This window comes from Anser brachyrhynchus (genome assembly GCF_964034855.1).
Source record: "Anser brachyrhynchus genome assembly, chromosome: 1".
Classification (NCBI taxonomy): Eukaryota; Metazoa; Chordata; class Aves; order Anseriformes; family Anatidae; genus Anser; species Anser brachyrhynchus.
Window position 1 is genome coordinate 105,551,671 of NC_137694.1, and position 70,419 is coordinate 105,622,089.

The following is a 70,419-nucleotide window of genomic DNA, read 5'->3' on the forward strand; positions in this document are numbered from 1 at the left end:
TGGAGGATCTGAACAGGCTAAGATGATGAGGAACCTCTTAGGTAGTACTTGGACATGTAGGGAATGATCCAGGCTCCTAGGCATAGGTGTCTAGTGCAATCTGAGATGACCTGCATTGTCCTCTTTCACATTCAAGTAGTGCTTCATAAAGACACAGGTTCTGGGTCTTGTCTATCAGCCATATGTGAAAACTTGAAATTTTAAGCTATCTCAAATGGTGTTAAAGGCCTATGTTTAGGCACCAGAATCTGCCCTCTAGGCTGGGATTCATCTCACCTAACATCAGGCATCTATATTGTAAGTGGTCTGCAACTTCAAAGCTACTTTCTTAGGCTCCATTGCAGACAGTGGGAGATCTACAATACAGTCACTATTTTGTACCACTCCCACTGCATGAGATGGGTCATATCTCAAGCTCCACTGGCTCTGTTGGCCATATCTTTGCAGACCTTAACTGGGGCCTTGACAGTGTTCCCATGTCTATATCCAAACTGTAGATACATAAAGGCAGTGTAGATACCTAAATGCAGGCGAGACAAAACATTTTTTTTCTTCATAAAAACAGTTCTTTTGCAGATCCGGGGTACATTTGTCTTGACACAGTTCAATAACTGATATTTGAATGATTCTATAATCAGAGCAGTCAGCACTGTTTCATGGAAAACAAGCATAGAAACAGTTACCTATTGAGTAAGAGTTGTCTCCTTTGGCTGCAGAACCTTCTCAGCTGGAAGATATACATCTTGGGTATTATTTTTGAAATATTATTGTGATGATCTTCCCATTGCTACAGGTCTCTCTGCCACAGGATTCACAGTTTTATTGGGTTGGATTATCATACATCTCTGAAAGGAATGGCTGGTACTGGGAAGATGGAACAGCTCTTTCAAGAGAAGCCAAAACTTGGTAAGCCTTCGTAACTTAAGACCAGCGTGGTTCTCTCCTCTGGGCTCCAGTAAACTCCATGACATTTATGATTCCTTTTTCCCATGTTTGCCACATGTGCAGTGATGAAGGAACATGGATATCATTTAATCTGCTATAGGACTACAAATTCCTGTCCTGTGTAAGGAAAAATGGGTAACAAACTATAGCTCAGTCACACGCCCTGGACCCCAAAAGGCAACATAGTAGAAATAAAATATCTCCAAAGGAGAAATAACTCTACATTCCAGTGGCAAATCATTATGACTACAAATCCAAATATAGAGATATACAGTACATGATGTCAGTAGGACATTATTAATCCATATCTTTTAATTTTCTAGGACAGTGTTATATGAACACATCTTCTGCGCTTCCTTATATGGACGGATTATTTATGCCAGTAACTCCTGTTTGACAAAGCAATTCTGGATCTGTGAGAAAGGTGCTATTCATTTTGCCTGAAGAAGCACTGCAAGTAGGGATGCAGGTTCTGTCACTGTTATATATCATTTCTAGGAACCAGATGTTTTAAATGTATTTTTATTTTAGTTTGTTTATCATACAGCTTTCTCAGAATGGTGATTCAAATAGATAGATTGGTAGAGACAAAACTTTCTCTTTGCCTGCATTTTATCTCCTAGGCTTTTGAATGAGAGAAAAAATCTACAAGCTAAAAGCTAAAAACATAGGAGTTACTTTTAGAGAGTTAGCTACAGTCAAGAAATGATACTTGCATGACTGTCTAGAAGGTCAACCACACATTCTCTTAGATCTTTATATTTCTTAAGCCTCACTCAGAATTTCTTCTTTCCTCAGCATTTTACACCTGCTAGTCATAAACCACTCCAACTACATTCTTGATGATTTTACCCACTGAATTACTGTACATACTAACTAGTACACCCATAAACCTTTTTTTTACCATTTTGCCTAGTCAAGCCCTCATTCCTAAATCTGTTCTTCCAGCTCTTCCCCTTTTTGAGATATAGGAATAGAGAAAGAACACAAGTGTCTATTTACCCATAAAATTCTCTTTGCATGTGTACTGATATTTATAGAAACAAAAGGACATTTGTTAGTAGAGTACAGGGAATCCCTGGAAGCAATCTCTTTGAAAAGTAGAGCCAAATGTCATAGTGAGAATAAAATATTACCCAAATATAATTTCAGTGCTATCGTAAATATAATTGCTATACAAAAATTGCTATACAAAAAAAAAATTGTTATACAAAAAACAGCAAGGATAGCAATGACATGCTCCATTCAGAGCTACATTCAATGAGAGCTCAAGCTAATGTGCAATCTATCGCCACAAATTTTACTTATGTTCTTCTGTTGTATCTACATTGTTTGGGATCTCTGGAGCCCAAGGAACATACTACATGACATGTATTATCAAAGTACTTGTCATACTTCCTAGAATAAAATGAAATCTCCAGATTTCTCAGTGGAGTTTTGTTGCATGACTTCTTTGAAGTTCTGTTTATGGAAATAGACATCTGTTTAGTATCACATATGCAAACTTTCCTTGTATATATATGTATATACACCTTGTATGTATGTTTGTTTGTTTGTATATGCCTTAGTACTTGGAAACTTTCCCTAAAATAAATGAAAAAAAAAATGCTATGTCATTAATGTTTATTATTTAATTTGAAAATGATCTCAAAGACTGAAGTAGTTCCTTAGTTAAAAAATAAAAAACCCTCTACCTAATGTGCTGAAAGATGTTTGTAAACTAAATAAATTCACAATATTCAGTAGAGCCAAGTCCTAATTTATGGGTACTAGAGGTTTTCAAGATGGTTCTGTTCTGTGATTCTGTTTTATGAGCTACCAAGCTACCAGCCGAACTAACTAGAATTCCTTACTATTGCAATAGGAAGTGCATGCCTGAAAGTGAGGTACAATGTTTCATCTGGTAGATAGGGAGCCAGTAGGTGGGGACAAGGAGTGGAACGAAGCCCTCATATTCCACGAGGAAATGGTTAGCAAACTGCTACTCCACTTAGATGTACGCAAGTCTATGAGGACAGACTGGATCCACCCGAGGGTACTGAGGGAGCTGGTGGAAGTGCTTGCCAAGTTGACTTCCACTATTTATCAGCAGACCTGGCTATCAGGGGAGATCCCAGTTAACTGGTGGCTAGCAAATGTGACACCTATCTACAAGAAGGGCCAGAAGGAGGATCTGGAAAGCTACAGGACTGTCAGTCTGACCTTGGTACTGGGAAATCTCATGGGGCAGATGATCTTGAGTGCCATCACACAGCAGTTATAGGACAACCAGGTGATCAGGCCCAGTCAGCATGGGTTTATAAAAGTCAGGTCCTGAGCAATGAACCTGGTCTACTTCTACAACAAAGTGATGCGCTCAGTGGATGACAGATAGGCTGTGGATGTGGTACCTAGATTTCAGTAAGGCTTTTGAAACCATTTCCAATGGCAGTCTCCTGAAAAAGCTGGCTGCTCAAGTCTTGGACGGGTGTACGCTTTGTTGGGTTAATAACTGGCTGGGTGACCTGACCTGAAGAGTCACGGTGAATAGAGCTAAATCCAGATGGAGACCAGTCACTAGTGGTGTCCCCCAGGGCTCAGTATTGGGGCCAGTTCTCTTCAATATCTTTGTCAGTGATCTGAACGAGGGGATCAAGTGCACTGTCAGTAATTTTGCAGATGACACCACGTTAGGTGTAAGCGTTGATCTGCTCCAGGGTAGGAAGGCTCTGCACAGGGATCTGGATAGGCTGGAGTGATGGGCCAAGGCCAACTGTATGAAGTTCAACAAGGCCAAGTGCTGAGTCCCGCACTTGGGGCACAACAATCCCAAGCAGCGTTACAGGCTGGGAGATGAGTGGCTGGAAAGCTGCCTGGCAGAAAAGGACCCAGTGTATTGGTCAATAGTTAGTTGAATGTGAGCCAGCAGTGTGCTCAGGTGACAAAGAAAGCCAACAGCACCTCTGTCTTGTCCCCCCAGATTCATACTTACTTTCTGCCAGTGCTGGTTAGAGCACTGGAGGCAACTAACAGAAACTGTAATAAGGGAAATCCTAATAAGACATAAGGAGAAAATTCTTCACAGTGTATGTGGCCAAACAGGAATGGGTATCCAGAAAGTCTTGGAGATCTCCATTCTTGAAGACTCTGTGAATTTGACTGGACAAATCCTTAGAATCATAGAAACACAAGGTGGGAAAGTACCTACAAGATCATCTAGTCCAGCTGTCCTCCTATCACTAATACTATCCACTAAGCTATTAAATCACATCTCGTAGCACCTCGTCCAGACGCTTGAACACCACGAGGGACGGTGACTCCACCACCTCCCTGGGCAGGCCGTTCCAGTTCCTGAACACTCTTTGAGAGAAAATGTTTTTCCTGCTATCTAATCTAAATCTCCCCAGGCACAACTTGTGGCCATTTCCTCAAGTCCTATCATTAGTTACCTTGGAGAAGAGGCCAACCCCCCCCTCATCACAACCTCCCTTCAGGAAGTTGTAGAGTGCAATGAGGTCTCCCCTGAGCCTCTTCCAGACTAAACAATCCCAGCTCCCTCAGCCACCCCTCATAAGACTTGTTCTCCTGACCCCTCACCAGCTTTGTTGCCCTTCTCTGGACACATTTCAGGTCCTTGATGTCTTTCTTGTAGTGAGGGGCCCAAAACTGAACACAGTACTCGAGGTGCGGCCTCACCAGAGCCGAGTACAGGGGGACAATCACTTCCCTAGACCTGCTGGCCACACTGTTTCTGATACAAGCCAGGATGCTGTTGGTCTTCTTGGCCACCTGAGCACACTGCTGGCTCATATTCAGCTGACTATCAACCAATACTCCCAGGTCCTTCTCTGCCAGGCAGCTTTCCAACCACTCATCTCCCAGCCTGTAGCACTGCTTGAGGTTGTTGTGCCCCAGGTGCAGAACCTGGCACTTGGCCTTGTTGAACCTCATCCCATTCGCCTGAGCCCAGCAGTCCAGCCTATCCAAATCCCTGTGAAGGGGCACCCTACCCTCAGACAGATTGACACTACCTCCCAACTTGGTGTCATCTGCAAACTTACTGAGGGTACACTCAATCCCCTCATCTAGGTCATCAATAAAGATATTAAACAAGATAAGCCCTACTACCGACCCCTGGGGGACACCACTTGTAACGGGACGCCAACTGGACTTAACTCCATTAATCACTACCCGCTGGGCATGGCCTTCCAGCCAGTTCTTTACCCAGAGAAGAGTATACCTGTTCAGGCCACGGGCAGCCAGTTTCCCCAGGAGAATACTGTGGGAGATGGTGTCAAAGGCTTTGCTGAAGTCCAGGTAGACTGCATCAACAGCCTTTCCCTCATCTACCAGTCTGGTCACACGGTCATAGAAGGAGATGAGGTTGGACAAGCATGACTTGCCTTTCATGAACCCATGCTGGCTGAGCCTGATTCCCTGGATGCCATGCACGTGCCATGTGATCTCACCAAAGATGATTTGCTACGTAACTTTCCCTAGAACTGAGGTCAGGCTGACAGCCCTGTAGTTCCCTGGATCCTCCTTATGGCCCTTCTTGTAGATAGAGTCACATCGGCAAGGCTCCAGTCCTCTGGGACCTCTCCAGATAACCAGGAACGCTGATAGATGGTGGAAATCGACTTGGCAATCACCTCCACCAGCTCCCTCAGCACCCTAGGGTGGAGCACATCTGGTCCCATGTTCTGCTCCCATGGACTTGTGACATTCCAGATGGAGGAGCAGGTCTCTAACTGTCTCTTCCTGAATCACAGGGGGCGATTCTCTACCTGAATCTAAAGGGACTTCCAGGTCAAGACGTAAAGTACCCTGGGGATAACTGATCCGACTATTAAAGACAGATGTCAAGAAGGCATTGAGAACCTCAGCCTTTTCCTTATCCTTAGTGATCACATTCCCTGCTGCACCAAGGAAAGTATGGAAATTCCCCTTGGTTCTTCTCTTACTTTTAATATATTTGTTAAAGGATTTCTTGTTCTCTTTTAGTGCAGTGGCCACTCTGAGTTCAAGCTGGGCTTTTGCCTTTCTAACTTCCTCCCTGCATATCTTAGCAACTTCTTTGTAGTGTCCTCTAGTAGCCTGTCCCTTCTTCCAGAGGATGTAGATTCTCTTTTTCTCCCAGAGTCTCAACAAAAGTTCCTGGTTCATCCATGTCAGTCTTCTTCCCCTCTGGCTTACTGGACTCAGGAACAGCCTGCTCCTGGGCCTTTAAGATTTCTGTCTTGAGGAGCATCCAGGCTTCCTGGACTCCTTTGTCCTTAAGGAGTGAATCCCAAGGTACCCCTGCAACAACTGTCCGGAACAGGTCAAAGTCCACCCTCCGAAAGTTCAAGATAGCAGTTTTGCTAGTCACCCTTCTGACATCACCAGGAATAGAAAACTCTACAATTTCATGGTTGCTCTGACGAAGACAGTCCCCAACCTTCACATCTCCCACCAGTCCTTCTCTGCTAGTGAAGAGCAGGTCTTGTGGGGCAACTTCCATGGTAGGCTCTTGTGCCAGCTCTGTCAGGAAGCTATCTTCCACACACTCTAGAAACCTCCTGGACTGCTTCCTCTGTGCAGTATTATACTTCCAGCATATGTCAGAGAAGTTGAAGTCTCCCATGAGAATGAGTGCTGGTGATCATGCAACTTCTGTGAGCTGCTCGTAGAATGAGCAATCCATCTCTTCATCCTGATTAGGCGGTCTATAACAGACCCCCACCAAGATGTCACCCCTACAGGCCTTCCACCAATCCTTATCCATAGACACTCAACTTTATCACTCCCAACCCCAAGCTCTTCAACATCAAAACACTCTTTAATATAAAGAGCCACACCACCACCCTTCCTTCCTTTTCTATCCCTTCTGAAGAGCTTGTAGCTGTCCATCACAGTACTCCAATCGTGGGAGTCATGCCACCATGTTTCAGTTATAGCAACTAGGATAGTTAGTCTTCCACACAATCGCTTCCAGCTCCTCCTGTTTGTTGCCCATGCTGCGTGCATTGGTGTAGATGCACTTCAGATGAGACATCTGCCTCACCCCCAGCTTCAGTATTGTTCCCCTAGGCTCTTCTCTGGTGAGCCCTGTTTTATCCCTTTCCCCCCATCATAGATAACTTAAAGCTCTCTCGACATGTCCTGCTAGCTTCTGTGCTAGGATTCATTTCCCGCTTTGAGACAGGTGAGTTCCATCCATCTACAACAGGCCAGGGGTTGAGTAAACTGCCCCATGGTCAAAGAACCCAAAGTTCCTGTCCTGACACCAGCCTCTCAGCCAATTACTCATTACCTGTGTTTTCCTAGTCTGCCCCATGTCCTTTCTTGAGCAACTTTACCATTGCTTGATGCTGGCAAAGCTTTGAATAAGAAGCTGAACCAGTTGACTTCCAGAGGCTCCTCCCAAAGGTACTTAAGACAAAAGTCTTAAGACTTAAGACGCCAGAGTTTTGCCATGCATCTTTTATTGGGGGGTACCCAGACTCCTTGACACAGATTTCAGTCCTGGTTCATGCATCTGTAGTGACAGGTTTAAAATTACAACATCTCACTGTCACCCTACAGATTCCTGTCACTTGAACTGGTCTTTCCCACAGTATCTTCTTTCCTTAAAAGTCCTTCACTCTGTTCCTGCCTTCACTCGGTCAGGATTTGCAATTGCTTTGTGTTAAATTAAATAAACATGCACTCATTTGAGATACCTGAGGCAGCAGGTAAGGTGCAATTTCACCAACCGTTCAGAACTTTCTTACTTGGCTTTCATGGCCTTAATACATCCTATGTTCTCCTGGCAGGGGAACTTCCAGAGAATAAAGGAGGGAGTGCGCAGCACTGTGCAGTACGCCAGCAAACAGTAAGCTACAGCTTTGCAAAAAGAAGAATGGGCTCCTACTGTAGTTGGATGATGTAGAGAAGTTGAAATATAAAGTAGTATCCAGACTGTTTTGTTTCTCACTTGCTAAATTTTTCTAATTTATAAGAAAGAGGGGCAGATGATGCTATTTCAAGTGATCTACTGTTGTTTCCTTGGTCATTATACCTTAAAAATTGTAGTGAGTCTTCCCTTCATACTTATAGATCACGGAGTCATGGAAAGATTTAGCTTGGAAGGGAGTTCTGAAGTGAATCTGTTCTAAACTCTTGCTCAGCAGAGCTAATTTCAAAACTAGATCGGATTGCTCCAGCCTCTGTCCAATCAAGCTCAGAAAATCTCCAAGGACAAAGCTGCCACACCCTTTCCAAGCACCAGTTCCAATATTTGACCACCTCAATGTGATTTTTTTTTCCCCATGTCAGATCAGAATTCCCCTTCATATAATATACTCCCATTGCTTCTTGTCTTCCATTGTATATTTCTGAGTCTGGCTTCATCTCCTTTATACCCCACTTTATGCAGTGACTCCAATTAGTTTGTCAGTAGCTTTCTTCTTTCCAGGCTGAACAAATCCCTGTAAATCGTGTGCTGCAATTCCTAATTATCTTTGTGGCTACCCCCTTGACCAGTTTTAGTATTTCTGAGGTTTAGAGGGGTTTTTTTGTTTGTTTGTTTGTTTTTGTAATTTTTTCTTCCTGGGGTGCCTGAAGCTGGACATAGTACTCCAGCTGTATAGGCACAACTGTTGAAGAGAAGAGAATCATCACCTCCTTTGCTCTGCTAGCTATGCTCTTGCTAATTTTGTCTGATCTGTGGTTAGCCTTTGCCACAAAGGCTTATTTGTTAAGTGCTCTCTGTGTCTTCTTTTTCCACATTGTGATTTCCCAATTCTCCCTCTGAGAAGATGACATTAGATTCTGGACAGTGTTTCCTGTATGATTACACAGTTTCAGCTACTATTTACAGCGGTGAATTTTGGTCTGAATTGAATACAAACACCTGGATTTGTAGCCCTTAGCAATGAATAATGAAAAAGGCACAGAACTGAAATCAGCCTGTTGATTGTTCTGTTTCAAAATGTGAAAAGTTCAAAGGAGATGAAGGCTCACTGGAAAAGCGTGATACTATGAAGCCATAAAATGACTGGGATCATGTCATTTCTATGTGTCTCTAGACCTGCGGAGGCAGAATCTAGCTGAGATGTGTTGAGCAGAAAGAGAGGATTCCTTCCCCTGAGGGAGGAAAAGGAGGAGTCACACATAGTACTTGAATATGAATAACTTGACTCAGGAAACTTGAAGTGTGACTCATTCTCCTCTCTCTTCCTTCTTTCTGCTTTTCTCTTTGCTTCTCCTTCACAAAACATTTGGTCTGTCTTTTAAGAGGATCATTATTGAACCACGAATGAGTTCTCAGATACTGAACATGAACACAGAAGAGGACGGATACTCGCATTTAAATCACCTGCCACAGCATCCATCCAGACACTATATGTCTGTGAACATCAACCAAGGTATGACTGACACCTGTTCTTGAACTTTCTGTGCTATAGTAGACAACAGGAATGATCTCTCTTGTCCAGATAAGTAAATGAGAAAAATATGTATTTATAGGCTTAATGTTTATTTCTGTGCACTATTTATATGGTTTTGTCCAATAAAAATAAGCGTGCATGGATGTGAAAATACATAGAATGAAACTACTGCTGTTACTTGCCCTAAATTTCTGTAGAAAAAGACAGATGGCTTTGGGTTCAAACTCTGGAATATAGGAATCAGTGCTAATGTGATTAGTTTTATTTATTGTTTTATATTATTTCAGGAAATTGCTACAGAGATAAGATAATCTGACTAAAAAAAAAAAAAGAACAAAACAAAAAACGCTTCCATGTTTTGTCATCTGAACCTTAAATTTTTAGGAAGCTTTTATGATTAATAGCTTTTGAGGCCAGAAGGGGTAAGGTAACAATGGGCCTGAATGCACGTCATATTATTTCTCTTCTTCAATTCCCATATCTCCATATGGGCTAAACTAGGTATTTCAGTCCTGAGTTAAATATTTCATGTGCTGAAAGGTCTGTCATATTGCATTCCCATGTCCATTTGTTGATGGAAACATTCAGGAACTTTTGCATACAGCATAACTTCAGTAGATGTTTTCAACTCCAGGATTTTCTTTAACCAGACTTCAACCCAGAGCTAGCATACAGTCTGAGAGCTGTGTACACTGAGAGTAGAAAGGATTTGTGCAAAGTGAAAGATGATATGGATATACTTCCTTACTCTATTCTGGCACAGAAGAATAATAAATTATTGCCAGGGAGAGCGGGAACATCACCTAATTCTAAGCCATAGGATCACTACAAGTTTTCATAGTCTCATCATTTTCTAAAGGCAAGGAATCCCCTACCTGTTCTGTTTAAACTATATACTTCCAGTGACTCATTTCAAACAGAACGCTTTAACAGATGCACTGCAGAGAGCTTCATGTTCTTCACAACTTTTATTTGATCTGATCCTTAAAATATAATATATCCAAGAAGGGTCAATACTTTGAAAGCCAACAAATGGCTTTTCCTGGAAATGGGGAGGGTTGTGAGGGTTACTGAACAGAGTGCCTGCTATCACGTAAATTTTTGGTTTCTCCCAGGGCGATCTCTTCCCTTTGCTGTATGGTTGCCAGCTATCTTCACTTTGTTTGTACTGTGCCTGGCCCTCATCACAGGAATGATAGTCCTAGGTAAGTGCTGAAACCTACTGTATTCCTTTATTCATATTAACACCTTAGGAATAACTGCACTGAAGAAAAGTGGCAGACAGACTGCAACAAAGACAGTCATAATTCAACCTCCTCACATACACTGTTCTTCCCCATCATCCTATTTGCCTGCAATAAACACTGCAGCTTGGTGCATAGGTCTTTGAGGAAGTATTTTTAAAGGCAGTTCTGGACCTGTGCCCAGAGCAAGGATATAGAAATCAAGGTTGTGTATTTTTGAAAGAGTGGGAGAAATGGATTCTACCCTCATCCATCTATCACTCTTTTATTTACTAATTAGAATTCAATTATGAAATTCTAATGTTGACTTTTATAAATCAGTTTGATGTTTCTCTTTTCCTCTTCTCTTGTTGTTCAAGCCACTTTACTGGAACAGCAGTTCTTTTCTCCTTACTTGGAGATCTTTTGTGTTGGAAGACTACTATCTTAAATTAGTTCACATAAGTATGTTAAAAAAGGGACATATTTCTAGCACTCAGATTCATGAGGAAATCTCACTGTCTGTCTGTTTCACTCTGTCATTCCAGCTTACCTGAGATGTGCAAAAGAATTGAAGACCTTCATATTTTATATTAGCTTTTATCATGTGACATGACTGTACGTAACTTCTTATTGCAGAACCTGGACATTGTCATTCTGACCCTTTACTGCCAAAAGCTAATATCTAAGTACTCCTGATATACATATATATATATATATATATATAAAGCTCCTGCCTTCCTCAGAAAAGTTTAACCAAGAGTTAAAGGTTTTTTCAACATGAATTATATTTAGAACTTTAGGAGTTTTAGGGTGTTTTTTTAAAGTATCAAAAGTCTTCCTTTAAGAACAACATGATTAGTTCAAGATGCTCCTTGCTAAGCATATTCTTTTGCATTGTTATAGTTTTTTATTAGGTTGTCAAGTGACCTGTAATGGAACTGTGATTAAAATACATTTAAAACTTGGGAATCTTTTTATCCATTGTTTTCACATCTGTGAGTTTCCTCACCATATGTGACACTGTAGCATCAGATTTGTATGTAAACACATAGCTGCAAAAAGTAAATTTGCAAAATATGATGATGCATATATCATGCAGCATCATCACAACTTTTTTTTGTCTGACTGGAGAATATCTTTATAAACTTCAGGTCTCAGAGGTTCTCAGGCACCTGTGGAACATAATGAAAACTTGCGAGGACTAAAAGAGAGATTATGCTCGGTGGGTGACACGAACATTAAGAACAACGGTAAGTAGAACTATCGTTCACACAGCCTAAAGTGCATGTTAAGTCTTATATAGTTAAATAAGGGTGTTATATATTATATGAAATTAAATAATGAACTAAAAAAAAAAAATTAAAAAATAAAAAATAAATAAAAAAATAAAAAAATGAGTGTAGATATGACCCATAAAGTGCCATATACATTTCAGCTCTACGTATCTTTGACTTTCCAGGCCTATGAGTGTACATTTCTCTACTCTTCCTTTGGTTATTTATAAGGGACTGATGGTTTCTTACTATTCTAGGACCAGCATGTTCACTGTGCCCTGTAAACTGGAAATGGATTGGAGGTGACACCTGTTTCTACATTTCAGAAAAGAAGGCAACATGGCAAGAAAGTAAAGACTTTTGCTTTTCTCAGAATTCCACCCTTCTTACACTGAAAAGGAAAAGCAAGTTGGTACGGTTCCTATCATACAGTTATTTCTTTGCAATGGTATCAACTATTCAAAACTCTTCACCAGTCAGCAAATACCTCTTTAAGATATACATTAATAGACATACTGTCCCCAGGGTCTGAGGCAATGTGGACTGAAGAGCATTTAATCGTAAAAGTATAATGATGAGGAAGCTAATAACATGGGATGTTATTCAGACAGTCATTGGATGTGAGCGTCTTGAATCCTGAGAAAGTTAGAAGTGATGATTTTCAATTCAGAAAATCTCTTTGAATACTCTAAGTAATAGAGTTCTAGAGAGAATTGTTGCCCTGGTCTTATATTTTGTACAGATGCCAGACACAAAATATTCCTGTTTGCACGTCAAATAAAGACGCTGTCTCCTGAAAAGTATCTGACGAAGTTCAGAATGTTCAGATGACGAGTTCAGAATATCATTGTCAAATTACCTACCTCTTTTGGTTCTTTCTTTGATTACCTCTTCTCAGGAGAAGCTATTTAGATTTAAGCAAAACCACACCTACAAACTCCTTGGTGCTAAAGGTTTTGCATTTTTCATAGATCAGAATGTCTCATATATTACAAAAACAATCGTATTGGATTGGATTATCCTATGGAGTTGATGGCTGGTCTTGGATGGATGATACAAAACTTTCTACACAGAGGATGGACTGGTAGGTTTTCTGAACTTATATGGTTGGTAGTTTTTAATCTCTTCTTGCACAATATCATCCCTGTGCATTTAGGGAGGAGGGAAAAATAAATAAATCCTATTAATGGCAAAGTTTTAATGCAGAATACAGCCACAGACACTTTCAGAATTAAAATACTATTATAGATTCGGAATCCCTGAAAAAGATAGAGTTTTAGAAAACTAGAAGTGAAAGCAAGAGAAAGAAAAAACGAACCAGTGCAGTCAGTGACTGCTCTCACTGTTTAAACCCATTCTCTTTATGAAACATCCCATGAGCTCTAAAGCAAGTAACCCACACTTCTTTCAAGACAGACTGCCTCATGCACAACCTTCCTGCACATGCCTTTTCTACTCAGCCACAGTTATCCCAAATTCACTTATCTCTTTCATCAACTTTTCAAACCCTTATTACATAACAATAGTCAATGTGAAAAGAACCCATTTACTTTTTCTGTAAATTATCATCAGCTTATTCAACCTTTTTCTCCTTTATTTAAACTGTGGGGAAAAATGGATTCCTATTCTGTTCTACATGAAGTGACCACTGTATGCAGTAATATGAGAGTCCTCATCAAACTGGAGAGCTGTCACAGGCAGGATCAACATTTTCTGACTGAAAATTCTACAGTGCCTCCTGAGGAGTATATGCTCATTTTGTCTTGCAAACTCTTGCAATTCCTGTGGCTAGTAGATATCAGGCTGAATGATCTGGCTTCTGTTTGGGCAGACCACTGTCATTCAGTTTTCAGACTCAAATTACCACTCTATAAATCAACTGTTGGAGGGTCAATAATGACTGGTGAGGAACTAGTGCTATTTTCTGTTTTGAGTATGCTCTTTTTTTTTTCTTTTTTTTTTTTTTTTTACATCTTTGCACTGAAGGAAGGTGGGAGACTGCCTTGACTTGAGTTTTATGTCATGTTCTTCAACATTTTGTACAAGAACTTGCATGACTGTGCAAATTTTGCAATAATGTATGATCATCCAAAAGGGCTTTATGCTTTGTACAAAACACGTATGTGTGAGTTTTTAACAATATGGTGTTTTTTTTCCTTTTCCTAGGATTGATTTGTCCTCTAAGAAAAACTGTGCCTACCTATACTATCGTAAGTTAAAAGTTTACAGTGAGGATTGTTATGAGAAATATCCTTGGATCTGTGAAAAGGCAGCAGTCAAGTTGATCTAAAAATATTCTTCTGATCAGCAGAAGGAGAACTGGAAGCATATGAAGAAGATTGTCATTTTCAGATTTTTAAAAAAGATGATGTAAAATAACGTTTAATAGAAATTCAAAGCAGAGTCTATCCTTCACATACACTAAAATATAACAGAGAAAGGAAGCCTTTCCAGATAAATAGAATCAGCAATAACAAATATTTATAAATCAGAGACAAGATATTAGCCTCATCTGTCTAGCTCAGAAACCTGAACTTTAGCAAAGCTGTTAATCTCAAGCATGTCAACATAGCCAAATAACTCAGAAGCATAAAGGCTTGTGGGGCTACTTCTTGTCACTGGTTAGAATTTCTTATATATCCATTTCTACCAGGGCTCTCCTTTTAGCCCATTTGACTTTACTCAGATGATGTCTTCTCTCACTTCTATTTACAAAGATACATTCACCTCCAAAAACTCTTAACTATTTACAGTTTTCTCTTCAATGCACCAACTTTCAGTTATTCTAAATTACTCTAAAACTCCAAAGCAAACACTCCGCTCCTTTACTACTCAAATATGTGTGGCTTCTTTGTTTGCTGCTTAGCAGCAAAACATCAGTTAGCACCCTCATCCTCCTCTTGGCTGGGGAATATGAATTTTAAGTATGTTCAAATTTTAGATCCAGGTAATGACACTTTTCCTCTACATGCAATAACGTGATCTTCCAAGAAGGCCCAGAAGTCATTGTTAAATAAGTGTTAATAAACAGTATGCTGTTACCATAATTGCCATAGCCATTATGCAGGGAGAATGGAAATACTGACTGGATATTTCCAAGATTGCCATTCTAAGATCATTGGTCTTCAACTAAGAGGGAATATCTCCATCTCTTTACCTAACACACAGGGCCCTAGAGGGAAGAGGGATCCAAAATACCTAGTTGATATTCAGCTGTCACCTCCTCCAAACTCAAGAGAGGTCTGTCCCAATGAGCAGAAATTCAGGCAAAAATGCCAGGAGGCATTTGATGAACTACAGGTTCCTGGCCAAATTCAAACACAAAAAGAAAGCATAGAGAGGACAGATACATGGATGTGTAACCTGGGAGTAATACAGAAACAGGGATGAGGTTAGGAAATCCAGAGCCCATTTGGAACTCACTCTGGCCAGAGATGTCAAAGACAACAGGAAGGGCTTCTGGGTGACAAAATGTAGATGGAAAAATATGGACCCACTGCTGAAGGAGACGGTGGACTCGATTATATAAGAGGTGGAAACAGCTGAGGTACTGGATGCCTTCTTTGCTTCAGTCTTTACAAGCAAGATTGGCCTTGATGCATACCAGGCCCCAGAATGTAGAGGGAAAGTCTGGAGCAAGGAAGAAGTTCTGGTCTGGGAACACAAGCACACTGTACATACGTAAATCCATTGGCTCTGATGGGATGCACCCATGAGTGCTGTGGGAGCTGGAAGATGTCACTGTTGCAAGATCACCTTCAAAAACTCTTTAATGATCATGGTTACTGAGAGAGTGCCTGAGGACTGGAGGAAAGCAAATATCACTCCTATCTTCAAGAAAGTCAGGAAGGAAGACGCAGGGCCAGTCGGACTCACCTCAGTCCCTGGGAAAGTGATGGAGCACATAATCCTGGAAACAATTTCCAAGCACATGAAGGGCAAGAATGTGATCAGGAATACTCAGCATGCATTCACCAAGGGGAAGTCATGCTTGAACAACCTCATAAGCTTCTACAATGGAATCACTGGCTGGTAGATGAGGAGAGAACAGAGGACATTGTCTACCTGGACTTCGGTAAGGCTTTCAACACTGTCTCCCACAAGATCCTCATAAAGAAGCTATGTATGGGCTGGATGAGCAGACAGGGGGGTGGATTTAAAACTGGCTAAACAGCCAGCCCAAGAAGAAAGTGATCAGTGTTGTAAAGTCTAGTCAGAGACCACTAACTAGCAGTGTATGTCAGTGGTAAATATTGAATCCAGTCCTGTTTAACCTCTTTATTAATGATCTGGATGATGGAGCAGAGAGTACCCTCTGCGTATCTGAAGATAATACAAAACTGGAAGGAGAGGTGATCATATGGTTGTGCTGACAGTCAGAGGGACCTCAATAAGCTGGAGAGAGGGGCTGACCTCATGAAGCTCAAAAGAGAGATGCAAAGTCCTGCACCTGGGGAGAAACAACCAACCCCATGCACCAATATATGCTGGGGGCAAAACAGCTGGAAAGAAGCTGGGCAGAAAACGTCCTGGGGTCCTGATGGACACCAAGTTGAACATGAGCTGGAAATGTGCCCCTGCCACAGAGAAGGCTGTTAGTATCATGGGCTACATTAGACAAAGTATTGTCAGCAATTTGAGGAAGGTATTCCTTCCCCTCTCCTCAGCATTGATGAGGCCACACCTGGAGTACTGTACGCATTTCTGGGCTCCTCAGTACAAGAGACACATGGACATATTGGAGAGGGCCGCAGAGATAATGAAGGGACTGGAGCAACTCTCCTATGAGGAAAGGCTGAGAGAGCTGCGACTCTTCAGCCTGGAGAATATAAGGCCTATGAGAATCTTATCAATGTATATAAATACCTGGAAAGATACTGAAAAGAAGACATAGCTACACTCTCTTCAGTTGTACCTAGTGCCAGGACAAGAGGCAACAGGCACAAACTGAAACACAGGATGTTCCTTCTCAACATCAGGAAGCCCTTCTTTACTATGCAGGTGACTAAGCACTGGTGCTGTTTGCACATAGAGGTTGCAGAGTCTGGCCCTTTGAAGATACTCAAAAGCCATCTGGACATGATCCTGGGCAATTGTCTCTAGGTATCTCAGCTTGAGCAGATGGGATGGACCAGATGGCTTCCAGAGGTTCCTTCCAACATAAACCATCCATTGATTCTGTAGCTCTATGGTTGATTCAAGAGCTTAAATTTTATATACATTAGTCTCAGAAAACCTCAGTATGATACTCATGTGGCTGTGTTCAAAAGAGGTTGATCAGTTTAATAGAGCTTGCTACTTTTGAGTAGGAACGTTGATTAGGGAACTTCCTTTGGTTTTGTTCTAAGTTTGAAAGTGACTGAGGTTTTTTCTTCATGCTGGAAAACAGATTTGAGCAGACAAAATTGAAAATATATTTTGATGTATTTCTATGACACTTACAGTCTACTAGAAATTTGATTTGTCTCCAGTGTGCATAGGGATGCAGCTTGAACCACCACATTCAGCAATGACACTTCTTGGTCTACGAATGTGTGATGACGTTGGTGGTAGGGGAGATGGTTGGACCAGATGATCTTGGAGGTCTTTTCCAACCTTAATGATTCTATGATTCTATGATACTCATGACACAATCATACAGCAGAAGAAACTGCTCTCTTTCCTTGGGTTGCAACATTGTACTTCAAAATACAGATTTTTGAAATGCATAAGATTTTTGCCTTCATAGCATAGGCAAGTTGATGTTAATTATCTATTTACTTTCTGCTACGAAATACTGGTTTTCATGTATACTGTTCCCATTAAATATTTGCACCATAATTTGTGCTGTGTCCAGAATTCAACTTTATTTGACATTACAAACAGCAGTAAATATGATTGCAGCATGGTCATTTCAGCATCCATCTCCAAGAAAGGTCCTACCCACAAAGGTCACCTATGCACCTTGCGCATTTCAATGTGGTCTAATTGTGTGTTCCAATTCCACATTTCGGTTGAGTCTGTTTGTTTGGTGTTTATGCAGGAAAAAGTTCAATAAATCTAGAAAATGAGAGAAATAAAACACAGGAAATACTGAATAGGGAGGAAATATTGACTCTTTTGTTGATAGCTTAATCAGACTCAGGAGGTCTTTCTCTGTGAAAGAATATTTTGCAACTCTTTGTTTGAAATCAGAACAAAAGGGTGGCCTTTCTACAGATAGAGTAAACATTTCTTTCTTCTCAATTTTCTGATGGGTTTTCAGAGTGGTGAGGAGTAGAGTGGGTACGTAAGTTTTCAGGATAGCAGGCAGATGTGTGATTGCAATCCAGTGACTCCACATTTCCCCCAAAGAAATATGCATCTGTATTTACTCATTCTTCTCTTGTTCTTCTGCAATTCAGCAGTTCATGAAAGGAAGTTACCTAGGAGGAATCAGTACAAGTGAGAACAATACAAAGATCAAATATTAGGGATTTTGTATTCTCTTCTTGTGGCCAGATAAAACTCTTATATTGACTTTTTATCATTGTAAGCCAGTGACTTAAACAGTGACATCTGGTTTATGCTGAGTGACGGCAAATCAAAACCACATTTACTAAGATATGGTTGAAAAGTGTTAGGCTAGAACTGTTGCTTCTTTGACTGCAAGAAAGGTTGAGTGAATCACAGCAGCCAACTTTTAGCACAACACAACTGAGTGTACTGCTTCTCTTGTAGCACTATTTCTGCAGCTTAAAATTAAATCCCAGTTTCACCCAATCCTATCAAAAGAAGTTTGTGCAGTTAAGCTGATTTGCGCTCACTGACTAATGGACAATGAACTGCGGAACAGGATATGACCGTCTATGTTAGTTTGCACAACAGCTTATGACCAACAGTCAGTGTAGTCAAAGATGCTGATCACGTTTGTCCTTCTACTCAATAAAATGCTTGTTAAATGTGAATATTTTAAAAGACATCTGTTTTGTTTATTTGTTTGTTTGTTTTGTTACTTGATGAACCACTGAAGCCAAAAGTCTCTATCACATTCTCTTCTGTCTAGACACTAATTCTGAACTGGCTATAGTACTCATTTCAGTGATTTCAAGGATAATCTGTTCTTTATCTGGTGATTAATACTAACAGTGGTAGACTCTTTCTGCTTCTTAAAGAAGACTGCAAACAAGTATGGTGAAGATATGTTATTCTTTCAAATCCATGACAAAGCTTTGCTCACCACTGCACAGTCAGGGGCTGGTTACAGAGCATATTAGCTGTAATATGCCACATTACCCATCTACTTTTTGAAAAAATTGCTTAGTGATGGCTAACTTTGTGCGGACTGGGAAGCAGAAAATAATTAATTTTGCTCTTGCATTTTTTAGTGTTAAAAAGGTAAATTAAACAAATGAAATACAAAGACCTCTATATATTTCTCAGAAATACTTTTTGGGATGCATTAATAACCTCTATAAAAATCTCTGCTTTGACACAAGACTTTGTTAACCTTTATAGATAAAGCAAGTGGGTAATTTGTGGGTTAACCTTATATTTACAAATCGTTATATATTTAGTGGTTTGGCTATGACTGCAGAGAATTTGGATTGTCTTTGTGTTTACTTCACAATGACTAGACACAAACCCAATTCTTTTGCCATGTAAATGAAAATGCCAATATCTGTAGGGTAATTGGTTGAATAATTATATTGAGTATGGAGTGACTAACAATTAATTGGAGATGTTCAGATACAGTTCTGCAAGAAATTAACTATATAACAAAAAATAAATTATCATCAGAAAAAAAAATATATATATATATATTACTCAGGAAATTCCAGAGAATTATAAGTTCTGAGGTTGCAATTGCAAGATGCTTAAGATAATTTTCCTCTGAATAAAAATTTATTTGCAGCAGCAAATTCAGAACATTTATGGGAATCATGATGTCTAAAAATTAGCACACTTGTAAAGCTACTTTAAAAACCCAAATTTTATAAGCATGCAATACTTGCAAGTTCCCTATAATGAATATGTAGGGGAAATAAGGTGTGATATATTCAGTAATTCGTTTTTAACAAACTAATCGCAGCATGGAAAATAGATCTAAAATACTCGTCCTCAAAGTCATGAAAAGCAGTTCTGTTTCTCAGTAAGACATGAAAAAAACAGGTCAGTTACAAGTTTGTGGGTTTCAGGCCTGGATAGATGATTAAGTCAGCACTTAATTGTGTACTTCTACCCTTGTTTCCTTGTTCTTGCAGCAGTCCTTAGAAGAGTTGACTGAGAATCATTTTCCATGTACCATGTGGCTGTGCAACTTGAAAAATGGCAGTGTATTTTGCAAGTCCTGATGTCTGAAGGCAACAGCTTCTGTTTATAAACATGAATTCAGAGACATATTATCTCTGATAATGTGAGAACTGGAACCTTGCTGCAAGAATATATTTCCCCACTTGGATTTCTTTATGTTTTTATGATCCAAATGGCTTACTGTTTGTCTGTCAGCAAGGGTAAAGAGGAGGACAACGGAGAGAAGAAAATTCATTAATAAGTAAAACTGTGGCACCTTATTCTAGGTTGCATCTCTGAGGTTTGCCAAGAAATAAGACACTTGTGCAGCTACATGTCAATACAATGCAACCAAAATAAAAATAAGAAAACAAAGTCAGCAGAATAATTTGTCTTTAAAACAAATAAGCACTATGAAGAAAAACACCTATGAGCAACTGAAAGCAATATGACACCAAGCTATGTGGTGCGGTTGACATGCTGGAGGGAAGGGATGCCATCCAGAGGGACCTTGACAGGCTTGAGATGTGGGCCTGTATGAACATTATGAGGTTTGGCAAGTGCAAAGTCCTGCATCCTGGGGCAATCCCAAGCACAAATGCAGGCTGGGCAGAGAATGGATCAAGAGCAGCTCTGAGGAGGACTTATGTGCTGGTTGATGAGAAGCTCAATCTGAGCCAGCAATTTGTGCTTGCAATCTAGAAAGCCAAACATATCCTGGGATGCATCAAAAGAAGCATGGCCAGAAGGTCGAGGGAGGTGATTGTCAGACCCCTCTACTCTGCTCTTATGAGACCTCACCTAGAGAACTGCGTTCAGCTCTGGGGCCATGAGGAGGGACACGAAGATGATCAGAGGGCTGGAGCACTGCTCCTATGAAGACAGGATGAGGAAGTTGGGGTTGTCCAGCCCGGAGAAGAGAAGGCTCCAAGGGAGACCTTATAGCAGCCTAATACCTAAAGTGGGCTACAGGAAAGCTGGGTAGGGACTCTTTGTCAGGGAGTGTAGTAATACGACAGGGAGTAATGGCTTTAAACCATAAGACGGTAGATATAGACCAGATATAAGGAAGAAATTCATTGCTATGATGGTGGTGAGGCACTAGAACAGGTTGCCCAGAGAACTTGTGAATGCCCCATCCCTGGAAGTGTTCAAGGCCACGTTGGATGGGATTTTGAGCAACTTGGTCTAGTGGGTGGCATCCTTGTCCATGTCAGGAGCGTTGGAACTAGATGACCTTTAAGATCCGTTCCAACCCAAACTGTTCTATGATTCTATTATCATAAGAAAACAAAGTGAGAAGAAAAATTTGTCTTTAAAACACATAAGTACTATGAAGTTGATTAATTTGGTAGCTCTACTGAGATGAGTATTCAGGCTGGGTACAGTAAGGAAATAATTTACCAAGAAGCAGTGAGCGTGGCTTATGAGCTGAAGGTATACTTTGTGACAAGGTGGCATGCATACAGTGTTTATAGTCCTATTTTAATGGACATCATATCAAGCTGAAAAGGCTAGTCATAGACTCAAGATTTTGTTTATCAAAAATTAACATCGAGGATACAAAAAATTTAAAGGCTCTAGCTGTGCTAATACCATATGGCTACAACAAACAGCAATTACTATTCTAGTGGTGGCTATAAAAAATCTTTCTCCTTCTGTCTTTTTCAGTGTGTAAAAAAAAAATTTGTCTAAGAGCATTGTATTACACTTGAAATGACTCAGTCCACTTGAAGATATGATTGGATTCTGCCTTCTGATCTTTGCCAGTTTTAAATGCTTTCTGCACTCACGTGACTCCATCTTACATATAAGAGCATTTTTTTTCTCTCCTGGATTAAGCCAAAATTCAAGAACTTGTTTATACTACATATAAAGGAAATTCAAGGTTAAGTGTTACTCAAACATAGTAAGAAGTTGTACACTACACACCTTAGGGCAGACAGCATTGTGTTATCGGATGCCACAAGCTCTTCTATTCTGTGTAGCTTGACTCATCATGTAGCTGTTATCCTCAAATGGACCTGGGAGGTCTTCATGTATGGCAGAAAACCTGGAGGCAGACCTCTGCACAAGGACAGAAATCTGCTACTTGGAAGTCTGGGAACAGCGTTTATGTCCTGTACAGGGAAACCCAAAGGACATCTCCTCCTGAGCACTGTACAGAACAACAACTTTTCTTTGAGCATCACCCTTTATTTCCTTTAGAATTTAACTGCCAGCAGTAGCCCATAGTACCAGTGCTTTTCACTTCTCCCTCAGCCAGAGCCCAACAATCAACCACTACTCTGACAGGAAGTCTTTGCATGAGTTCCCCTCCCTGGTTTTTGACCCTATGTCCAGACAAGCTGCCCTTCCTGGCCTGATGATGAATTCCTGCTGGTCCTCTCCCCAGTGCTCTCGCATCAGTTTTGCTCACTGGTTCAGCTCATAGAATCATATCATAGAATCACAGAACAGCTTGGGTTGGAAGGGACCTTAAAGACCACCTAGTTCCAACCCCCCTGCTATGGGCTGGGACACCACCCACTAGATCAGGTTACCCAGGGCCCCATCCAGCCTGGCCTTGAACACTTCCAGGGATGGGGAATCCACAGCTTCTCTGGGCAACCTGTTCCAGTGCCTTACCATCCCCTCTGAGTGAAGAATTTCTTCCTAACACCTAATCTAAATCTCCCTTCTTTTAGTTTAAAGCCATTCTCCCTTGTCCAGTCACTGTCTGCTCAATGAAAAAGTTGTTCTCCATCTTTTTTATAAGCCCCTCTAACAGATCCACATCCTTCTTGTGCTGGGGGCTCCACACCTGGGTGTAGTACTCCAGGTAGGGCCTCACAAGACAGAACAGAGGGGGACAATCCCCTCCCTCGACCTGCTGGCCACCCCTCTGTTGATGCAGCCCAGGATGCAGTTGGCCTTCTGGGCTGCAAGCACACACTGCTGGCTCATGCCGAGTTTTTTGTCTACCAGAACTCCCAAGTGCTTCGCTGCAGAGCTGCTCTCAATGAATTCTTCTCCTACTCTGTACCCATGTCTGGGATAGCCCTGAAGCAGCTGCATCACCTTGCACTTAGACTTGTAGAACCTCATTAGGTTCATGTAGACCCACTTTTCAAGCTTTTCCAGTTTTCTCCTCATACCAGCCCCCTCAGTGAGGGCTCTCCTGCTTCCTCGTGTTGTGATCCTTAGGAGACTCTTGTATAGTCAAGGGCTGTAACATGGGGCCTCGCAGCATGTCCTAGTACAACAGTCCAGTATGGATTACTCCTTCCATCCTTCACATCTTACCTGCATCCCCTGTAGACAGGTAAGTGCTGGGATCCCAGGTAACATCTCCACTGCTGCTGAGGCCCCGTGCTTAGACTTAGAATAAGCAGCATTTCCAGACTATGAGATAACTGTGACACAAGACACTCTGTTGTCCTGGCTCCTCTGAATTACTTCTTCATACCCATAATTAAGATAACTAAGATCATTGCCATATTGCTAAATACTCATCTAGTGAGGGATGAAGCACACTTGTTGGCTGTTCTTACTGCAGAGTTCCGATGCACAGCTTCAAGTCTGAAATAATCATAATTATAAGCCTGCCGAGATACCGCCATATCTAGGAACTTATAGTCCAATTTTCATCAAATGGCTCAAACTAGAACAAAATACACACAAGAATAGAAGTCCCAAAACATAAACTTGTCTGTTCCTGTGGGACTTCAAACATCTCTGCTGCATCATTATAAAGGCCCTGTTTTGGTGGTCATTCAGCCTACTGTGTGCAGTGACATACCAAGAAGACACTACAGAAAAGGTCAGTTGTAGCAATATTTATTTCAGTTGTGAAATTCTAGAACAGGATAGAAAATGGATTTGGGATATCAAAGAACTGGATCAGATGTGAGACAGATAATTATTAACACAGATGTCTTGGAGGAATGTGCCTTTTTCCCTAATACCTGATGAAGCAGAATCCACTAGCAGTTGGACTGGCACCCTTGACATTAAAAATTGGTGACTTTCCTCAATAAAGATGTATTCTGCATTTGCTTTCTGGTTTATGAGCCTATAGGGGATGCAATCTCATTTCAAAACTTTACTCTCTAACCAATAGAACTAGTAGTATTTTTATTTGTCTTTTAATACAGTCTCAGATTTCTTTGTACCATCCAGTTACCAGCTGGTAGGGACTGAAATTAAATCAAATATTTGGCAGTTTATTGTAAAATGGGCATTTGTGTCAGTCATGTGTGATTACCCAATGGATGCATTTTGAAAACATATATGTGCTGTCCTAGCTAATGTACATTGATTACAGATTGTGAGTGATATGAATGAATCTATAAAATTGAGTTCTGGAATCGTACTTAATTTTGCTTCACTTAGAATGGAATATATAAGAAGTGGATAGAACTGGTTACACAAGAACACAAGGCCTGAAAGAAAAAAGAGGGAATTAAGTTGCTGGGAAAAAAAAAAAACGCACAAGGAGCCTGGCTGATGTGCATCACTAGAGGACAAGTTTATAGTATCCCTGACATTATGCTAACCTGAGCTCAGACTCTTTATCTTTATTGCAAACCCAGGGTCAGAACTTGTCCCTGCAACAGCATATCGCAGGATGGGGCTTTCTGCAATGCTCTGCACACTACTGCCTGTCTAAGTAGTTCACTTGTTCAATCACTGCAGGATCCACCATTTTCTCACAAATGCAAAATTTGTATTCACCACACTGTGCAGTGCCTATGTTTGAACCTTGAAGCCACACACACTCTAGGAAAGGACTTGAGCTGACTTCTTGGATTTGAAACCTGTGAAAAAAATAACAAAGATTTTCACCATCCCATGAAAAATTCCACAGACTAATATAATAATTCATGATGGCTGCTACCTATTTGACCCACACTAGCATATAAACTCTTTTATGGAGGCTTGTCTGGATGAATAAACAAGTGATGAGCAATCTGATGACAAACTGTGGGGATGGGCAGCTGAGTACTAAGTGGTGGCTAAAGGCTCCTGCCTTTGGTTCACAAGAAATATGCATGGACTTGGTCTGTTCCTATCTGCATAGTCACTTACAGATCCGTGGAGAAAGCTGATCCATCCTCCCATAGCCAGGGCCCCTCAGATCCATTGTGAGACAGACCAGTCCAGAAAGAATACGAACTGTAAGACTGTGCCGATTGCATTACGAAGTCCTGTACAGAAATAAATATGAAGCCTGTGAATCACATCCCTGCTTCATTCATAACGGCGTATGATTTGGAAAAGGAAAGAAGGAAATTAAAGTGAAGTATTCACACCTGTGTGTAATAGACATTGTTTTGCAAGTGACTCTGGGCAGTGCCTCCTACACCTGGCAGTTAAGTGCTATTTTGGAGATAAGAAAAATGAACCTGCTGAGAGCCTTTAGCAGTTATCAGCTAAAATGGTCACTGAGATAACCACAGACTGCACATAGCTGGGTAAAAGATATAGAATAATGACTCCGTTCTAACACCCTTCTAAAGCTAATGAGTACTAGCTCTATTATATTTGACCTGAGGTGGGGTGAGGCTGTAGATGTAGACCCAAGCTGGTGTGTCTCAGTGAACTCTCCTGAAGTCAGTGAAGATGCGTAAGAGAGAGTACAGCCACAGTACAAGCAGAGTGACTTCAAAGAGACAGGGACCAAGTTTTTTGCAACTTGGTCCAGCACGTGCATGCCATAGCATACTGTTCCAGTAGAAAGATGGAGTGACTGTTCAGACCACATTAGATGTAGTGCATGTACTTAGAAAGAGGAAAGAACAACAAAAAAGAATCTTTACCAGCTCTTTCTTACTCTCTATCTTAAGAAATCTGGACTCCAGAGCAGAGCACCGAGCCTTGCTTTCTTGCCAAGTTTTCCATTCCTTTGAAAAGTAGTAACAGTTCTCCCCATACTGCAGCCAGGTCTCAGGACAAGGAGTACATTTATATCCTTGAAAACAAAACAGCACCTGATCAGCTTTGTCAGCGATGGCAGTCTCTTCTAGTCTAGTGGATTTCTGCAAGATCACAAGAGCAGTGCACAGCCTCTCTACCACAGAGAAGCAGCAACTCCTCTTTCATTCTGCAGCTAAATTCACATCTTCAGGGGAGACTTTATGAACACAGTTGCCAGAAGACCGGAATAACATTTCAAAATTAAAATCAGATAAACAAATACTAAAGATTTTTTGAATATGAGCAGAAAGCCTGTGAAAATATGTGTATGAAATCCAGAACTGTAGAACTGATAATGACTGATTTTTGCACCGTATTTGAAGCCTTCCAGCTTCACAATGAGATGGAGTGCTGGGGTACTCTTTTTTCTTCTCCATGCAATGGGATAACTGCTGGTAGGAGAGTGCTAGTACAGCACAACTAGAGGAAATTTTGACGATTGAGTTATGTTCACAGAGACATGGATCTAGGTGGACATACAGGTAGAGGGAACCTAGACTTTCAGTCATATGGGGTCATCTCTATTCATGTGAACTTTCAGTTTCTTGCTAACAACTTAAGGGTCAGCTCTTCCCTCCTATATGCTTTGCAAAGCAACTTATACTGGAACTTCTCTGGCAGCATTTCATATATGCTATGGATTCAGCATGCAGATGGCAGATAGTGATGGCCAGCCAAAGTGAAAGATATTGCACCCATTGTTCTTCCAAAAATACCTTTCTGACAGCTGGACTTTGTCTCATTCTGCCATATTATTCTGTTAGCTGCTTGTTGGGGCCCTGGGTAATACTGAAGCCAGTAAGAATTCAAAATATTCAATTTTTCCACCACTCTTGCACAATCTAGAAAATCCCTTTTCTAGTTGGAAACAGAAATAATCACAAGTGGCAAAAAGACCTGCCAGATAAAATATTTTGGAGAACTTTGGGAACTGGGTCCAAACTACTGGGTGGATCATGACTATTGTTTTGCAGTTCACAAGGCAATTTGATATTATAACAACTCAGTACCAGCTGGGAATATAGGGACTTGATGCTGGATGGCAACAGATAGCACAGCACAGTGCACTTGATTCTTACAAGTAGCTTCTGGTTTCTGTTAAATTCAAATGCAGACTTTTACAAAGACAATAATTTTGTCACTCTTTCACAAGCCTTTCATTTATAATGATTCTCTTCCCTCCACTATGTGATAATCTAGCATATTAAGCCCACTCAATATTAAAGATTCAAACCATTATTTTACACAAGTTAAAATATACCCTCTGGATATGGTCTGTAAACTGTTAACACCAGTGATTCCAATCCTATTTGGCAGAGGTCAGCACTATTTGATCTGCTGCATCCACTACTATGTAACGGACTAAAACTGTCTTGAGCAGTCAAAGCATTCCAGAAAACTAGTGCTAGTAGGAATTTTCCACCATTTTTTTTTATCATAATTCGCTGAAACTGACAACAACAAAGGGGGAATGGTGGCATCAATGAATTTGCCTATTGAAAACACATTTTTTTAATATAAAAACAGAAGTATCATAATTGGGAAGTAATGGGAATTGTAATTGGGAATTAAAATTGGGAAGTAATTGGGAAGTAAAAAACAGAAGTATCATCATCATCATGATGAAGTATCATCATCAATACTTTCTGAATTAAAATGTTTATTTGCTTTAGGATTTAAAAACGCTCCATTACAAAAATTCAATAAGCATACTTCAAAGAGACTGATACTTAAGAAATGGAAATGCAGTCTTTTCATTGATTCACCAGAAATTAATTTTCCAAAGAAATAATTCAGAGCAATTTTAGAGATTTTGAATTTTCCTTTCAATATTTTTGATAGAAAACAATCATATTTGTGGTTACCATGAGGTGGAATCACCTTCTTCCCACCAGTATGTACCTCTGGAGGTGGCAAGTTGCTTTACAGTTTCTGACAAGTTCAAATTCTGAGCCTGGAGGTGCTCCAACTGCTGGCTGAGGTTTTCCATAATTGCCTTTTGCAGGGTGAAGTTTTCATCCCTTTCACGCACAGCATGGCAGACCAGGATGACTTGAATGACAGTGAAACAAGAATGAATTTGTTCCATTAATATTAAAGGCAAAGAGCTCAATGTCACCCAAATAAACTTACCAAAGACGCATATTTCTCCCCCAAACCAAATATACTTGACCTACCTACACTTTGTGTGTACTACATAAGACATATCTACATCCTGACACATACTTCATCATGATTTTGATGTCTGTGGAGTCTCCTGGGTGGGTAAATTCTTCCAGAAAGGGATCATTTTTTTCCTCCATTAATTCTTTAGGCTAATCATTTTCCTTAAATTGCTTCTAGTTGTTCATACAGCTCTGACCACCCCTTCTGTGACCATACTTACACTTGGCTGCCAAGACTCCTGTAGCTGCCACTGAACTTAGGCAGACAACCCCAAGCGCCATTGTAGCCAGTTGCCAACAGGAAGATCGACTGCGAGAATCTGAGATACAAAAAAAGAAGGAAAGCATCAAGAACAGGCACAGAATCAATAAACGTCTGAGGCTGGCAGGGACCTCTAGAGGTCGTCTGGTTCATCCCCCTCTGCTCAAGCAGGAACACCTAAAGCAGGTGACCCAGGACCATGACCAAATGGCATTTGAATACCTCCACAGGAGAAGTCTCCACAACCTCTCTGGGCAACCTGTGCCAGTGCTTAGGCACCCTCACAGTAAAATGTTTCCTAATGTTGAGAAGAAACTTCCTGTGTTCCAGTATGTACCCATTGCCTCTTGTCTTGGCAGTAGGCACCACTGAAAAGAGCCTGGCTCTGTCCTGTTTACAGCTTCTTTCCAGGTATTTAAATACATTGAAGAGAACCACACAAATACACACCACCACCCCGAGCATTGTCTTCTCCAGGCTGAAGAGTCCCAGCTTTCTCAGCCTTTCCTCATATATAATACACTTCATTCCCTTAATCCTTTTCATAGCCCTTCTTCGGACTATCTCCAGCATGTCCATGACTTTTGTACTGAGGATCCCAAAACTGGACACTGGCACCTCTCATCTTTATGTCTCCAGATCCTACATTGCACAAGACAACATGACCAGTGCTCAGCCCAGTAAATTGCTGAGATTCCAGTATACCAGTAAGTGGTATTACATTAAAAAAAATGTCCTGCCATTTGGCCGTGACCAGTTCTCCTCAGGAATTTGGGGCTAAGAAGTGAGTAGGCCATAGAGATTAGCTTAGCCACGAAGTATTAAGAGAATACAAATTGAACAAATAAAGCTAAACAGCATAGACTTTCACATGTGTGAAAAGACCATCAAGGAAACATTTGGGCTCAAAACATGGTCAACATTTTCATATGCTGCGAGGTACTGGTGTATTTTGACTTTTGGGTGCCTAACCTGCCAAACTGGGAATGAATCTTGTGATTCATGACTTTTGTCTTCTTTTGGTAGACTCCAATACAACACTTCAGTGAGAATACTTAAATTATGTTGAAGTCACCAACAGAAATAACTGGGATACCTGCCTCTGATACTTCTGTCTTTTATCTCCTGTGTTCCCTAACCCTCTAACCTAACAGTTGGGATTAACCCTACTAGACTACTAGGAATTCAGCTTCAACCTCCAAATATAAAATACAAAGAACCCTTGAAAAATGAGTTTGAAATAATCACAGACTAGCTAATAAGGGAAAATTTCTTTCAGAAAGAGCTCTTTAATCTGCTAGCCTAATAAATTCATTTGATTATTCAGGCTGGGACATAAAATCTCTTTGTTTTTCTCATACCTTTCATACAGAGCAACTTTAAAACACTAACGTGTAGAGTACAGAATACAGATTTGGGATCAGCCACATTCCCACCTTCCTCTGTGTCCTCTGTGAAGCTATATAGCATATTTTTTATGATTTTTAAGTACAAAAACGTATTTGTCCATCCGTTCCTCCCCCTGAGATATAACCTGCTTTTCTTAGCATTTATTTCAGTTACTCATATTTAAATGATTAAAGTTGAAAGACTTTCACAGGGTTCCTTAGACAGATTACTTCACTAACTTCCAGGACCTGACACTTGATATCTAGCCTGAACATGCCTTTTTTTCCTTAACTGCATCCCACAACTTTAATTAAGTCTCTCAAATTTAAGCACTTCTTCCCCTTTCTCCAGACTTCCATTCTTTTTAACATCCTGCTCTTTTTCTGTCCCTTCAATTTCTTTGAAGATTTGAGTCCAAAGGTCTCCCAGAAACTGAGCTGAAACACGTAGGTGGCAATCTCCTCTGAGTGCCACATGAAAATATTATCCAAGGTGAAAGTTTGCCCTGTGGAGAACTGTCCCCAGCATCAACACTACCTTTTGCTCTGGCAGTCTGGATGTCCTTGGTTTGTAATTTTTCCAATGTCACGAACTTCAGGTCTGCGTATGTCACTTCTTCAGTCATTTCTGAAGGTTACAGGAGAAATCAAAGTTTGGGTTGATTCCATAGAAGAAACAGAGCTTAGGTTCTGGCTGGGATCAGATATACGCTCAGTGTCACTGGGAGTTGAGAGAGTGATTCATATAGCAGTCAGAAGGGTTTTTTTGGCTCATTCTCAAGGACTTCATGACACAGAGGTGCCAGGGTTATTTACATGCAGCAGAAGCTTCTAAAATGGAGTCCCGGAATAGTATTTAACTCTCCTGTGTATGCAGATTGCAATGGGGCATGGAAATCTCCAGTTTTCAATTCATGGAACAAATGCATAGTTACCCAGTTTGGGAACTGCATCCTTTCTGTAGAAAGAAAAAGAAGGAAGACAAGAGTTGAAGAGGAACTGATGTTAATTTTGGATTATGTCTAAACTATTCCTTGAAGTTTTTCAGCATCAGGAATATTTGTTTCCTGGCTTTATTCTCCAGTGATTAATATTCAGAAAATTTAGCCAAAATTGCTCCCCAGTCTTACTTGCTATGAGGAGGAATGGAGGTAAAATTAAGTGGGAACTATTCCTTTGCTTATTGTCTATGAGCACATCTTAGTTGTCCTGATGGGGTAGCACAGAGGTTTGTTAAAACCATTGCCCATTCCTGGGACATGAAAAAGTTTGTCCTTCCAGCTGTCCTTCCAGTTATGTCTGCACTGTAAAAGGGAGTGAGCTGAAGAAATCAGCTAATGGAGAGTCTAGGTAGAAAATTCACATGCCAGGGTATGATGCTGTGCTCCTATACTAGCTCAGGCCTAGAAGCAACCTAGGCACAGTCACATGTGACACAATTCCCTCCTTTTAGCAAGAACAACTAACAGAGCACAGCAGCAAGTCACTGTGCTGGGAGTTGACACTGCATCCAAGGAGGAGTCACCCATCAGCTTGAGAGTCTGCCCCATGGTCTCTAGAACACCGAGTGCTGGTAGTATGATGGAGAAGCTGAGCAAGTGTACCAGTATTTCTATGTCTGCTGAAAAAAAGGCAGGAATGAAACCTGAACCTTCTGTTTTATTGCATGTGGCACTGCTGCACACAGCTCAAGAACTGCTGGTCTCACCAGCTGTGAATCTCTGGGACAGAGGAAGAGCACCAAGTAGCATAGAATCCCAAACTTTTATCTTAGAGTGGAAGAAATGAGTACAGTAACTTAGACCTCAGCATCTGGGCAGAAGACACAGATAGGCCAATAGATGTTAATTTCCGGGAGTGTCTTGGCCTGTCCCCGGTGAGATGGTGTTTGTGAATCTTCTGTCATACCTTCTCTCAATAACCATTATGTCATCAGTGGAAGGAACATGAAATGTGGAAGTGTTCTGCTCCTTTGCACCTAGTTCATTTGATAAAGATCCGGTTTTGTTTTACAAGTGACAGAACCCTTTTGGATTATCATCATCCATTGTAAAATATATAAAAACCTTCATGATGCCTTGCTACACCAGCAATAGTATCAGGGGTCCCCATGAGTCCCAAATTTGTTCTGTATTTTACATTTCTAAGTGTCCCTGGAGAAGTATTGAGTATGACTAATTAAGCTGGCTTTAGTGGAATACTCATTTGAAGAATAAGAGGGAACAAGCAGCAATTTCTGAAAGATTTCCAAGAGTAAGCAGTACAGCAGCACTTTTTTCAGTACTTTAAGAAGTTTTACTCCCAGTTAAAATCATGCTACCTAAGAAATAAAAGAACAGGCTTGACATCCATCCCTTGATACAACCAGAACAGGATAGCTGAGACAGGACAAGAGTATCTTCTGCCCATGCTCAGATCTGCTTTCTCTAGAATCCAAGGAAAGATATGTGGAAATCACATAGTTTACTGTTGCATGGACTATTAGATTTTAAACTATGTCAAAGAATGAAAAGTCAGTGATGGGACATTTTTGTTTGTTTTAACAATTCTGTAAGAGTCTGATCACATTTTTAGAACCTTTTGAAAGGTGCCAAGGGAAAATATGAAAGACAACTTTTACTTCAATAATAAAATAAAATAATAAAATAAAGCAAAGACAAATAAAATATAGAGATAACTGAGGCAAAATATCAAGGGAAAGTGGAGAAATTGAAATCATTGTTGGATGACAGCCACAGACGGGTTATTAGAAACACAGTATTGATGGCAATGCCATATAAATAGAAAAAGAATGATCAATGAAATTCAGCAAGAGTGAGTTATGGTATGCTTTTGGAGGGGTCACATCTTCACGTTGCACTGATGCTTTTTCATTAGATTTTTTTTAACCACTCTATCTGATATTTCTTCAGTTTGGTCCTTCTAGAATTTGAAATTCTTATGAGACTGAATTTCAGCTAAAAATCAACTGGTAATCTATTGAATTATGAGCAAAAATCCCCTGAAAAACATTGATAATTTGCTCTTCTTTTCCACATTTTATTCTAACAGTTTTTAAAGTTGCACATACAAGAAAAGCTATTTTACAGTTCTTTTGTGTCTTTTCTTCTAACTTCCATAGATCCATAGAATAGTAGAATGGTTTGAGTTGGATAGGACTTTAAGGATCATCTAGTTCCACCACCCTTGTCATTGGCAGAGATCTTCCAATAAAATTCTTATAATACACAAAAGAATTTAAGGAGAAAGAGGAAAAAGAATATTGTCCACTTCCCACATAAAAAGAAAGCCATTAGCTCATGTTTCTATATTTCTTATTTGTCCACCACGATGCAGAAACATTCTTCCAGTAGCAGACTAATTTAGAAACAAAAGCAATGAGAGAGAGAAAGAGACAGAGAATCATGCTAAGGAATGTTTACACTGCACCACTACTTTTATAATTAGAGAATGGTAAATGTTTTTTAGCGTGCCTTGTAAGAATACATTATGTTCATGAATTAATTGGTTCTGCTCTGCAACTCTAAAATGCATCACCAAGGCTAATGATTCACCAGCTTAACGTGATTGCAACATGGAGCAACAAGTCTCTCTAGTTGCTATCCTGCCCTTAACATACACTTATACACCAGTCCCAGGTGGTTCCCAAACACAAATAGTAACACATTTTTCCTGTTTTAGCTGTTCAAAGAGAAAGAGAACATGAACACGATTTTATGCAAGTAATGATATTCTGAGTAGTCATAAGCAGAAACAGAAATCCAAGGCAGCTCTACAAAATAAAGAAAATTAACCGGTTGTTGAATGGAACCTTCTAATTTAACTAATAGTAGGACTTATTGTATCCAGATAGGAGAATCAACATGTATCCCTTATGATGCAAAGTATTTGGGGAGATTTGGCTGGCCATGCAGGACTTTCAAGACTGGGACCTGTGAGAGAGAAGTAAGCAGACCGGTAGTTGCAGGACTGACACAGCAGGAGACTACCAGGTAACAGGCATGATGGCAGAGCCTTAAAGTGGGAGATCCAGGAGGCATAGTATATTCACATACACATATGCGCACAATTATTTATTATATTGCAAGCTCTTTCACCTAGCAGAAACTTCCCAGTTGTAACACACTCTAGACATTGATCACATGGATAAAGTCAATAGACTGAATCTGTAGAGGTAAGGGGCAGAAAAAGTACTGGAGGAGGGAGAAGAATCTGATACACATTTAAATAGGTCAATAACATGACCTTCAACCCACTCCCCTCAGGGTAGGGGCGGGGAGAGGAATAATTTGTAATGAACAAACTCAGACCCTTTCTGCTAACAGAAGGGAACGTTCAGATCTGCAGAGATCTCTTGATGCCCTTCATCGAACTAGTTCAACATCTAAAGTAAGAACTCATAAGTACCGCTTTTCTCCTGATCTGACTGGAAGGTTTCAGAGAACTCTTCAAAAGAGAGGAAGAAGCACATCAAGAAAATAACGAAAGGTGACAGGCAGAACCAAACAGGAGTTGTCAGTGACAGAGAACAGAAGAGTAAAAACAAAAACCTGAAGGGCAGAGACAAAGGACAGATCCAGAGGCAGATTAAAAGAGGTAGAGTGGGAAGAGACTGGATTCAACATACAAGGAATGTGCTCTTTATTCTAATCAGTGAATGGGTGAGGATGAACAGAATCTAACAAGAAGGAAAGTCACCGAGTAGCTTGAGACAGCAAGAGGCCACAGAACCACCCCTTCAGGATGCATAACCTTGTCATGATCTGCTTTGTTTTAGGGTGTTTCTTATGGGTAAGTCACATCAAGTTCCTTTTCACGTGGTCTCTACTTATTTGTGGAGTTACCTTGGAAAGCTGGACAGCTGTTAGCAATTGATAATTACAGGAATTTCTGTTATACTAGAAAGAATTGGGCATATCAAATGCAGAAGAGAAGAATATTTGCTGTTATTCCAGGGATGATAACCCAGAGGTCAGGGTACCCAAAGCAGAAGAATGAGAAGGGTAGGAGTGCTGGAGAGAAAGAGATGAATTCAAATCGATGTGAGTGTAATATGTAATCCCCATATATATACACTCCCAATATTTGAGCATGGAGAATGATTTACATCTGTAGTATGGCATAGCTACAGATAAGGGAAAAGGGAAACTTGTGGTGAGTGCAAAGGGAAGTTGGAGTCTGCGCTAGAAACAATGTTAAATAGGATTTTATTGACTATGTGAAGTTAAGAATGTGAAATGGTGAAGTTGCCATCACAGTAACTTTAAATCTACAGCAGAATATACAGGGAAATTGTTGAAGATAACAGCAAGACCTTTCCATAGGAAATTCAGACTGGTAACTGTCTAGGTGACAGAGATAAATGTTGCATATCTTATTTGTTTTTCTCCTTCTAGTTCCCCCAAGTGAGGGGCGAGGAAGGGTGTCTCAATGCTGAATTGTGAGTATTTGGAGATCTTGCACTCTTTTAAGAAAACTGTGAAGGTCAAAGTTAGTAGTGGACATCAGTGTTATAACATGGTGACAGACATTTTCCATAAAAGCTTACTTTCATTTTGACTACTGAAAACTTACATAAAATACCCATTGCTTTGAAGGTTAAGTGCATTGATTGCTACCTATTCAACATATTCATCATGCAGTACTGTTTCTGCTCCCTATTTGGATAACTGTAATGATTAATAGTGTTCTGGTGTAATTTTGATTAGCTGAGATTATGAATTTGTAATTAACCTTTCCTTAAAAACTTGTTTTTAAAATATATTTCTTTGCTGAATGGTGGTGTTATTTGTAAGAATAATAGAAAATAAGGCAAATGAAGGGCACACAGGAATGGCACAAAGCTACGCCAGGGGAGGTTCAGGCTGGATATCTGGAAAATTTCGTTACCATGATGGTGGTCAAATACTGAAGCATACTTCCTAGAGAGCTGGTTGATGTCCCGTGACAGTCAGTGTTCAAGAAGCATTTGGATAATGACCTTATTAATATGCTTTAACTTTTGTTTAGCCCTCAAGAGGTCGGGCAGTTAGACACGATGACCTTTGAAGATGCCTTCCAACTGAACTATTGCATTGAATTCTATTCTATTCTATTCTATTCTGTTCCGTTCTGTTCTGTTCTGTTCTGTTCCTTTCCATTCCGTTCCATTCCGTTCTGTTCCGTTCCATTCCGTTCTGTTCCATTCTAAAACAAATGTGAAAAATGTCCTACGAGGATTCTGTTTTTACTAAATAAATATCTTTAAAAATGCACAGGCAGGTCTACTGACTGAAACTAAAGGAACATACAACACAGTATCCAAAATGTACCCACAGGGACAGAAAAAAATCAACGAGAAAGTCAGAAAAAAAAAAAGAAAAAAAAAAAACAAAGTGAAACATAATAACATTGGTCAGACTGAACTGTGAAAAAAAGCAAGGAAGTTCAGAAATTATAACATGATGCAGTTCCTAAGGTTTGCAAACCAAATTGGTCAGGCACAATTATCAGGGGAACAATAAAGAGATAAAGCCAAACAGAAGGGAAACTCACCTGACAAGATTGATGAGGTTGGACAACTGCCTCCTATATGAAATACTGTGTTTTTCTCATATTTTGTGTCATTTACAAGCTGGAGTGTAACTCAGGGTTGTGAGGGAAGCTGGAAGAGGATACAGTGGGGATCTTTCCATTTATTTGTTGTTCTATGTCTAACTATTTCTTGTACCTCTTCTCAGCTGTTCAGGTACGGAGTGGGTCCGTCTGTGGTATATCTGGTAAGATGACATATGATTACTTTAAAGATCTGTATCGCTGGACAATTCCAGCAGCAAATAGTGGGATTAAATGTGGTCTTGTAACTCACTCAAGGGTGATCCTACCCCCCACATTCCCTTTACACCTTCTAATGTTCTGCAGTAGTAGCAAGCCAGCCCCTAGACACTGCATTGTCTTTGGCAAACATTGACTTACAACCACAGGCCTCCTTTTTTATTCCATGTATACTTGCAAGTGCAATATTAATAAAGCCTTCCTGTCACTGTATGCCTTTTAAAAGGCTCATTTTTTTTTTACTAATTTCAGTCCATTTCCTTAGTAATTAAGGATGGGATTAAAAAGTGTGGCAGTTGTTGGGCTGCATTAGTAAGATTGTAGCCAGCAGATTGAGAGGTATAACTTTTCCTCTCCACTTGTCACTCATGAGGACACTTCTGGAATATTTAGTCCAGTTTTGGTCCCCCAGTACAAAAGAAGTGTTGATAAACTGGAGCAAGGCTCCTGGAAAGCCAACAAAATAATCAGGGGACATGATGTGTGAGGAGGGGCTGAAAGGACTAGGTCTGTTCAGACTGGAGGAGGCTAAGAGGCAGGGGGGAAGGGACCTAACTGCAGTTTTCTACAAGCTAAAGTGTATCTGAAGAGAAGACAGAGCCAGAGTTTTCTCAAAGTTGCACAGCCTAAAGATCCCAGACCATGGGCCAAGCTGCATCCAGGGAAGTTCTGATAGACAGAAGATTACGCAGAAGATCAGGTAGAATAAAAAATGTTTACCCTAAGGATGATGCTGCACTGGAATGGGTGCCTGAAAGGATGGGATCTCCATCTCCACAGACTGTCCAAACTCTGCTGGACAAAGCCCCAGATAATTGTGTCTAGCTTTGATATTAACCCTGCTTTAAGCAGGGAGAGATCTTAATATGCCCTCTCTAAACAAGATTTTTCTGCTCAAATTCTGTTTTCTCTCCCCTTCCAGGCTGGTGGTTGTGATTGGTGGACTGCTTCTTCTGTGTGGCCTGGTTTCTGTCTGCATGAGATGCTGTTTTCATTGCCATCAAGGAGGGGACGAATCAGGTCCTCAGCCCTACGAGGTCACCGTCATTGCTTTTGATCATGACAGCACCCTCCAGAACACCATTACCTGTGAGTTGGCTTTGACAGAGGCTGGGGACCTCAGCACACTCAGCTGTGAAGGGATGTACTGTAAAAAGCCCAGGTTGGGGCATCTCAAGGTCCTCCAATGGGCTGACAGAGGGAAATCCCAGGCAGGATGCTGGGAAAGTGGCATCTGTAAATACTATAAATTAAGGTGCTCACCAAGCCTCATGTAGCAAATATGGTCAGATGGTGAATTGGTTGTAAGATGTGTTTGGGTGAACTAAGGGCAGCTACAGGTGTCTTGGTGCCATTTGATGAAGGAGCAATTATGGGATATTGCTGAGGGGGTTTCATTCCTCCCCAGGATGAAAGGGTAGGAAAAGGAAAATATTCAGGCCATGGGGACAAAACCTGTGCACTGTGCTCTAATCGTATGGTGCTTTCAGAATGAGGCAAATGGCTTTTGTGTCCTCCCTTCCAGCTCTCCATTCGGTGTTTGGACCTGCTGCCAGGAGAATACTAGCAGTGGCACACTCCCATAACTCTGTGCAGGGAACATCACCCCTCTCGGCGTCAGACACCCCTCCAGTCTACGAGGAAGCTCTGCACATGAGCAGGTTCACAGTCGCCAAGGCCGGGCTGAAAGTGACAGATGTGGATCCAGTGCCCAAAGCAAAACTGCAAACATCTGCTGAGGTCAAGGATGCCCAGCCAGCCCTTCCAGGACGCTAGTGCTTGTTTTTACTGAATGGCAGTAAAATAGAGAATGATTTCATTCAGAGGCTAGTTCTTCTGGGCAGGGCTAGGAATACCAGATTAAACTCCTTAGTCTAATGACAAAGGCAAAAAAAGATACTAAAATTCCAAACAGTTCAAGATCCAGCATATTTTGATGGTTCCTTTTGATACCTCCTTGAGATAATCAACCATTGGCACTCCCCAGGTCCATTTATTACACACATGTCATTAGAATCACAGTTTGCATGTATAATCTAACAGGCAGCAGGATCAAGGTGCTGAGATACTTTGCACGCTGGTGCTGGAGACCTGCAGGGAGATGGCAGGTGTTACCTCGTTGTACTTGCTTCCAGCCTAAGGTTCCTGGAGATGGCAGAGCTTTTCATACCAGGAAAAACAAAAATGTGAAAAGGCCTTACTACGCAGTAATAAAACCAAACTCTAGGAAGGTGCCAACAATTCACAGTAAATTTTATAAAAAATAATAATAAAAAAGAGCTGTGTAGGAACACAGTCTGTATGTAAGCAAATGATAGGATACACTGGTAGTATGTGCAGTGCAGTTCCCTAAATGATTTATAGGATATATACAGCGAGCACACTCTGGTCCTGAATAGGATGTATAGCACTTCTGAAACAGCAGTTACAGGCTCTGGCATTTGAATTAAACCTATGATATATGTGATAGCAAATCAAACAATGGGAGGAGCAGGAACACAACTGCTGAAATAAAATTCAATCATAATTTAGTTACCTTCATATTGTATCTTGTATTAGTTATTCCTACTGTTGCAGTCAAAAGCAGATCAAGCTAAATAAGATCATTTAAAACATTTAAGCCATTTCTCAGATAGAGATCATTTGTGAGTCTTTCCTGATCCATACATATATGTTGAATCATCCAGAAATCTTCATCAAACTGGATGAGCATAGTTATGGATCATCTCTAAATGTTCCTCGGACTAGGGAATCATGACAAGGTGAAAGTTGAATTACATTGGTATTGTCTCTATCCCAGGTTCAGCAACAAAAACATTAAAAGATAAGAAATATCCAATATCAAATAATAAGCAGTCATGAATTAACTGCATGTGTGTGTTGATGTTGATGTGAATGCACAGATCATGGACTTCACATCTGTTTGAAGTGCCTGCACAGCCCTTCCTGCTATAATCCTCACAGACTTTAATATGTTGATCTTCACAATACTCCTGTGAAATACAGAAACACGTGGTCATTTTGCAAGATAAGAAGAGAAAGAACCATGTTGCCAAATGTGTTTAAGAACGTAACTGCTGTTGAAATTAAAACCATGGAAAATTTTAGAAAGGAATTTAGAGAAGGTTGCTAAGATACCTTCAGGGACAACATAAAGCAGAACTGAAAAACCAAAACATCTTTGATGACGTCCCAGACCTTGCCCAGTCACAGAAATTTTATATCCAAGAAGAGAATTGAAAGAGGGTCTCGATTTCCTAGATCGCAAACTTTTTCCTGAATTACATAGTCGTTAGCTAATTGTACCATTAATGAATGATAATCTAGAATAAAATAAATAAGTGACATATAAGGTTATGCCTTTTCTGCTCTACAACACGTCTGAAATAATAGTAACTGTTTGTGAAACATCTAATAGTGTGACCTATTTCATCAGCTGGTCCCTGAAGTCCAGTTCAAGACTGACTTCTCCAGCAAGCTGCAGAACGTTTCCTGGAAGGCTCTTGTTTACTTTACAGTCAGAGCCTGAAGCAAGCAGAGACATTTGGATCTGCTGAACATGTGTCGAGCACTATCAAGACCAGAAACTTCCTGGAAGTCTTCACAATCATTTCCACTGGGAACATACCATTCCTCCACTGCCTCCACCCCTTTCTTCCTGCCTGTGAACACAGGCGGCCGAGAACTGAGCTGTGCGTGCATTTAACATGAGATGGCAGACGTGCTCCACAGGGCAGCAATCCTGCTGCTGGAATTCCTCCCATGACTAGTAGAATAGGAATTAATAGTTTTTAAGAATTTTAAATAATAATTACACTGTAATTTTGATAAGATGTGCAATAAAAAGGGAAGATTTAAAATTCTTGATTTCCCCTTTCTCCACAACACATTACCTTTACTATCTCCTTTCTCCATTTCAAGGAAAAAGTTACATGTCACTTGTACCCAGAGCTGGGTAATACCTGCTGATTTATTTCCCCTGACCAGAACCAGTATAGTCTAACTCTCCTGCACTTTTCCATCTGCTCACATCCTTCTTCGCATGTCTCACACTTAATTGTAACATAGTGGAGCAGACACCTCAAGGCTTTTTTGCTGGCAAGAGATCAAATAATGTGACAACAATGATAGACATAACTTCACTTGTTAAGGGATAGTTTCCTACTAAAGTGATTTCAGATGAGCAATTTCAGAGAAAATATTTATAACTCTAGCAATGAATCAGACACTCAGAGCCTACAGGACATGAAACAACCAGATTAATAAATAACTAAATAGATAAATAAAATAGTAACAGATCTACAGACATTCTACATAATGATATGAGATGGTTTCTAAAAGCAACAATTAGATGTCATTGACTGGAGACAATTTACTCTTGTTCTTAGGTCTGTCATGAATTGACAAAGTTCTCTCTTCCAGAAACTATCTAAAAATGAGGACTTAATCAATAAAGATCACGTGTACTTTGTGGGGAGAAAAAGTAAATAAATAAGTAAAGCAGAACCACACCCCATAAAAGTATATTATGCTTATTTACAGAGCTAAGCTACTACTTTGTTCTGCTATTTGCAGTTATTTGTCTGGGTTTTGTTCTCCATTGGAGGTGGTTACATCTCACTGTAGAGCCCAGATGTTGAATATATCATCTTCTGTGTCATTTTATAATGGCCAATAAGCTTTCTGGGATCTTTTATGCTTTCAGAATGAAAATGAAGTATAAACATTAAATACTATTGAACATTAGAAACTACTACTTCTATGCAATATTTAAACAAATACTCAAGTAGCAACAGTTTTCCCCTCATTTAAAATTAATAAGGACATGAATTGCCCCCGAATAAAGAATGACATACCTGGAAAATAAATGAAAGGGTTCTGGTTTTCATAACATAATTTTAGGCTTGGTTTAGCTGCTGTGTACAGGGACTAGTGTCAGCTTGGATGGATGGGCGCACACATTTTCTACAGAGCACTCCAATATCCTGCACAACAAGAGAAAGATGAGAGCAAAAGGAATTCTCTTAAGCAATGAATAAGTAACTAAGGATCTAAATGTAAAGATTCCCATGCACTTTGCTGACTTAAACCTTGTCTAACTGCTAGTGTCAGACAAACCTTAGTAATTTGTGCTGGAAACACATGAGGGAACCAAGAGTACACCTATACCAGGTTCTGTGACAGAGGTGTCTACTTACTTCCCTTAGGTTCTCCACCATTAAAACATGGGGTACTTGAGAAAAGCTGGCATTCAGAAACACTAGCCCCACTGTTCCATTTCTCCTTTGTGTTCACAGGACTATAAGTGGTAATAATACCCTTCACCAACAGGCCACTCTAATTACCTGACTGGAACAAAGGGATCCCAAACTTGTGTTAGTGAGATCTGTTTGCTGTCCTTTCCTGCTGTTTTTCACCATGGTACAAGTTATTCCGTTTATCACCTTATAACATTATTTGTATGCATTTAAGCAACTTGAGCTGAGGTCCATGCAATCAGTTTGAGAGGAATGAACAGCTTTTTAGCAGAAATAAGAAACCATAGAAAATCGAGAAAATTGAGAAGAGAGGTGAGACTTCAGCATAGAAAATAATGAGACATTTCCTAGAAGAAAGGAAAAGATCCACACAGTTAGTCATTGTTTGCTGAGAGTGACTAGCCCTGTGCCCTTACACAGAACCAACACGCCCATACTGTTTTTGTGGCTGCTATTAGATTGAGCATAAAGAGAAACTGGTGACTGGTCACAGCAGATACAGGAGACATGCCAGGTAAGGACTGGGGAACTATCCATGGAGGGACAGCAGAGCAGAATTGCAAGTGACTTCAGGTATGCCTTCTCTGGTTGAGATTTAGCCTACAAAGTAGAAGTTTTCTGACATGACAGGCTTTGATATGCCTGAAGCACACTAAAGAATAAAAATAAAATAAAATAAAATAAAATAAAATAAAATAAAATAAAATAAAATAAAATAAAATAAAATAAAATAAAATAAAATAAAATAGAATAAAATAAAATAAAATAAAATAAAATAAAATAAAATAAAATAAAATAAAATAAAATAAAATAAAATAAAATAAAATAAAATAAAATAAAATATTTTTTAAAATATATATCAGCCTGTGGAGGTGCAAATGGAATAAGGACCCAAGTGGAGGTACTAATAAAAGAGATATCCATGGGAATCCTGAGTTACAGGTGGCTGATATAAGTAAAGAGCAGCCCCAGGGGTGGCCTAAGCGATATCCACCTATGATGACATCTTCAAAAAACATAAGGCAAATAACAGGGATAATTTTATGTTTAAGTCATGGAATTTTGGCCAGTTATGTAGATACACCTCACAGTCGAATACTGCAGAGCTCCTAGCATTGCCCCTGGAGCACTGCATAGCGCAGCACAGGCTGCAGCCCCCTGCCCCTGGATTCTGAGTAAATATTTTTATCTCCTGTCTCTATGGTTACAGCACTGGCAGTACTTAGGGAATCTCTTTTAAAGTGAAGCTCTGCCTGCGTGATCTGCAGACACAGCAATACACTACATGCTCAGAGTTCTTCTGACACTCAAAGTTAAGAAAGCTCTCATTGTTTGGCCACTCTGGGAACCACTTTGTGCTTGGAGTTCAGTGTAGGAAAAACAACCAACCTCATTTCCAGTTCCTCCCTCCAGCACATGGACCCAGAATGTGGGGTTTGTCACATGCCCATGGGCTGACATTTTAATAAGAACTCTAAGTCAGATGCCTAGCTGTTTGTTACTGCTTCTGCATGTATCATCTTCCTGCCTGCCGTTGTGCCAGTGACGTTATTGTTTTTACTGAGCCGGAGGAGAGGGCTGGGAATTCAGTGCCTGATGGGGAGGAAGCAGAAAGTGGGAGGAGCAAGCCTTGTGGCTGCATATCCAGGGCTGCATCATCAGGACAGAAAAAGTTCAGTAAGGGGATTTGTAATCCTCACATGGGATTTGTTGGGGCAGGAGAGGTCACCTAGCAATGCTCTCATGGGCCATGTCTTTGCATCAGACCAGGGAAGAACCCCGAAACTTTTCACCTATTTGTGACAGAATTTCAACCTAGATGCTAGCTCAGTATCCTATATATACATATACATACATATACATATATATATATATATACACACAAAATCCTGGAGTTGGAAACAGTGATTAACAGGAGTTTGAGATCAGTCTGTAAAACAGCTACAGTGGGCTGGTGGCCTGGGTGAAACAGGCAATAAAAAATCTTCACTTGAGGAAAAGGCAGCTACCTCTCTAAAGACCTGTAAACTTAGCAACTGCTATGATGCAGGCAATTAGGAAGCAAAAAGGAGGCCAAACATGGGTGAAAAGAACTATGCCACAAAACCAGCATTTTCTCCAGGTCTAAACAAAAATGATGCCTTGCTTCTGACTCACCCTTCTGAGATCCTCTGACACTACCTGCAACCATGGGGAAATGTCCACATGTCTAAGCACAGACAGAAACAAGTTGATGATGCTTCCTGTACTAACCTCATGCATGTGAACTACTAAAGACTGAAACACACTCATCTATGCCATTCCCACTGTTGGTTGCTCTGCCCTTAAGAGAGCCTGGCACGTGCCCGTTGGAGTTGGTCCTTGCACTGTGTAGGAGGTCACACAGCACTGTGTTGAGTAGTAACCCTATAGGCACTGAAACTTCTGCCAGAGTTCTCAAGGAGCCCACTTCAGCCCTCCAAGAGTAGACGTCATGATTCAGGTGAGAGAAAACACACCCCTAACTTGCCTATTCATCACCTCTCACTATAAAGGCATTTTAAGGTGACAGGCCTGATTGTACTTGCTTAATTTGTAAGTGTAGGTGAGATTCCTATCTCATACCCGTTTGTATTCCCATGCCAGACCAGATTTTCTGGGAACTGCCACCATCAGCATATCTGCATCTAAGTAAATGAGTTTCATCCATATGTCTCCTTCACACAGTGTGAGAGACAACAGCGTGCCAGGGCTTGAAGAGAGAGCGCCACCAAAAGACCTCCAAGTTCAAGAAGCAATGGGCTATAGAGTGCAAAAGTGGGTGGCAGGCAGTACGTGAAACAACTCTTTTACAAGGCAGAGGGCACAAGTTCACACTGTGAGTCTGCTGGGGTGATTTGTAATAGGCGTGTCCTAAGCTCTGTTGTCAGCCTGAGTCCCACCCTGCAGGCAAATCAGGTGTGCGTATCAGTGTACAGGGATAAAGCCACCAGTAATGCCTGAATTATGAGATTCTTGGAGCAGCCTAAAGGATTTGTATGAGTACTTTTAGAAAAAGACCAGGGCTTTATGTTCCTCTGATTCTGTTTTTACCACGAAGGAGCACCCTTACAGGACATCATTAAGGGACATCCCGCTTGCTCTTCAATTTCTTCAGATTTCAAGCTGCCTCTTCACTCCATTCTGGACTTTTTCCATTCTAACCACACTGTAGAAGCAGAATCCTGCAAAATGGCAAGCGTGTCTTTTCCTACTCTTACTCGTTCCGTGTCAACACACTGGCACAGGGTTGAATCAGATATGGGAAGCCTGGGTTCTCTCACCTCTGCCACTGGTGTGGCCTCGGAGAGTTGCCTTATGGCATCCAAGGCAGGCTGCTGCCTCACTCAGCACCTATTGCTGCAACCAAAACCGCTGCACAAATAAAAGATCATCCTTGGAAAAGTTCTGCTTCTCCGGATGAGGCATGCAATGAAATAATTATTTGATGCATTCCCATCCATTGCGCCCAAGGCAGTAGCATTTAATTTTTTGTGCTGATTTGACCATGCTGATCCATTCATTAATACTGTGTCTTTTGCTGGTCAGTAAGTAATTGTGAGCCTAGCCACTGCTAGAAAAAAAAAATTAGATATTCCAAGAATGCATCAGCTGAGTAACTGGGCTAAAATTGGATGGCCGTTCGGGCTTGTTTGCAGCCGGTTCCCTTTACTATCTGCTGTCTGTAATGTGCATCTGGTCTGGTGCATTACGCGACACGCTTTCTGCTCCCTGTTTTTTAACTGAGAGAGAGAACAAAAAATAAACAGAAGAATCCAGATCCAACAACGACAGGGACGGTCATGAAAAATCACCGCCCCTTTTTTCTTCGTTTTACATCCCACAGCCTAAAGAACCTAAAGAAGTGAAGAACAGGCTGGGGGGGGGGGGGGGGGGGGGGGAGTGGAGGGGGGCTCGATCCCCCAGGTTTAGGCCAGCAGAGGGACCCCAGCGTGACGCGGGGACACCGGGCCTCGGCCACGGTGCAGTGCGTACCCGTACAGCCCCTGAGTCACGCCAGGGTTTGCTCAACCATATTTTATTTTATTTTTTATTTACTTTATTTTGTATTCTATTTTTTTATTTTATTGTATTGCATTTTATTGTATTGTATTGTATTGCATTGTATTTGTTTTGTATTTTTTTAATTTAATTTAATTTAATTTAATTTTATTGTATTTTATTTTATTTTATTTATTTATTTATTTATTTATTTATTTATTTTATTTTATTTTATTTTATTTTATTTTATTTTATTTTATTTTATTTTATTTTATTATTTCATTTCATTTCATTCCGAAGACAAAACCCGCGACAAACGAACGTAGAGGCAGCCAGCCACCACCCCGCACGTCGGGAGCTGCTGACACGCGCGGGCCAAGGTGGGGGTGACACGAGTGGGAGGGGGCGGGGACGGGGGGGTGCCTCGCAGAAGCGTCACAGCGCCCCATTTGCCGGCCGCGGCTCCTCCCGCAGCTCGGCTCGGCTCGCCTCGGCTCGGGGCTGCGGCGCCGGGGGCGTTTTTGGGGGTTCGCGGAGCGAGCAGCAGCCGTCGGGAGGGCACGGCGGGGCCCGGCAGCGCCGCAGCATGAAGTTCCAGTACAAGGAGGACCACCCGTTCGAGTACAGGAAAAAAGAAGGGGAGAAAATCCGGAAGAAATACCCCGACAGAGTCCCCGTGAGTGTGCCGGGCTCGCCCTGCAGCCCTCGCCATCCCCCCCCGCCCGCCGCTGTGCTTCTTTTTAAGGGGGAAAAAAAAAAAAAAGGGAAAAAAAAAAAAAAAAAAACGGGATTAGTAAAGATGATGGCTACCGCGATGTTCCGATATTAATTCCAGACCGCGTTTTTCTTTATCGCGGACCGGTAGCTGTTAGGTTATCGTATGTCGGGGGCCGTGATGGTGGGTGGGGGTGCTGGGGTGCCGTACCCCCTTTTGTCAGGCATCCGCAGTGGCTGGGCGGCGAGATCGCCCTTCATCTTTTTATGGCAGGCTGTGTGCGTGGGGCTGGGGGTGGGGAAGGAGCTTACCACTCGCTCTGAAAATGGAGGAGAACAATGAGCGAGATGCAGAAAACAAGATGTACACCCGACTCAGCAGGTGCTTCGCTTTTATTTTTATTTTCTGGCGTTTGGCTTGGCACTTCAGTGTGGTTTTGCTCTGTCCTTTTCCTTCCCAGGTGAGAAAAAAATGATAGTAAATGGTCCTTCTTAGTCTTTCTGCCCTCCTCTTTAATAAACTGTGGAAAAAAGGTCACTTGGAAAACAAGGTCATCTTCTAGCTAAACTGGTCCATAGGTCTCTTTGGAATGCTGGTGGAAAACTCCTGGCTTTATAATTACTGTTAATAATTGCAAAGCAAAAATAGCAAGATTAGTTGTGATTTTTTTTTTGGTCCTCTTTTAATAAACATTTTGCAAATGTTCTTTCTCTCCATCCCCACTGGAGAGGTCTGTCCTAGATTTACTGCCCAGGGGTACAGTGTGCAAGTGAAGTGAGACTTCCCTGTAAGTCTAAGGGCAAGGGGGAGCAGTTATTCCAGAGGTCAAGACCCTTTTTCATCTTGGGAGTGGCCCACAACTATTTTTTCAGAAGTTTTTGGAAGTCGGAATTTGGGTGCATTTTGCCCATCTGTTTTGGGGGCCCCTGGCATAGCATGGCTGGTTAATCAGGCATCAAGTCAGTGATTAAGTACATGCCGTTCTGTGTTTTGAGACAAGGACCACAGAGGGCTCTGCAGGTCAGGAGTAAGACAAACTGTAACTGAGGATCAGCACGGCAGATAATGCAGGAGATCATGATAGATGTGTCTGGAAGAGCTGTGTGGGGAGCCTAGGACCAGACCCTGTCTGGCAAGAGGTAAGATCTATATAGAGGGCCATCCGCAGAGCTTTATGGAGAAAGTCAGGACCAAAATAGTAAGGTGAGCTAAGTTAAGGAGCTGAGGAGGAGTGCAGACACCTCGTGGAGAGGCCCAGATGTGGATTGCTAGGGGAAGCTTGTTGTCAGAGCTGCCCATGGAACAAATGAATGCAGCAGACAACATTCTTTGCATCACTTCCACCTCTGCCCTTCCCAACAGCACGATCCTTGAAGATGATGTCCCTTTGGCTGCTTACGCTGCAGTGCCATGATACATCACAGCATTTTGCTGAGATTATAATGTTGGCACAGTCCCACATTTCCACAGTCACCACCCAGCGATAACAGATAAGGAGATAATCTGTATCTGCCATTTGGATTTTCTTTGTAGGTTTGTCAGTGTCTGTGAAGAAACCTTCGGAAGAGATATTTGGGTTATTAGGCACATTGACTGCAGTTGATAATCTATCAAAACACATCCATTCTTTTCCTGCTCTTCACAAGAGGGAGATCGCTCTCAAGCTCAGTGGTGATTTGATTTGAATCCTTCTTAGTGGTTTAGAAGCCCCAACACTTTCACCTCATCCTCAAGCATGGCATAACTTGAGGTACCCCCATCTTCTTTTCCTTATTATCTAGCGACCAAGCTACATGCCGTCCTTTTGAGTCAGTGTGGTCATATCACTGCTACTGCCTAGAAGTTCTGCTTGTCTCTTTTTGAAATCAGAGGCAAGAACTAAAAGTTTTTCTCCACTGCAATTTATTCTATTAGATATTGCCTTGTAGGATTTGAGGGTAAGAAAATAGGCAAAGTGCTGTTGCTGCTCAGCCTGCACCTGTGCAGCAAGGCTGTGGAACTGGCTACCCTTCACAATACTTATCAATTGCCTCTTGTATGGAAATGCATCTCTTACCACAAACTTAAAAGAGCTCAATTGCCTTGTACTGAGGTGCTTGAAGTTCTTGAACTAGCAGAGATTACTGCACTTCTATTTCAAAAATAAACCTAGAACTTTCAGGGTTTTTTGGCTGTGCTGGCAGCATCCAAATGGAGCACAGTGAAGAGAAGTCCAAGCCAGCATCCCTTCTGTGTGACATGCTTTGCAGATATTCACTTGCGTCTCTGGAGGAGAGTTTGGCTGGCATGGCACTTTTTCCAGGCTAATACACCAAGCTGATCACTATGTTTTTTTCTCTGACATAGTGTCTTGCTGATGTGGCACCATTTTGCTTCTAAAGAAGTCTTAGTCCACATCAGTTCAGCTATTGTACAGCAGACATACCTGCTGATTATGGTTGCCAAAGGGCTATGTGAGCAGGAGGCCTTAGAAATTAGTCCCACAGTGTCTCATATGGATTATGTTCAATCATGGGGTATAGTGAAATGAAAAAGTTTAGAAAGTTTAGGAAATTCAGCTTCTTGTTTAGATGGTCAAAATGGCTTCTGCAGAACAGCAAACCATATAGATTGAATCATGTAATATATCTATACTTGTTTAGAAATATGTACAAAAAAAACCTGGCAGTGCCTGCACTTCTTTTCCACACATGCATGGTATTTCCATGCAAACATACCTCCAAACTCTGGAAAGATTTTCGAGCCTTTTCATGGAAGAAGGTCAGGTCACTTTGGAATTCTTCCCACTTCAGAGGTAAACATTTTGCCTAGCTCTCATAACAAATATTTTTATGTAGCAGAAGATCTCTTTGCCTCTTTGACCTTAAAGCTGCTGAACTTACGCTTTTCTATGTCATATAATAAGGATTAGTATTTTGTGTCAAAGGTCTCAGTAGATCCAGATGGTACCCGGTTTTATATTTATTATTTATTTATATGAATAAGGAAATGTACATAACTATATCAAGTAGGGAAAATAATTATCTTAATAAGAGATATGAGTTTCAGGATAGAAGTTAACTACATGAAGAATTGGGGATTAACAGCTCCTTCCCCTCTTCCCCCCTGCCAAAAAAAACCACAACCTTCCACAGTAAGCTGCAGTTTCTCTTTAATTCTGTGCTTCATTCTAGAGCATTCAGTATGGGTGAACTTGGAAAGTAGGATATGGGACTACTGGGACTAGGGCTGATTTTGTGCCAGGCAGTTTAGAAATGTAACCTGGAAACAGTTCAATTTACTTGTGTTCATGTATTGGCCTCCTGGTAGTTCCTTCATACAAAATTAACCTGCATTGGGACCTTCAAGGTGACCTGATTTTTTTTTTTTTTTTGGTTATTGTAGTTTATTTTTATGCCTATTCCAGTCTCTCTCTCTTTTTTTTTTTTTTGTAAGCACACTCATTGTGCTTACTGCTACATCCCAGGTTCCCAGCACAGCCATTTGTCAGTGATTTGCAGTCTTCTTCTCAGCTGTCTATTGTTTAATGTTGTCTATTTGTTATAGATTAAAGAAATTTTTAAAGGTCTGCTAGCACCAGCTCTCTAAAAGGGTAATATCTCTTCACACTGATGCTTTTTTCGTCTGTTTCCTTTTATGATAGCCATGGCTTGTCTCTTGCTTTCTGTCTCTCCAGGTAATTGTAGAAAAAGCACCAAAAGCCAGAGTACCTGACCTAGACAAAAGGAAGTATCTTGTACCTTCTGACCTCACAGGTAATAAAGTCTACCTCCTTTCTTTCTGATTTTCAGTGAGAAGGTTTTAGAAGTGCTTTTTATTCATACGACCATCACCTAAAAATATCCAGGCAGGCTGAGCTAAGCATCTTATCATTACCCCAGTTTACTTAGCTATACTCATTATATTTATGTGTTTTACAGTCTGGATTACCAGCATGCAGAATTGTCTGAGATGTCTGAGGTGTACCATTAACTTAACTAATATGCACGTGTTACTGCTGACTTCTAGCTATGATGAAAATGACTGGATTGTGTGTCATAGGCAGTAGCATAAGTATCAATCAATGATGACTTAGCTGCAGCTCAGGTTGCCAGAGGCTGTATCCTTGTTGCAGGAAGAGACAAGTTACTGAAAGAGTGTCATAGTTTTCCACCACCATGGTTGGAGTCATGGCCACAAAGTTCCTTTTCTGAGTGGTCATGGACATTTAGTATGTTTTTGTTTTCATTTGAGAACATGAATGAGTTAAAGAAACAGCTTTTTTTTTTTCCCTTACAGTATAAAATTGATTGCAGAATACTTTCTTGTGGAAAATAGCTAAAGCAAATAAGGAATTTATTTTCAGGAATTATAAATATATTTACACTCTGGCAAAATTCTCCAAGGTGTTATTGATGTATAGGATTCAAAGGTTAAGCAAGTTAAATGTCTTTTCACCAATCCCTGCAGTAGAGCATTTCCTACCATAGTAGGTGAGGTGTGGATATAGAGGATGTAATGGCCTAAGATGGCATAGAGAATTTGCCAGCACTGAGTAGGATGGCTGCTAATGTGGTTGCAGTCATGAAGTTCCTACTTGCTTTTCCCCATTGGCCGTTTTTCCTTATTTTTTTACATATAGTATGTGATTTCCACGGCTTCTTTCCCAAAAGAAAACAACCATGTTTAGGATAAAATAAAGCAAAAAAGAATAAAATAAATAAATTAAAAAAATAAAAAAAATGAAGGTCTTTCTGCATCTAAGATGTTCTCCTCTGTTCCTCTTCAGTTGGGCAGTTCTACTTCTTAATCCGAAAGCGAATCCACCTGAGGCCAGAGGATGCGCTGTTCTTCTTTGTCAATAATACCATCCCCCCCACCAGTGCTACCATGGGCCAGCTGTATGAGGTAAGCCTGGCCCATCTCTTTCTCCTCTTGTTGGAGTGTCCAGAAGAACGCATATCCTCAGTGAAGTTCAGCTGTGCACCACTCAGCTGACAGTAGGTGCAGCTTGGCCACAGATCCGTGAACATGGAAGCCCTTGGCCTGGGCTATATTCCTTCATCTCTTCAGGAAAATTATGTTCTGCGATTATAAGGAGGAGTCCAGGGAGCCTAGTAATTGTAATTAATTGTTTGCTAGTTGAAAGTGTTGTTATATCAGGTGGTGAATAGTTTCCCCAGCAGTTATATGTTTGGTCCTACTACTTTAACAAGCTATTGAAACAAACCATTTACCTGTATTTCAGATGCACGAGTGTCGGGAGCAGGAAACAGAACATAAGCACTATCTTTCCTGTTTATACAAAAGAAATTTCCTCTTAGCCAATCTTAGCTGATTTCTCCTTGATTTCTCCATTGACTGTGCTGGTGTGTTTTAGTATGAGAGCTCCAATTTGTTGCTGCAAGCCTTATTTGACCAGATGCTTTTTAACAATGACTGGACAATGTGTATATAAACTAATGAAGATAATATAAGATTAGCACACACAGATCTGGACATGGAGGATGAAAGTATGTCTAACTGTCCAGAGCTGAGATCTGGACTCTGTTTCTGGCATCCTGCAGACTTTTTGTGTCCATGGAATCACTTAACATCTGTTTTACTGTCCATATATAAAACAGGACAGCGACTTGTTAAGGTGTTCTGAAAAATGACGAATGTAACCACATTTATCAAACACCGAAGTATGCAGAGATTATTTTTGACATGTTAAAGCCCTCCAAGTCACTCCCCCTGACCTTAAGGCCGTACAGGTGCTGACATTCTGCTGCACAGTCTGCAACAGTCAGGGCTGTTCCTGTTGCGTGTTTTCACGATGCTCTGGCTGTGGCTTTTCTAGTAAATCCGGTGTGTCCAGAAATGTGACATGTCTGCATTTAGAGGCAGAGCTGTGGCCAGGGAGCATTGTTCCACACATTCTGATGTAGTGGATTAGCCCTTCTTGTTACAGTGATCTCCTGGTGGGCTTTTTCACATGTAGTGAGTTACAGGGCTATGGTTTGTTACTTTCTCCCTTTCTTCCCTTGCAGGATAACCACGAGGAGGACTATTTTCTCTATGTGGCCTACAGTGATGAGAGCGTCTATGGCAAGTGAGCGTCAGCCCCCCAGGCATGCAGGCGAGATGGACTGATGGAACTGATTGGGGGGGGGGGGGTTGGAGAGGAGGAAGGACAATGCTTGAGAAGATGGGAAGAGAACTGGAAGTGTAATACATGCACAAATGCTATCACCTTCCATGCATTAATTATAACCATCATTTTTTAATTGAGGGGAGGGAGGTTAAGGGTACAGTGAATGAAAGGGTGAACTGATAGGCTAGCAAGGAGTGCTGGGTTGAGGAGTGGGGAGACTCCGCTGTTTGTAGTTCTTCTGTTGCCACAGCTGGAAGCTGTTAGCCAGGACTGGAGGCTGCTAGACAAGCCAGTGGAGCTCCTGGAGAGTGACTGCACAGGACGGAAATGGCCATTCATGTGTAACCCTTTCATTGGATGAGGAAGGCATGCCTGGAACATGCATCGTACACTGACCGTGTCACACCTTACCCATGGCACAGACCACACTCCTATGAGCATTCAGCAAGCTGTGAAATATTTCATCCTGCCCATACAAGACTGTCTTCTGCTGACAGTCCTCACTCCAGATGCTACCTGTGAAGCATTACAAGACTACTGCATTTTCTGTCACTTCAGCAGTTTTAGAAAGGATAATTCTTGAGGGTTGGGAACTCCTCAGCTGTGAGACATAAAGATTGAGGGGATGGGGGAAAAAAGGAAGGATTTTTTTTTTCCTTTATTGCTTTAATTGCAAGTGCTGGACAAAAAAAAAATGAAACAACCCTTTTGTTCTTTTCAGGGAAGCCAACTGCTAAACTTACAAGCATAGGGCTAGAAAGGACCTCATGAGAACAACTAGCCCACTCCAGCTCTGAGACAGGGCTGAGTATACCAAACATGACTGTTCTTCCAAGTTGTTCTTAGTGAAATTCATGTAGGTGGATCCTGGAGGCTGCTTAGATAGCTTGTACCAGTTCCCAGCTAACCTACAAGTGAGAGAGCTTTTCTTGCTATCTAACTATTCTCCCTTGCAATGCATTAAGGTGATTAATTACTAATGGTCTTGTTATTGGTGAACGCAGAAAATTAGCCATCAGTGTTGTTCTTGTACCAGTCTGCTGCAGATTTGAAGATAGCAGAAGTCCTTTGGGCTTAGCCTTCCCTTCCATGTCTCATCCCTGTACAGATCTTGCACCACTTGCACAAGCAGAAGAAATCAGTCCCTCCCGTGTGTCTTTTGCTGGCTTTTTGTGATTGGACAGCAGTGCCACTCTGACACAAGAGAGGTGCTTTTAGACATGAAAGGGAAAAGATTCTCTGTAGATTTTTTATTTAATTACTTTAAGCCAGTGTTGTTCTTAGAAAGGTACCAGATAGATTCTGTCCTGTGTAAGCCTTATGCTGTCATGCCAAAGCAGTTTCTTCCTGGTGGCACAAACAGCAGATTTTCCCATAACTGCCATAACTCTGATGAGGGGCTGGGGTTTGCAGAGTGAGCTGACGTTCAGGAAGGTTCTGGGGTTTTACCTAAAGTCAGAGAACTGGACCTGAATTACTGTAAACATTCCTAGATTTAGGGGAGGGACCAGGATGGAGGAAAAGACAAGATAGATGAAGAAGACAGTTGGAGTCCAAAATAAATCAAGAGTGTTTACTATATATACATGAAGAAGTTAAATCCCAGGTCTCTGTTCCTCAGAATTGAGAGGTCAAGATGAGCGCTTCTCGGATTATGGGAAACAGGAAATCAGGTTTCAGGCTTTTTTGACTTGTTCCACTGAGTTGTACATGGCAGAAAAGTAGGCTGGGCGTGTGAAGCGGGAGTCACTGACAGAACTGTGTGAAGGTCAAGGAGGCAGTATGGTAGGGCAGGAGAGTCACTGACTGTGTGTTACGGAAAGTAGCAGATGAATGGCAGAGAAGGGAGGAAGTGCAAAGGATCTAGGCAGGGTAGTCAGACTGGACAGACAGAGAATGGGGGAACAAAAGATGAAGTAGGTGGGTTTCTACCTGTTTTTACATCCAGAAGTTCAGGTTTGCTGTTCCATCATGTGTTCATCTGGAATAAATGTGTCTGGATGAGTTGTACCTACTGCCAGCTTAGATAACCAGTTTCTGCCTGCAGTGTTCAGTCCTCTCTTACTGGCCCGCTTTCTTCCAATGGTCAGACTCTTTTCACATCCTTTGAGTGCAAATCCACATCAGTTTCTTGTTTTAGGAAGTTCTGAATGTTCTAAAGCAGAGAACAAACCCAGAAGGCTTTTTAGGGTGAGAGACAAGATGGGGGCAGATGGTGTACATCTCTCTGCCACTGTCCCACTCACTCACATGTGCTGCTAAGCACATGGTTGTGTATTGTCTCAAACTAACCCATGCTTAGGCACACTTGGGAGAAATCAATTGGAATCTGAGGTGTTTTTTTTAAATTGTTCAGACCTCTACCCTCTCACTGATGGGTTTATAAGTGATAAGTATGGGACTAATCTCAGCTGTTTGCTGCATTTAGAGTTTACACATTAATTTAGTTATTTTACGTTTCTTTTAACTGGATTGTGGCATTTACTTCTGTTTTTGCGCGCTAGTCCAATATTGTACAAGGTAATTATGGTAATTTCCTTTTGAGTTGGTTAGCTGCAGATTCTTGTAAAATAAAGTTCATATTACTTGAGCTAAATCAGCCAATCAATAAAGATGCATTTGAAAACCACAGATTTGGTCCAAAACAGGTGACTGTAGTACTTCTCCCCACATGTATTCTTGTAAATAAAGGGCCTGTCCAACTAGGGCAGCTTTGTCAGAACTTCTCACTGCTATTTTTTCCCTGCCCAGCCATCACTGGACTTGGTCCTGACCCTGACCTGTGGATGGGCTTTCCATCTGGACTCTGGGCCCACCTCACCACTGTGATGAGCCTTGTGGTCTAGGCTGGTGACTGGGCCTGGCCACCATTCCAGGGCCTGCCCCGTGCCCCCCCACAGGGAGCTGTAGGACAGGCCGTGCCCTGTGCTGGCTGTGCGCTCCCTCTGGCTCCTGGTCCTTTGGGGCACCACCATTCCTCGCGGCCCCATGACATCTTGGGCTGAGGTGGGGCTCCTGGGCAAAGGCAGAGGGCACGAGGGAGGGCCAGGCAGGCAGCTCAGCACCTGGCAGCGTGAGCCCAGTCCCCTATAGAGAGTATGCTCCCCATCTCTCGGGAAAAGAAGGGACTAGGAAATGTAGAATTCACTGAGAGGTAGGCCTGCAATGGCAGTAGATCTGGGCTTCACAGAATCATGGTATCACAGAATGCCTGAGGTTAGAAGAGAACTTGGGGGGTCGTCTGGTCCAACCATAGGGCCACCGAAAGCTGTCTGCCCAGGACCATGACCAGACAGTTTTTGAATATCTCCAGGGAGGCAGACTACACGACCTCTCTGGGCATACCCTTATGGATAATTGTATGCTGAGGGGAAAAGAGCCCTGATGGGAGTGGGCAAGCCCAGCAGGTGCTGTCTGCTCTTAGCACAGCCACTCCAGGTTGGGCACATGCAGAACAAGGCAATGATGAGAATCACGCAGCTTCCCCCACCTCACCCATCCTTCCAGGCTATGGGGCCAGGCCAAGCTGGGCTCTGGAGCATGCCTGTCCCGCTGTGGCATCACAAATGTGGGTTTGTGCAGGTACTGCTAGCCAGGATGGAGCCAAAGTACTTGTTATAGGTTAACCATGGTAGGCAGCTAAGCACCACAGTGTTGGTCCCTCACTTCTCCATCGCCACCTCCAGTGGGATGGGGGAAGATGAAAAGCATGAAAAACTTATGGGTTGAGATAAAAATTATTTAATAAGTGAAGAAGTGAAAGAGGAAAGAGAAAACAAAATAAGAGATGCAAAGTTAATCACTCACCACTTCCCATGGGTAGATGGACACCCAGACAGTTCCCAAGCAGAAGATGTCTAACTGACCTAAAACCCCTCGTCTCCCTGTTTATTGCTGAGCATGATGTTACATATTGTGGAATATCTCTGTGGTCAGTTCAGGTCACCTGCCTGACTGTGTCCCCTCCCAACCTCTTGCACACCTCCAATCTGTCCAATGGGGGGACAGAGTGAGAAACAGAAATCCTTGACACTGCACAAATACTGTTTAGCAATAGCTAAAACATGGATGTGTTATCAGCACTGTTTTGGTCACGAATCTAACATACAGCACCATACAAGCTACTATGAAGAAAATTAATTCCATCCCAACCAGACCCAGAGCTGTGCCAATGCTGACAAGGAGCAACCTTCAGCTTTTGCCTTGCAGTCCATGGCTTCTGCAGGCTGCACACGGAGTGGGCGAGAAAGTTGCTATAAGCACCAAAGTCAAGAACTGTAACACTGAAACTCACAGGAACAAAATTTATTAGGCCCAAGAGGATATTTTCTTCCCCACTGCGTAAAAGGTAAAGCCACTGCCAGAGGTTTTGCTGTTTGTAGAGGTCTATCAGAGACAGTAATTCATCCTGCACCATGTAAACACAGAGCCTACCCTTAGCAGAGCTTCTGTGCTTATAAACACCACCGTGACTAAAACAAGTCCCCTCTGTATAGCATAATGGTGCTGTGACTCCAGCTAGACAAAGATCTGCTAAACGCTTATACTACCCACTGAAATCATTCAAAATAGTTGCAGTTTTCAGCCTTGAATTTTAGCTTCAAATGTAGTGCATGTTTTACTCTTTAGATTATGATGTTCTCTGCTGGCTGAAGTAGAAAACCACTAAGGAGTTGTATCTGACAAACCAGACCTCTCCCACTCCCTCTCTCACCCTTTTCCTAGGAAAATGGTATATCAATGATGCTTGTCTGCCTCTTACCTGCCATGCTGCTTGCATGTTTGTGTCAGTGCCATTCATGAAAGGAATAGCACTCTTGCTGAATATGGTATAACTGATTCGTACCTGAAATGTTAGCCTATGCTCAAAGGTTGTCACCTTTATTCTCCTGTGTCATGCCAATAAGGTTATAAAAATTGGATTTGAGCAAGGCCTGGTGGAAACTAAGGGCTCAGCTGGTTAAGAGAGGTTGAGTAATTCATGCACTGCATAGGTCACTGTCACTGCAGCTGGGATCCTCTCTCCAGTGATCTTGATGCTTCTTTATAAAGAAAACATTCTCTTGGGACAGAGAAGATCAGAGAGTATCTAAGGAAAAAGATGACCTTGGGAATTAGGGCGTCACAACACCACCTTGAAGCAGATCTGGACTAATGTAACAGGTCCCAAATTACATTAAATACTCATATTTTCATTCCCATAAAACAATCATGTCCAAGATGAAAGAAACACTGAAATAAAACTACCAGAGGGAGAAACTTCAGCTCACTCCTGTCACTCAGCCTCTGACAATCAAACACTCCCCCAGGATGTGCCACAGAGCGTGACTAGAGAGCTCCTTGCTGCCAGGGCACTTGTGGGACTGACCCAGTCTCAGAGACCATGAACAGTGACTGCCCCAGCCTACGCTGCCAATGTTTAGGAGGATGTTTCAAGTCCCATGGTATTTGTGTTCCTGGAAGCCTGCATGAGCATAGCTTATTCCTGGCTATACCTGTGTTACAGGAATTAGTTAACGTTCTCCTGAAAAAGCTGGATTTTGCAGTATCTTTTTGTGAAGTAAGGGTGTGATTCTCCCTGATTTTGCAGTCTGGCCAACGTCATTTGGATATTGTCTTTTTGTTTGGGCTGTTAAGAAGTGCTGTAAATAGTGATATATGAAAACAGCAGGAGAACATTAAGATTCTCATTTTCAAATGAAGGCATTGCTAGAACTGCATTAAGGTGGAATGCACTGGATTAGTAGCTGAAGGAAAAATTGATCTGATTCATCTCCTGTAAACTTTTTATTTTTATCTTGCACAGCTTAGAAGAAGTCTTTGTCAGAGCTTAGGACCTTGTTCTGTTGTTCATCGACAAATCCTCTCTAACCATCTGAGCAGTCTTCTGCAGCGTCCACACCCCACTAGGGAACCTGGAGAGCTTTCAGGAGGTAGTGGTCCATGTTACCTATTGCAGGACATTCTCTCACTCCTTGGTGTGCCTAACTTCTCTTGAGCAAATTCATAAGATATTTTTGGTCAGCATTCCTCCTTGTCTTTGCTAGTCTGCTATTTGACATCTTTGGAATAGTCGTCCATGTAGCACTGTACCTTTGGGTACTGACATTTACAGCCACTGGAATGTAAATCCATGGTGCTTGCAGAGAAAGTAACTTCTGGGTGAAAGCATCCCCGTTCAGTGTTCACAGCACGTACAACCTGTACATGGCAAGTCTCACAGCTGCCACCAAATCTACAGCCTGCCTCCTTCCTGCTGGAAATCGGCTTTTCTCTCCCTGATATGAGCTCTTCTGCCACTGCTCAGCACCATCAATGCCAGTGACAGAGATACTGACAGAGAGAGCAGTCTAGAAGCACAAATGGTCTGCAAGAGGGTGACAGCTGCCTGGGGGATTTGAGAATGTCTCCTAACATGTCAGGGAGATCAGCAGTTGAAGCAGTTGATGGTATATATCCTCGTCCAAGCAGAGTTCTCTTCCATGAAGTAAACCCTTTACTTTTTGTTTAGTTTGTAGCAGAGACTGATTCTGCCACTTCTCTCTTCCAACATCCTCTTATTCCTCCACTAGCAACTGCCCTTTTTCCCCTGAGAGTGCAGCAGGGTTTGCAGGAACAGAAAGCACACCTCACCCTTTGATGTCATTGCCTGTCCGGCTGCCTTCTGTCTCACAGGAGGTGACAGAAGGCTGAGATTTGTTCTCATCCAGCAGCATCCACCTCCATTACCTGGAGTTAGAAGACACTTTGCTGCCAAATATGCAGTGAGCAGGGTAGTGGGAAATGGGGGAAGAGGAGAAAGGATGAAAATTCATCACATCAAATAGACAAATGGATTGCACATCATTCTCATAAGAAATACACATCCATGAACACATCAAACACCACTTTGACCACATATGCAGAAGCATAGGCTACATCCTGCACCTCGTGCTGGAAATACACATATGCACCTCTTCCACCATGCCTCACACTGCATCAAATACGCATGTATCTTCACATGCTACACTGGCCACAGTACAAACATTACCATTTTAAAACCCTGGCATGTCTTTAGTTGTATCCCACACCATAGTGAATTTACATACATTCCCATAATACACCAACAAAAAACATATGCTTCCTACGCCAGGCCATATCACAGCAGATATGCAAAACAATACCAGTCCAGCATATCCAGCTGTAGTGCTAGGTAAGCAGAAGGGATGTAATGGAGACAGTGATATATGCTACACACAGGATATAGTTCAGCTCCCCACACAGACAGCACATATGGAAAACATTGCAGAAATGAAAGAAAAAAGAAGATGGACACACACACAGAATGTGACACTTTACGTGCCTGGAGTATAGCACATCTGGACAACTGAGAAAGAAATACAGCAAAACTTACCACACAGCTGTGCTCACAGGCTTTCATCCAGCCCTTAGGATGACGGAAAAATATACCCCGTGCAATAAAGTGCATTCAGTGCAACTGGAGCCAACACTCATGTGGCAAAATAGGCCATAAAGAAGTGGAAATCAGCAGGAAAACATAGGATGGAAGAAATGCACAGAGTAATATACAGTCATGGGCTTCAGGTGGTTACAGGACAATTTACATGGGCAAAAGGAGTGAGAAAGGAACCTGGAGTGATCAGAAGATACCTGCAATCTACAGCCACTAAACACCTGCCGCTTTTCTGTGGAGTGCCAGGTCACAGGAAACCTTGGAGGAGAGGAGCCCACTACCTACAGCTGTACTTCAGAGGTGAAATAGTGGTCCCTCTTTCCTCTATCATTTTCAAATGAAGATGAAAAATAGCGTCTGGAAAAGCAGGACCCTTCTGATAGGGACTGGAGTGGACTGGGAGAATAGGATGGAGGCAAAACTAGAGTATTGGCCGTTTGTGAAGAGCAGATGGCGGTGGTAGCCTTGCAGAGCAAGGTGTGGGAGGAGACTAGTGGAAGGGCTGCAGGATATGAGTGAAACTGGCAGAACTGTGTGGGAAGTGCAGCACTGGAATAAAAGAATGGCTCCAGTGAAGGAGTGAAACGATATAGATGGCTTAAACTAATAGGAAATGTATTGCAGAAAAAATGTTCTTCTAGATCAGGTGTATGGTGGCTCCAACAGGTACTTGTGCATTCAGATTGCTGGAACTAGTAGTAGAATGACAATTGCACATAGAGCTCATTTGCAAAGCTGAGCATCTGGTGAAGCTGTGGTTATTTAACTGCCTCTCTCTCCATCTAGTTCTTTCGTGCATAGTCATTACTACAGCCAAGCTCCCTGGCATCACACACAAACGTTGTGGCAGGGTGAGGAAGTAAATAGTTGTCACAGGCGCAGTCCCTCTTTTTCTTAAGAGTTATTCTTAGCCCATGAGCAAAATAATCATATAGTCAAAGGAGTCAATCACCATGTACAGTCAATCACCATGCAGATATGAAGGGTGATAGAGCCAAGAGAAGGCTTCTCACCCTGGAGAGAAGGCTTAGCGGGGACCTCATCACGGTATTCCAGTACTTTAGGCACTAAGGGTGCCTAAAAGAGGATAGAGGCTCTCTCTTCACAGAGAAGAAAACGGTTACAAGCTGCACCACGAGAGGTTTTGTCTCGATATAAGAAATAATATATATATATATTTCTTTACAATGAGAATAATCAGCCACTGTATTAACTTCCTCAGGGATGAGCTAGAATTCCCATCAGAGGGAGCTTTCAATATTCTTGTGGAAGGGGTGCTAGATAACCTCATCTAGGCTCCCTTTTCCCACAAAAGCCTGAGCCTGATGATCTTTCAAGGTCCCTTCCAACCTGCACTGGTCTGTGGTTCTATTTAGGAGAGATCAAGCTGAATATAGCAGGCAAATGCATTACTTAAGAATGTAAGTGAAAATTATGTAATGATGCTAATTCAATTAGAATCTGAAATAAATATTTTTCAATTTTACTGTGGTTGTTCAGAGGTAACATTGGAATATTTCAGGTCTCATGCACATTTAATTTGCTCCAAGGGACATAAAACAGAAAAGGAGCAGTGATGGGTCTGATCATATTTACTTTTCATTATTTTGGATTTATTTGGCATGTTTCATATGATAGTCATTAAAAAAATACTGATCTATTCAGCCTCACAACAGCCCAGAAAGGTAGTACTTATTGTCTCCAACCTGCAGATGAGGAAACAGAGGCACAGAGATGTGAACTGTCTTGCTTTATGGCCACACAACAAATTAGAAGCAGAGTCAGTAAAAAAGAAAAAAAGAAAAAGAAAAAGAAGAAGAAGAAAACAAACAACAAAAAAAGCCTTATTCCCCTCATCTCTAGCACTTCTAGTAACAGGATTATATCCACCAGACAGAAAATTTGAAACATGGATTCTGTATATCCGTATTATCTTTCATTAATGAAAGAAACTCCTCATTATATTTGCCAACACAGCCACATAACATTTTGGTGTTCTGCCATTTGCAGACTGGAAAAGCTCTGATTTCTTTGCCAGAACCAGCAACAAGAAGGTAGCTCCTCTTCTGACATACTGCCAAGAAAACACTGCAGAATTGTCTTTGAGCAACAGCTCTATTCAAAGCTCTTTGATACATTTATCAGTGGCTTCTTTCTCTCGAACAAAATAACAAATCACAGCGCAAGCCTGGGGGAAAAAAAAAAAAAAGTGCATTTTCATCTTGTCATTTGCATTTTGTCAGACTTTTTGGCAATTTACAAGTATTTAGTGTCTGTTCTTCTATTCTATTATGGAGATGCTTCGTAAAATTTGCAAAAGGATTCAAATGATTTAGAAACCTCATAAAAAGTATACACAAGGTGAACTAGTATAACCCAGGGCAAGTGAAACAGAAACCTCCTAGCTATCCTGGTTTTCAGATAACTGTTAAAAGTATTTTCTTTTACAAACTTTTATTTCAGTCAAATTACTCAAACATCCACTGTTTACGTAAGGTATTTATTTGTCTGCCTGATGGTGTGAAGGAGTTGTGAATCTCCAAAATGTAGAAAAGGCATTGAAAAGTCATCCTACTGGACAGATTTAGTCATGTTAGTGCAGGACCCAAGACACCAACATCAGTAGGATAAACAGGTATGAAGTCCAGAGGCTATAGCCAAAACTTGACTCTTCAGGGGTTTACAATATGAAGGAGAATATCCTTATCCTTTCAGGTAGACTTCACAAAAGCTCTGTTTATTGAAACTACCAAAAGCATGAGTCAAATTAATATAGCCTCCCAATGTAAAGAGCAAGACTCTCTTTTGTCCAGCCCTGCATGCTGACTTTTGTACTGGTCTGTCATACCAGTGTAGAAAAAACAAGTGTGAGGCTGTTTGGTACTAAAGCATTAGTCCCTGCTGTGTCTTTCTGCTGCTGGAATTCTGCACTGCAGTGTTTGCTGGAGAATCTGGACAGATATCTGAGACATCTTTTTTCCCATTCAGTCCAGAAAGAGCATTGTATCCGCTCATAGGACAGCTAGGTGCATGGCTGTCTGTCTCTGCATATATATTTGAAGGTACATGTGTGCTACATGTGATGCTGTGTAAGTTAACAGCAGTGATATATTAAAAAAAAAAAAAGACTTCAAATGTTATTCCTTTCTTTCATGCAGTCTTTTGACCTTTTAACCCCATTAAAGACCACTCTTATTATTTCCCAGAAGGAAGGGAAAAAAATGTGGGTTTGCTCCTTTCCAATCCACTTTTCGTTTTGTAAATGTCCATTGTCTTTCCAACTTCTGCCATGCAAAGAGCATCACATCAGCATTGCTCACAGGCATGTCAGCACAGAGAACTAGGGTGGCAAGGACAGTAACTAATAAACTCCCCTGGAAAGGGAAGTAACAAAGAGCCTCGAAATGGAAGGGAAAAGCATCAAAAGAGACATAAAGGACTTAGAGTGAAAGAAAATTTTGAATGCTTGATTCTGCTTTCACTGACACTACTGAATAATTTCATGTTAGCAGACTGCATTAGAAAACAGAGACAAGATTCTGCTCTAAACTACATTCGTGGCACTGAGATTGGTAGAGTTGCACAGAGGCAACTGACATTGATATCTTGGCTTGTCTGCAAGCACCAGCTTAAAGTGTCTCTCCTACTCCAGCAAAAGAACATGTAATTTTTAAAAAATAAAATAAAATAAAATAAAATAAAATAAAATAAAATAAAATAAAATAAAATAAAAGTTTTATTTGTGCTAAAGACAGTTCTAAGCAACTTTTGTTTTCCTGTTGACTGTAACACTTTTTTAACTTAGTCAAAAACATTTGCATTAAAATACTTGGGAGCTGCTTCAGCCAAACCTGTGCATTATTACTAAATATTATTCAATTTATCTTTTGTACAAAGAGATACTAGTAGATTTCATAATTACCTAATTTCATTATTATTTGCAAACAGAACCAGAACAACAGAATTAATTAGCTGGTCTGACCTACCTGTGTAGAAGATTTGAAGACAAACAACAATATACCAGTCAAGGAGAAATTAAAAAAAACAAAAAAAAAGGAATGATTTTAGCGTTTTTCTGACCTGATGAAGAAAAATGAAAGTAAAATATACATTAATTTAAAATACCAAGATAGAAGTCTGAAGAAATGTTATGTTTAATTGAAGGGAAGGTTTATTTCAAATAAATCATTTGCCATTAGTTAATTGCTGTTGGCGAGCGAGCAACATTTTAAAGGTCCAAAGTGCTAAGAACTGTTAGGTCTGGCAGAATGCTGCTCGTTCACATCTACTCCTGTAGGAAGCCGATAAGCAAGGAATATTTTATGCATATGATATTTTCTTTTACTTTCCAAAATAGCTGGAAAAAAAAAATAGCACTCTCATAAGTTCTTAGATGAAAATCAAGTTGAAAATTCCACTCCAAAATATTGCTGAGTATTGGAATAAGTGGATATTCCACACTTTTGATACCTAAAATGTTGGAAAAATTGAAGCTTTTTGTGTCCAAGAAAAAAAAAATCTGTTTCTGTCCAAAGGTGATTTTTTTTTTTCTTAGTGGGAGGTCAAAATGAACCCTAGAAAGGTTTATGGTGGTAGTGTGCAAGTCCCCATCACAAATACTTTAGCATATTGGATGGTGCCGAACTCCATTCATATTTCACTTTCCATTTCAGCCATCATCATATATCAGACTGGAAAATGCTGTTGAGAAGTAATCAATATTGGATTTTAGACTGGATAGATCCCACTCTATGACAACCAATTTAAAAGAATAAAAAGCAAGTCTGATGCCTCTGCTTTTGTGCTGTCAGCAGGGAAATGGTGCAAGATTTAGAAAGCAGGCTGGGAACTAGGTGTTAAAAAATGATCTAGGTGCACTGATATTTTATGACAAGTCTTATTGGCCAGCAAAGCATTAGACATGATCTGCTTGGCCAGGTGTGACACATGTCCCCATGTCAGGGTGTTTGCAGCCCTCAAACTCCTATTGAACACTATATCAGATTATTAACAGATGGCTGTTAACAGCTCCTGAGAGCTTCCCCCCTACATTTCCAAGCAACTACGCCTTCAGTGAAGATGTCTGCACAGCTTTAATTATCCAGGCCATCCAAAGAAGTCAGATCACAGTGCAAAATTCTTTTCTGGCTTTGTGACAAATACTGTCAAATTAAGTGGACTACAGCTACAAATCTTTACCAAAGAGTTGGATTTTCCACACTTTTTTTTTTTTTCCCCTCCAGGGTTTTGTTTCCTGACACTAAATACACAGCTGGACTGCTTCAAATTATATGCTTTTGTAAGAAAAATTCAGCCCCTTTTAGGCTTTTAACATATGCCTGGCTTTCTAGAACAGAAAGCTAATAAGGTTTCCACAAACCAAGTCATTAGGAGAGATCATCAGGTGGCATAGTGCTTGTATGTGTATTTGTCAAAATTAAAAAAATATGTATATTTAAAAAATCAGGGTTTAGGTGTCAGTCTAACAAAATTGGAAAAAAAAAAAAAAAAACAAGTAGGTCATGGACTAGTTTCTCATCTTGATGTCTGTGATAACACATTTTAACAATACCCAGGTAACCACTTTCAAAAACAGAACTATACTTTTGTAGATTTTCTTTCGTGACCACCCTCCCCTGGATTAGCACCTTTTCTTAATATAACATCATCTTTATCACACCAATGCCTTCTTAAAATGCATTTGATCTCTGTGCTTCCTGAAGAACTGGGGACTGATGGTCACATTCTGTTTCTGAATTTCTGGAGGACTTGTTAGTGTTAGGTCAGAGGTTGGACTCAGTGATGTTGAAGGTCTCTTCCAACCTAGATGATTCTGTGATTCTGTGAATGCAGCATGTTCTTTCCCCGTCCCCATCCCTCTGATGCCCAGTGAAGCAGCTCAGCAGTGCACAATGCCTTTACAACAAGACTGTGCCAAAATATTTATTTTTGTCTTAGAATGTATAAACATTGGTTTTCCTTCCAGAGCCCAAGTAATTTCCCACCCCTACAGTGCTCTCAGTATAATTTGTGGATCTAATAGTTGTGGTAAAGACACAAGTGCTAAAGTGTGGTAAAGGCACAAGTAACTCAGACCCATTCCTTTCATTCCTCAGGCTCTACAGGGAAAACGGGTAAGAAATTTCATGTGTTGAGAAAAGACTGGTATATCCATGAGGTGTTGTCGTACATATTAAACAGTAGAGTGCTCCTAAGAGGCTGCAACAACACCCAGATGAGAGGCATTCACATGCCCAGAGTCCTGCCTGGTTTTCTTTATGTTCTACTGGGGAGAAATACGGAAAACAACAGTATTTATCAGAAGGTATTTGAACCACCTTTACTATATCTCTCACATGCTGTATTAGTTTCTGTAAGTCAAAACGAATAGCTATTAAAGAAAACCAGTGAGCACAAAGGAGTAACATTGCAAAATGTTTATTAATTACTTTTGAATTGATTATATTTTTAAAGTAAACTCCTTTTGTATCCATATGATAAGCACAGTCACAGAAGGGCTCTCTGATTGGAGAGTAACTTGCAGAGTGTGGAGTAGGGCCGAAGATGCTGTTTATTCTGTACTGTAAGGTACAAAAATCTGGAAAATTGCTGAAATGCCTGCTGAATTTTTTTAAATTTTCCCAAGATGACGGAGATGAACATTTTGAAAAGCAGAGAGGCTACAACTGCTGTAAGATTTTTTTCTTAGGTATGTTGTATCCCTCAGCCTTAGTCTCAGTAGCATGATTTTCTCTGCTTATTGTGGGGCTTGCCTTAGAAAGCCTTTGTTCACAAATATGAGCTAGTGCTTACGTATAGCCAAAGGAACAAGAGTCTTCTGTTCTGAAAGCAGCTTGGTGTCCTATGCAATCCTGTTTCATTTGAAATCTGAAATTGGAATCAGGAATCAAATATAACTTTTATATTCTGCTACAAAAGGCACATTAAGAAATGGTACATTGCTTGCTTCTCTAGGTAGACCTAGCTGTCTTGGAGTTTATAGGGATTCAGCATGCAAGGAGCAGATGGGAAAGCTATACCAGGCTCTGCTCCTTCACAGAAATCTGTATACAGCAGAGAAAAAAGCACTTGCAGTTAATATTCTCCAAAGAGAGAGCCCAAGAGTTGTCATTGCTGCTGTAGTTTGCACTACATAATACATCCCAGGATTGCTTCATAGCCCTGGAAGTGGGGACTAGTAGGCACAGAGGGTAAAGACCGTCAAAAGGAAGAATTTATGGACATGGTACTGGGAGCTGGGGAAGACAAAGTGGTGACAAAGGAGAAAAATAAGAAGCAGGACAAAGACCATATCAGTGACACTTTCCTGATTGATGTATGTAGACCTGGGACTTTGGAGAAGTTTCTAGACTCCCAGTCACTCAAAGGAAGTATACAGTCTGTCTAAGGAAAGCTCCAGGTATCCTGAAACAAGGATTTCCGTTTTAAACAAATACTCCTTTGACATAAAGAAATCTAGTTATGTTTCCTGTTATGTGTTCCCTTAACTCTTCAACAGCGACTAAGCTCCCAGCTCTACACGATGCATTGCACATTCCGATAGTATGCATGTCTTCATTTTCTACAGCAGACACTAAGGTCGATGGTGTTGCCAACCATTCCATTCAGGGAAGTGGCTGAGTCACCATCTCTGGAGGTCTTCGTAAGAAACGTGTAGATTTAGAACTTAGTAGCATGGTTTAGTGGTGGACTTTAGTACTAGGTTAAAAGCTGGGCTAGATGACCTTAGAGGTCTTTTCCGAACTGAATGATTCAATGGTTTTATGGTTCTATACTCACCTCCTCACTTTGCTGCTTTGGATGGTGGGTGGACTACTTGGTAACAGTACCCCACACGTCATCATCGACAATGTGATGATCCCCACATTTCCCCCATGGCACTCTGCAGAGATTCACCATTTCTCTCCGTTTACACCTCACAGAGTGTACTCTGAGCAATAATGTGTTGCCACCCCTGAAACCTCTAAATCTTGGTGACACTGATTTCTTTATGGGGAAAAGGAAATGCTAGCAGCTTTCTGAAATCCTGTGGGGGAACAAACAATATCTCACACCTCATTTTTGGTAAGTAGATCCCAGGGAAAAGGCCATGAGCGGTGAGTCCAGGACAGAGACATTCTCTTCTGATTTAACTAATAATGTTTAATTAAAAGCAGTACTTATTATATAAATTCTGACCTAGAGCTCTTCAACAAAAGTCTCACCTTACAAGCCTATGAAAGGTCCTATGAAAGGCCACAGATATCACCCCTACAACATTCTCATTTTGCAGCAAAGGAAGACTTCTGAACAGAAAGAAGGACTCACTCACTTTACACACCTGTCAAACTAACCCCAAACAAGCTCTCTGGCAGAGCAACACATTTCAGATTTCACAACATGAAACAAAACAGTTTGCTGCTGCTTTTACCAGCACTCCTATACAGAAAATTTTGTAGACAAGGGATTCTTGGGGAAACACGGCCTCATTGAAGTCAATGCAGATAGCACCTTATAAAAAAACACATACTTCTAAAGCCACTTTTATAAAGTCTTATACAGTTCCAATCACAGCTTCAAGGTGTAGAAATAGTAATATGAATTCTATTTATGAAATAATTTATATTGTAATGATACTAATGTTATGGTGTAGTAATGCAAGGGCCTTATGATCTGTGAAAGTGCCTAGAATTGTCTGAATCCTGTAAAAAAGTAGTAGAATATGTACTTAAGTGGATTTTGTCAGAATTCCTTGTAAAATTATTTGCTTTATTATTAAACTAAGGATGGAAGCTGACTGTACAGAAATGTCTTGGAATAAATTATGCAGCCCTACAGTATTGTTGAATTAAAATTATTGAAAGATGAAGTAGTACTAATATAATGTAGAACGAAGTTTAGGAAAGAAAAACAAAATAGAACAAGTAAACAAAACCAAACCAAACCAAACAAACGAAAAACAAACACGACGTTTTGGTTTAAGAAAATGCAACGATGGCCAACTTCCAGCAGGTGGCAGCTGAGTACGGGTTTTTGAGTCAGAAGCGGCCCCTCGGCTCTCAGGAGGGGGACAACTTTTCTTTCCCACCGGGCTCAACAGGGAGCCCAGGGTTTCCAGAGAGAAGTTATACAGCATGGACCTTCGCTCTGCACGTCTTTGGAGGGACTCACCTGAAAGACTGCAAATAATCTTGCCTGTTTTCATTGCAAACCTCGTACGGGATTTATTGGACTCAAAAATGCTACAATCCCCATCCTACAAGACAGATGGGGAGAGACTCTTTATAAGGGAGTGTACCAATATGACAAGTGTACCAATACGACAAGGAATAATGGCTTTGAATTAAAAGTGATTAGATTTAGTTTAGATATAAGAAATTATTTCCTATGAGGGTGGTGAGGCACTGGAGCAGCTTGCCCAGAGAAGCTGTGGACGCCCCATCCCTGGAAGTGTTCAAGGCCAGGCTGGATGGGGCTTTGGGAAACCTGGTCTGGTGGAAGGTGTCCGTGCCCATGGCAGGGAGCCTGGAACTGGGTGATCTTTAAGGTCTCTTCCAACCCAAACCATTCAAAGTGATTCTATGACTTTCTGTGATTCTATGACTAACTGAAATCTCCCAGTTTAGATTGCTAGGTAGTGTCTATCTGCACTACTTTCACTGAATGGGCAAATTAAAAGTATCTTTTAAACTGGCATTGGAGCAAAATGAGCAACCTAAAACAACTGCCAGTTTTACAAACCTGTTTTTTTTTCAACTGTTTTATTTCTGAGTACAGAGTTAAGGTTATAATTTCATTACCACGGTATTATAAATATAGGGATTGTACTCTCTTTAAATGTGGATTTATTATGTTGCTTTATTAATTTTGAATAGCAAACTTCAGACATTCAGATTAGTAGTAAAAAAAACTCATACATACAGATTATATATTGCAAATTTCCACAGGTTTTTGCTGGGCTTGCCACCATGGTGTAGCTACACTTCATTTTGTGCTTATGAAATAAACTTTCCCAAACTGATACTCACCACTTCACTATGAAGACAGTGGATGTAGTGGGGGAAATTTGATTACATAGATTTCTGCAGGCAAAGCACTAAGTGTTTTGATGTTATTTATAAATTCTTTCAAAGGCATGAAGCTTTTTTTTTTTTTTTTTAATCAGAGAAAAAATATGAGTGAGAGCT

At 41.0% G+C, this 70,419-nt stretch overlaps 5 protein-coding genes across 11 annotated transcripts in view; 4 read left to right on the forward strand and 1 right to left on the reverse strand.

Annotated features, from left to right (window-relative positions):
- The window catches only part of LOC308189648 (natural killer cells antigen CD94-like), a 22,060-nt gene extending 19,505 nt beyond the window's left edge, over positions 1-2,555 (forward strand). For all 3 annotated transcript variants that reach the window (XM_080579900.1, XM_080579902.1, XM_080579903.1), the window contains 2 exons: positions 794-906; positions 1,269-2,555. In XM_080579900.1, coding sequence (XP_080436026.1) covers positions 794-906; positions 1,269-1,389 — 234 coding nt within the window. In that variant the 3' untranslated portion in view covers positions 1,390-2,555. The remainder of the gene's footprint in view (positions 1-793; positions 907-1,268) is intronic.
- Positions 2,556-8,794: 6,239 nt separating this feature from the next.
- On the forward strand, positions 8,795-19,419 carry LOC308188323 (C-type lectin domain family 1 member A-like). Of its 3 annotated transcripts, none has more exons than XM_080577204.1 (6): positions 8,795-9,314; positions 10,451-10,540; positions 11,713-11,811; positions 12,099-12,247; positions 12,807-12,919; positions 14,002-19,419. In XM_080577204.1, exons 1-6 carry the CDS (start codon positions 9,206-9,208, stop codon positions 14,123-14,125), a joined length of 684 nt encoding a protein of 227 aa, XP_080433330.1. In that variant the 5' UTR covers positions 8,795-9,205; the 3' UTR covers positions 14,126-19,419. The 3 variants fall into 3 exon arrangements, with proteins under 3 accessions (XP_080433330.1, XP_080433331.1, XP_080433329.1); XM_080577203.1 differs by having other exon boundaries at positions 8,802-9,314; positions 12,093-12,247; positions 14,002-19,418; XM_080577205.1 differs by lacking the exon at positions 12,807-12,919 and having other exon boundaries at positions 12,093-12,247; positions 14,002-14,125.
- Positions 19,420-23,844: 4,425 nt separating this feature from the next.
- On the reverse strand, positions 23,845-36,459 carry LOC308198469 (C-type lectin domain family 1 member A-like). 2 transcript variants are annotated; one of them, XM_080600900.1, is made up of 7 exons: positions 36,393-36,459; positions 30,397-30,816; positions 28,430-28,528; positions 27,946-28,095; positions 25,887-26,038; positions 25,156-25,274; positions 23,845-24,884 (listed from the first exon to the last, which is right to left on the reverse strand). In XM_080600900.1, exons 2-7 carry the CDS (start codon positions 30,482-30,484, stop codon positions 24,722-24,724), a joined length of 771 nt encoding a protein of 256 aa, XP_080457026.1. In that variant the 5' UTR covers positions 30,485-30,816; positions 36,393-36,459; the 3' UTR covers positions 23,845-24,721. The 2 variants fall into 2 exon arrangements, with proteins under 2 accessions (XP_080457026.1, XP_080457027.1); XM_080600901.1 differs by lacking the exon at positions 36,393-36,459 and having other exon boundaries at positions 30,397-30,872.
- On the forward strand, positions 33,894-40,023 carry TMEM52B (transmembrane protein 52B). The gene is made up of 5 exons (XM_080600918.1): positions 33,894-34,649; positions 35,255-35,298; positions 36,578-36,616; positions 37,594-37,760; positions 38,197-40,023. Exons 1-5 carry the CDS (start codon positions 34,602-34,604, stop codon positions 38,445-38,447), a joined length of 549 nt encoding a protein of 182 aa, XP_080457044.1. The 5' UTR covers positions 33,894-34,601; the 3' UTR covers positions 38,448-40,023.
- A 6,312-nt stretch (positions 40,024-46,335) lies between these two features.
- Positions 46,336-55,408, forward strand: GABARAPL1 (GABA type A receptor associated protein like 1). 2 transcript variants are annotated; one of them, XM_080575666.1, is made up of 5 exons: positions 46,336-46,625; positions 50,341-50,419; positions 51,433-51,551; positions 52,676-52,737; positions 53,030-55,408. In XM_080575666.1, the coding sequence occupies exons 1-5, from the start codon at positions 46,536-46,538 to the stop codon at positions 53,061-53,063; spliced, it is 384 nt and encodes a 127-aa protein (XP_080431792.1). In that variant the 5' UTR covers positions 46,336-46,535; the 3' UTR covers positions 53,064-55,408. The 2 variants fall into 2 exon arrangements, with proteins under 2 accessions (XP_080431792.1, XP_080431793.1); XM_080575667.1 differs by having other exon boundaries at positions 46,374-46,625; positions 53,013-55,408.
- Positions 55,409-70,419: the final 15,011 nt, after the last annotated feature.

Excerpts from the sequence above, each read along its gene's own strand:
- LOC308188323 (XM_080577203.1), top strand. The coding sequence starts at position 9,206 with ATGAGTTCTCAGATACTGAACATGAACACAGAAGAGGACGGATACTCG. Across the intron at positions 10,541-11,712 it reads CACAGGAATGATAGTCCTAG|GTCTCAGAGGTTCTCAGGCA; the intron begins GTAAGTGCTGAA and ends TATAAACTTCAG. Across the intron at positions 12,248-12,806 it reads TGAAAAGGAAAAGCAAGTTG|ATCAGAATGTCTCATATATT; the intron begins GTACGGTTCCTA and ends CATTTTTCATAG.
- GABARAPL1 (XM_080575666.1), top strand. The coding sequence starts at position 46,536 with ATGAAGTTCCAGTACAAGGAGGACCACCCGTTCGAGTACAGGAAAAAA. Across the intron at positions 46,626-50,340 it reads AATACCCCGACAGAGTCCCC|GTAATTGTAGAAAAAGCACC; the intron begins GTGAGTGTGCCG and ends CTGTCTCTCCAG. Across the intron at positions 50,420-51,432 it reads TGTACCTTCTGACCTCACAG|TTGGGCAGTTCTACTTCTTA; the intron begins GTAATAAAGTCT and ends GTTCCTCTTCAG.
- TMEM52B (XM_080600918.1), top strand. The coding sequence starts at position 34,602 with ATGCATAACCTTGTCATGATCTGCTTTGTTTTAGGGTGTTTCTTATGG. Across the intron at positions 35,299-36,577 it reads GGGTGTCTCAATGCTGAATT|CTGTTCAGGTACGGAGTGGG; the intron begins GTGAGTATTTGG and ends ACCTCTTCTCAG. Across the intron at positions 37,761-38,196 it reads CCTCCAGAACACCATTACCT|CTCTCCATTCGGTGTTTGGA; the intron begins GTGAGTTGGCTT and ends CCTCCCTTCCAG.
- LOC308198469 (XM_080600900.1), bottom strand. The coding sequence starts at position 30,484 with ATGACTGAAGAAGTGACATACGCAGACCTGAAGTTCGTGACATTGGAA. Across the intron at positions 28,529-30,396 it reads CCAGACTGCCAGAGCAAAAG|ATTCTCGCAGTCGATCTTCC; the intron begins GTAGTGTTGATG and ends TTTGTATCTCAG. Across the intron at positions 24,885-25,155 it reads TCAGCTTTCTCCACGGATCT|GTTTCAAATCCAAGAAGTCA; the intron begins GTAAGTGACTAT and ends TTTTTTTCACAG.